The 61,050-nt window shown below is 48.5% G+C and overlaps 2 protein-coding genes across 2 annotated transcripts; one reads left to right on the top strand and one right to left on the bottom strand.

Annotated features, from left to right (window-relative positions):
• The first annotated feature begins 36,639 nt into the window (after positions 1–36,639).
• On the top strand, positions 36,640–40,456 carry LOC125760281 (uncharacterized). The gene is made up of 4 exons (XM_049420158.1): positions 36,640–36,959; positions 37,847–37,956; positions 39,047–39,166; positions 40,155–40,456. Exons 1-4 carry the CDS (start codon positions 36,640–36,642, stop codon positions 40,454–40,456), a joined length of 852 nt encoding a protein of 283 aa, XP_049276115.1.
• A 2,857-nt stretch (positions 40,457–43,313) lies between these two features.
• Positions 43,314–45,083, bottom strand: LOC119406614 (uncharacterized). Its single transcript, XM_037673348.1, has one exon. The coding sequence runs from the start codon at positions 45,081–45,083 to the stop codon at positions 43,314–43,316; it is 1,770 nt and encodes a 589-aa protein (XP_037529276.1).
• Between the last annotated feature and the right edge of the window lie 15,967 nt (positions 45,084–61,050).

A 61,050-nucleotide genomic window follows, 5' to 3' on the forward strand; every position in this document is an offset into this window, starting at 1 on the left:
ACCCATATCTTTGACGTCTGTTGTGTGTAAAATACTTGAACATATATATGTCTTATCTTATGAAGACATCCAGTACGTTACGAGCAATTTCATTCTCTTTCTCAACCAGCATGGTTTTAAGCGCGGCCGGTCATTCGAATCTCAGCTTTTTGAACTAACTACAGACGTAAACTTCAACTTTCACGAGCCTATACAAACCGATGCCATTTTTATAGATTTCACGAAATCCTTTGGCCATGTCTCCCATAATCGCCTAATATATAAAATGAAGCTCAATAATACTGATGCAAGAGTAGTAAACTGGATTAAAGAGTATTTAGGTGCCCGACAAGAAGCCGTCGTGATTAACAATGTTGGTTTGTCATTTCAACCTGTTAAGTTCGGAGTGTCCCAGGGCTACGTTTTATGACGCACTTTATCTCTCATTTATATAAATGATATTCATCAAGGTAAAAACTCGCTAATTCAATTATATGCCGATGACTGCGTTTTGAACCGACCGATAAGATGTAAGGCTCACTGTGCCAAGCTACAACAAGACCTGCATACGATTGAAAGATGGTGTTTCGAGCGGCAAATAAGCGTAAATATTACAAAAACTAAGCTTGTGGGATTTACCGCCTCTAGTGAAATTACGAAATGCACTTACATTCTTATTGATGTAGTCTTAGAAGTTACAGAATTATTTAAATATTAGGGTATCCATCTTTCCCCGAATTTGTCCTGGAAAAATCATGCGGATTTTGTTGTTTCTGCAGCATATAAATGTCTTGGCTTCTTTCGTCCTGGCTACGCCAAGCTGACAGCAGTACTAAACTTCTTGCATACACTACCATACTTCGCTCGAAAAATGAGTACGCCTGATTTACACGGAACCCGCAACAGACGTGTCTTATTAACAAACTAGAATCTTTGCAGAACAAGGCAGCGCGTTTTATTACAGGTAACTATTCACAGCAATCAAGCATCACGGAAATAAAGCGTTGCCTAGCTCTTATTGGATTGCAAACTAGAAGAAAAATAGGCATCGTAACCTTTTTACATCAGCTTTTTCACCAACCAAGTATTTCCTCTCAAGCACACGGCTCACCCGCAAAAAAAGATTTTTCCACGTATCAATCACAATTTAAGCTTGAACAACCTTTTGCACGTACTAACGTATTAGTTTTCATGCCTACAACGAACCATTTCAGAATAAAATCGTCTGTGAGGTAGATAGATAGGAGCACCTCCCAGCGTGCTGGTCATGTCGAGAGTGCTGGAAGTTTAAAGAGCTTAAAATTGATAAATTAATAAATAGACTCCGCGGAAGTACATCGGTGTTTGAGCGAAGAGTTTGCCAACGTCGTGTATCAGAATTTATCAGGTGATATCGACCGCAATGCCCTAACATGTTCAAATATCCAGAGCATTCCTTTAGCTTTCAAGATGGGTTTCGCATAGGCGATGTGCCTAGGGGGGTGGGGGGACACAACACGGGTGACGTCAACGCATCGCATATTAAGACCAGTTTAAGTTGAACAAAGATGTTGCGAATGTTGAGCAGCGGATGCCTGAGCAGCGGAGTCTGATGAGACGGATGCCTCATCAGACTGCATAAGGCGCCTTCAAGAATGTTGCACGTAGGCCCGTAGCCAGCAATTTTTTTCGGGGGGGAGGGGGGACTGCTTGCTGAAGGCCTTCACTATTCGATAGAAACACCCGTTTTCATTTTAGATGCGAAGGCATCTCTTGCTCGGGGGTATGTCCCTCGGCGTCGGCCTGGTAGTCCGCACTCACATTACGCATGCGCAAATCTCCTCCTTCCCTCTCTCCAACAGCTGCGCGTTACTCTCTCCACTTCTCTACCAGCCCCTGCTTGAGCTTCTCCTGGGCTACTATCTTCCTCTAGTTTCCTCTCCTTGAAATGGTAGAGTAGAGCGCTTCCTTCGGTTGACTCCTCTGAAATGCCGGCTCGACATGCCGAAATTCTCTCTTGCGCAGCGCCGCGATGAACGCCAGCGCATGCGCGTCCCCTCCCCCTCCATCTCCTCTCCTTCGCTGCTCCCCTCTCGCGCGCCTGTCGACGGCGTTCCCCGCTCGCCCTGTGAGAATTAACGGCCAGGCTAGAGGGAAGAGACGACGCGCGTACTGTTGCTCTTCGCGTTCCACGACGCGAGGTCGGTAGCATGCCCAACGAACGCCAACGGAGCGCGATCCTGCAAGTGCTCCGTCTTCGCATCGCCTCATGGTCCCCTTTAGCGGGAGATGGTTTTATTTTCGCTACCACACTCCCTTGCATCTAAATTTCGGGGGGGGGGGGGCTAGACCGCTCCCCCCACGCCTTGGCTAGGGGCCTCGTCCCAAGTGCAAGCGACCGTGTCCAAGACGCTCGGCGCGTACTGACAACGTCGACGGGGTGTCGTAGATTCACCGTTATGGGATTCGCCTCAACGATGATAATTCACACCAGCCAATTTCTGCTCGTGTGCTTTGCTTAGCCAATAATATGGACTCATATCTGAGAATAAAAACGAGAGAATGTGTTCGTGCGCGGGCTGCTGTTGCTTAGGATTTCAGCTACTGCCTTGCTTCTCGGCTTCAACTGCCCTGTACACACTTCAACATATGGAACAAGTGCCCTTATATATTTAAAATTATTAGCTGACATCTTATGTTCCAGAGAGAGAAAATGAGGGAGATAAACGAGAAAAAACCACACACCGAAGCAAAACAAACGTTTAGTAGCACTCAACGGAGGGCTGTTCTAATTACAGTAATTCAGAAAGGGTGGTATATCGAAACGAGCGCAGTAGCGCTTGCATGGCCTTCTTATGCGACGTGTTATCATGTCGACGGCGTATAAATTCTTTGTTCTGACAGGCGTTTGGAACACATGCTCTGGCGGGGCTCCTCGTAAAAGGTTGCCAGTTGGCTCCGGAATTCCAGTTGCGCGAGCCGCGCCTCCCACGACCAGCTAAGAGGAGTGCTGTTCAGCAGAGGCGAGATGGCAGAGAAGACAGAGAAAGATATAGACAGAAAGAGATAGAATGAAACAGGAAGCGAGAAGTAGAGAGAGAGAGAGATTAGTCCCTCATAAAGACGTGTGGGGTGAAACGGGTTAAAATTCGCAAATAGATGACCGAATGCCATGAAAGTATGCAGCACCCATTTTGTGTCCGAGTAGCTGCTTGTTGGGATCAAATCTTATTTCGAATTTCTTACGTGGCGTTTCCCCACTCGATAGGGTCGGTGTTGAAGGACTATCAGGAATGCTCAGAAATGTGTTGCAAAAGTTCCGGTTTCAAGACGTCTATCACATTATTCCACGTCTGAAACTCCTGCAAAGTACTCTGTGACTTCGCAGCTCCAGGACTTTATGTCTCCCGGAGTTTTGTTCCTGTTTATTAATGACTTGCATGCCTCATCAAGCCGACATTCTTTTGAGGGGAGCCGTAGTCGAGGACCCAATGACACAACACACACGTTGGAGTAGTGCCAGACGCGAATGTCCAGCTCTGAACTGGCTGACCACGAAGGCTGAAGGACTCGAAGCACACAGTACCGTTCGTCGTCGACAAACCTGGGCGCCCTGGAGAGATTCCAGGTCCGTACATTGACGCAGAAAACGATGTTGTGCGGATAATAGGTCACACGTTTTCTTATGCAGTCGCCTGACAACTCGAAGGCGAAAGCCATCATCTTCTAATTATACTCCGTGGATTGCGATTATCCCCCTCCCCGCTTTCTGCACCTAACGTGGTTTTCCACTGTCTCCGTGATCGGAGACATTCGAGGTTTTCGGCGCCTCACGTGGTTTTTCAGTGCCTCCGGGATCGGCAAACATTTGACCAAATGACGATGTCATCTGTTCACTGTCACACCTTAGGGTGAGGTCGAGCAAGTTACACAGACAGACAGACAGACAGACAGATAGATAGATAGATAGATAGATAGATAGATAGATAGATAGATAGATAGATAGATAGATAGATAGATAGATAGATAGATAGATAGATAGATAGATAGATAGATAGATAGATAGATAGATAGAGTTAACAAGGCCTTCTTCTGGTACTCAATCCTTCTCAGACAAATCTCACTACTAACTATATCAATTGCTCTCTTTACGACCCATGCCAACTTCGAGATGGTCCTAATAATAGTTAAGTCATGCTTGCTTAGCGTAAATTTCAAGTCTAGCACTACTTTGATATCTTGAGTTATGGGCGCTGGCAAGCTACGTCGGCGTTCGAGGCAATGGTTTACCGATGTCAGCAGCACCGCAAATCGCCACCTGCTCCGGGGACAATAACCGATGTCCACCGTTTCACGAAAGTCCCACATATAGGCTTAACCGGGCATGACATCTGGTTCTGTCGTGTCTTTCATTTGATTTGTACTGATCGTGTTGTATTGAACGAGCGACACGTTCTAGTAATTTGTGTCCGCAGGGATGCGTTTGTCACAGCCGGTACGTGCGCCTACGGGTTAATAAATTTTCTTTCATTGTATAAACATTCTAGTTAAGTAGCAATGCGACCCCTTTGCGTCTGCAGCTGTATACGTTGTCGGTGATTCTTGAGAATACATTTAATTAGTCATCTGCAGCGGACGTTATGACTCTCAATGAAAGTGAAGTCTACCGCTTGCTGTAAGCTGTAGCTCTGTGCATGAAAAAAAGAAGAAATATTTACTGCGAGGGGAACCTAATAAGGCACTTTGCTAAAAGAGGCAATGTTTTGACATAAGGGTTCTTCATCCAGCATCGGTGTCGCGTTTTACAAAAATGTCAACGGCGTAGATAGCGAGGTGCCGCATGATTTGGTTGAGAAACTATGGCGGTAAAACAGGATAAACAAAAAATATAACCTTTAGCATTGTGGCTCCAATGAGCAGTGGGTCCCCGCATAGTAGCAATATAAGAAATCTTGCATATACATATTGTTAAGGAGAACTGAAAACAGCTCTCCCATAGCAGGGTACATAGCACTTTATTTCATTCACATAGTGTACTATCCACAGCCTTAGTTACTGAGTGCCCAGAAGCGTTTGGTAAGTGCTGAGCACTGTATGTATAAGCCCAGTTGGATAGAGAGAAATTATGGCTGTAGAACAGGACGAAGGTAAAGTAAAAGGTTTACAATTGTGGCTCCAATCATCATCGAGGTTGTCAGTGGCGCAAATGCCCAAAAATTATGAGGAATTTAACACACCTTTCTATGGTGGGAGACATTTATTTCTATAAAGATGTTTTTTTTTTCATTAGAAACTAAATCATGCTTTCAAATAAAATAAAAAAGATGAACGAGCATGAGCGTCGGCGCCGGGTCTCGGAAAACAGCACTGAGAATTAAATAGTATAAGCGCACGTGCGAGCGGACGAGGGGAGAGGGCAGTGGAGCGCAGCACGAACGGAAGAGCGATAGCTGAGCGACGCCCTGCTTGTTTCAGCGGAGCAAAGCCCCTGAATAAAATAAGATTTACAGCGGAGTGCACTGCTGCGCTACCTGTTGAACGAGGTTGAAGTAACTGTCGATCTAGCAGAGGCTTTGCTTCGTCACCTGCCGAATAAAATTGAAGCTACTATGATAAAGAATATTCCAAAAGATATTTTTTCTAGATTGTATTAGATTCAGTGGCGTTGCCGCCGACGTCATGCAGACGCCACTTGTGTCGGGGCTGCCATCTTGAAAAACGCTCGCACGCTCGTCCGCTGCGCACGCTTCGCCGAGGAGGCGGAATGAGCGGGCCAGCGGCTCGTTCAGTTAAGATGCCGGCTTTCGCAGTGTACCGCGCATGCGCACTTCGTCTCTCCGCTCGTCCGCTGGGCGCTGGCTCGCAAACCCTGTACCTATTACTGTCTTTTCACATTATCGCACCGCAGCATACACTTCGTTTCGATAAAAATGACGCATGTGTTCTAACGTGAGCGCTGGCGTTACGTCTGAACATGGGTTAGCCTTCAAACGACCGTGTTGTCGACGAGCTTTCGGTAAGCCCACAATGTGCATACAACTCCTCTATTTACAAAAACACGTCGATCCACCTTGAAACCGCTTGGCTCAAAGCCACATTATGCAGTATAGACGGCTAATCGCTGACTGCTTCGCATGAAACCGATTCCCACAATTCGTGGGATCTGCCGATTTTAAAGCGAAGCTGCTGTTCACACCGTAAAGACGCCAGTGGTGTTGCGAAAAACTCGACGCGTCGTTGCTATCAACCGCCGAGCACAGCACGCGCTCTGCGATGGAGACCGCCGGGCGTAGCCACCGATTGAGACGACGCAGATAGCGCCCCATGGCGGCTTGAAACCATGGGCTCAAAGAGACAGAAAATAAGATAGAAAGAAAGAGGAAGCAAACATCGCGACCAGATACCGCACCACCTGGCCAAGCCACGCCCACCGACGGAGACATCGCGCGCAACCTCCGCTCTACATTTCACAGCCTGGCCGCGCCCGATCGTGCCGAGGCAACCATGGGGCGTCCTGAGAAAGTGCGTACTCCCGAAAAGGAAGCCGCGCATCTCGAAGCTAGACCTGTCGGTCGACGGGGAGTACGAGTGGCGACGGGCCCGTGCTTCGCTTCGCCAAGCTCTGCTCGCCTTAGTGCAAACTTAACCAATTCTTTTTTTTATTTTGCTTTCATCGGGTAGTTTACTGATAGGGAACGCCGTCAGAGCCGATACCAGATTTTCTGCCACACAGGCTCCTTAATGCTTCCGCGTTAACATTTTTAAGGTCTATTTTCGCTGTCCCTGGGTATCACCTGTGGCGCATACCTGTATACCACGGGGATGGGTTATGCGGGTATGTGACACACATGATTAGTGAAAAGCGTTTTATGACGTACACGACAGATAAGTAATATTCACGCCATGACCTGCTAGTCGATTTCGTCATACACTCACGTCCCCCTATGCCTATTTTGCTAAATTTCAAGTTAAGAGACGACTATGAGGTAGCCCAGAGCTAAGCGGCTAAGATAGATAGATAGATAGATAGATAGATAGATAGATAGATAGATAGATAGATAGATAGATAGATAGATAGATAGATAGATAGATAGATAGATAGATAGATAGATAGATAGATAGATAGATAGATAGATAGAAACGGTCAAAGTGCCTTTGGTTGGCTAAGAAATGCTTCGCATTTAATACTTTGAATTCCCGCTACGCCTTCCTGAAATGTCTTCTGGGATATTTAATATAACGGCTATCATTTACAGTTACGTAGTTTACAAAAGTCTTCAAAATTAGGCTCGATGTAAATACAATGCCTCGGTACTCAGCTTCCCGCATATATAAACAGCCGCGCAAGTCCTGCTACTTACGCTAAGGAACCATCACTTAACTTTTCCTGTGCATCTATATCGGCGTTCGCAAGTGACGTAAAGGAGATGGCCAAGGTCTTAAGTACTCGTTAAAAGGCGAAAAGCTGTCGTGCAATGTGTCTTTATGTTCTATTGACTGTGCGTTGCACTAGCATTTCTTGGGGGGGGGGATTTTGAAAGTTTTTAGATACGTTGATGATTTTCTGATTACTTCAAGGCAACTAACCACCGCAATATATCAGCCAATTGTTAACAATGTGTTAACGGCCTCTTGCCGACTCGGGAAGGGATCGGTGTTGACACACGAGTTGCCGGCTCGTGGCTCTTTGCAGTTTTTAGATCTGAACATCACCCTGCAGAGGTGTCGCGCCTGTTGGCTTTATTTGCTTAGGTCTACAAAAGAATTGCTGCCATAGGAGTCGGCACATTGTGAAACTGTGAAAAGGGATATAGCTAAACATTACCAAGGGTCTGCACTTGCAAGGTCGTGCTCACACATTATGCAGAAGGGTTTTCAAAACGAATTGGATCGTTTGTCCTTGGATGGTTTCCCTCACACGCTCCTTCTTGCACTACGTGCGGTACCTACTTATTGATCCTTGCTTTCTCAGAAAAGTGGTCTGAATGAGCGGCCTCCGAATTAGGAGTTTGAATGTCGGTCGTCGGCGTGCTAGTTCCGAACGTGCGTTAGTCACTCGTCGCCTATATTAGGCACTACCTCCTCCCGCACAGAACGCTCGCGCGATATCTCGCCTCGCGAAGAAATTTTTTCCCTTAGAATTTCTCTCTTTGTGTGTCCTTATTTCCCTTTCTTTCTCTCTCTCTCAATTTCTCCCTCTAGTTTTATCTCTTTCTATTTCTCTGTACTGGTCCTCTCGCCTGTCAGAGTCATTGCATCCCGCGCCGGAGAAATTGGTGCTTGTGTTTTAGGAGCGAAGCAATAAATGAAGACGACGATGACAACGATTAAGAAAAGGACGAAGAGAACGCGTGCCGGTTCACGATGACTATTTTCTGTTGACACCGCACATACTACGGCGAACAACAACAGTTTCGCTATTAAAGCACTCACATGACGGACGTTCCAAATATATTTAGTCGTTCAGGAAAGCCGGCGGATCGCAAGAAGCGCAGATGCTCTTGCACGGCCAACATCCGCGACGTTAAATCCTGTGGACGGCGCAGAATTCTTTCTTCCTACTGACGTCATAGTCAAAATTACAGAGCGTGTTACAAAGGGATATTCTCTGTGCACTTTACTGCCGTCAGTTGCATAAGTCCAATTGCTTCATCATTGCCACAGCGGCGAGAAGCTCAGAAGGCGTACATAAACAATGAAATTACGTGTAGGTAAAGCTTTCGAGATTGCAACCTGCACTATAAAATGGTATTGATGAGCGGCTTTCCGGATCATTTCAATGTATTGGCTTAAGCACGAATAATCAATCAATCAATCAATCAATCAATCAGGTTTTATTTATAACAAAATTGAGTACAGTGCTTAATATTTATACAGTTGGGACCCCAGAACTCGACATGAGTTGTGGAAGGGGTCCCTTTGACAGATGGTGCTATTTGTATCCGTGTAAAAAGATCTTACGCATAGGTGTATACAAAACGAAACAAAACGTTATACAATGCTTAAAAAGAAGCAAAAGTATGCAAAACGTAAAAAAAAAGATTGCAAAGGGGGAGAAAAAAGAAAGGCTGAACGGTACACAGTACATGAAAGGAAACTAAGCTTTTGTGAACTTAAGAATTGCACAGGAAGTACTGGCGCAGTGAGTTAGAAAAATGCTGAATGGATGGTGATGAAGTTATTTCTTTAGGAAGTGCATTCCAAAGACTGGCTGCAGTGTTTATAAACGAAAACGCTCCATAATTTGTGCATGCACGTGAAACTGTTAGCAACGTTAACAAAGAGGAACGTGTTGGATAGTGCGTAACGTGCGGATGAAATTGAACTGACGGACAGTGTATAATATTTCTTAGAAATTTGTACGTAAGAACTGCAATTCGAAAACGAATGTGATAATGCAGCGTTAAAATATGTAATAGGGGATGAGCAAATGATATGGACTCAGTACGTCGGGTAAAACAGATTATTCGCAAAACTGTATTTTGTGCTACCTGAATTGGCTGTAATGTTGTGGGATACGTAAGCCCGTAAACTGAAATACAATATGAGACATATGATTCAACAAAACTACGGTAAACGATCAGAATGGTGCGTAGTGGAAACAGATACCGCAGTTTATAAAATATTGGTATATTTTTGTAAATCTTCCTAGTCACATCATGCACATGATTGTGCCACGTGAGATGTTCATCTATCACTAATCCTAAAAATTTTGTTTGGCTAACTTTTTCTAGAGAAACTCCATTAAAAAGCAACTTTCCGTCCTTACTAAGTGGCATGTTTTTGGCAGAGAAAATTATAAAATTGCTTTTAGCAAGATTTGGAATTAGTTCATTCGTGTGTAACCAGTAAGAAAGCCTGTTGAGAGTGTGATTAGCTTTTTGATATAAATCTTTTTCAGTCTTAGCCGCTATGAACACATTTGTGTCATCCGCGTATAAGACACATTCTTCCCGTATGTACGATGGGAGATCATTTATGAATACAATGAACAAGAAAGGCCCTAATATTGACCCCTGTGGGACACCTGTACTAATGGGTTTTTTATCAGAACTTCTAGCTGTGTTATTTCTTTTGTTTTCTTTCTGCACGACAAGTTGTTTTTGTAAGCGTCTCTCTAAGCGAGAGCCTTTCGTGTTTGATGAGACATTTAAGTCTCATCAAACACAAAAAGTGACCGTCGGCGTCTGTGTCAACACGGCTCATGCAAGAAATAATCACGACATGATGACCTCACCCTATGACGTCGTCATGATGCCATAAGTCGACACAATTTGGGACGTCACTGTGATGCCAGATATTATTATATGATTACATCATAACACGACGTCTTGCTTGGTCATATGTGGGCCGAGCCTGGAGGCACCTGAGGTGCAGATAGCTTGCGAGGCTTCTTATTCCGGATGTAGTGCAAAACCACGGTAGGCACGGAAAGCGTTCGGAGCCGGCGCGATGGATACAATAGATTGAATTGAAAAAGAAAAAAGGGGCATAGGTCATCGAGTCATCGCAGGAGCATGAGACACTGTGAGTTTCTGACGTATGTGCCAATGTTGATTGCACGCCCTCTAATTAATAAATTTTCTGTCAGCGTATAAATATTCTAGTTAAGTAAGATAGCGACGGGTTTGCGTCTGCAGTCGTATACGTTGTCGCTGATTCGTCCAAATATATTTAATTAGCCATCTCCAGCGGACATTACGATTCTCAGAGTGAAGTCCCCCTGGTGTTGTAGTCCACAGATCTGTGCAAGAGAGAAAGGAAGGTTTACTTTTATGGGTACCTATCAAGGCACTATCTGAAAGAAGCACCGGTAACGCGTTTTAGACAAATATCAACGATGTATTTAGCGGGAAGCCGCATGATATGGTGGTAGGACAGGATAAGGAGTCAGTATGACGTTTCCTTCTATGCGGCTCCAACCACAGCCGTCTTGTACTGTTTTAGGCTTTCTGCAGTACAGCCCCATAAGGCTCTCCGAAAGTACAGTGCTTAGTACTGCAAGGCATTCACATTTTGTTTTAAGCTAAGCGTAGCTGCTGTGCACTGTATGTATAGGGACTGCTGCATATGCTCTCGCATAATAGTGTATATAGGCATGCGCACGAGGGGGGCAGTGGGGGGTTATGCGTTTACTCACTTTTGACGACGCAGATTATGACAGCAATTGCGACTTAGGGCCCCTGTTGTTGCATTGACAGATTGCGCGGATTTTTTTCTTATCGCCGCGTCTAGCCCGCAGGCTGGCTGAAAGAGCGAGCAGATGAAAAGAAAGCAGCAGCATAAAACTAACGTGTTTAAAAATTACACCATTTCCCGCTAAAGGAGACCATGAGGCGATGCAAAGCCGGAGCACTTGCACGATCGCGTTCCGTTGGCGTTCGTTGGGCATGCTACCGACCTCACGTCGTGGAACGCGAAGAGGGACGCTACGCGCGTCTTGTCTTCCCTCTAGCCTGGACCACTGACCTCCATTAAAAAGGCTGGACGGCGCATCCCCGCTCTGCGAGGCGGGCGCTTGTGAAGCCACCGGAAGGTCCCCTGTTTGTCCCGGAAGCTGGCGTCTTCTGTCAGTCTCAGTCGCGCAATACAAATATTCTCGGGTAGCAGCTGTTGTTATGATCGTTTTTCTTTTTTATTTTTTCAAACTCTGCGATTACGCCTCACTTTAGACGCCGACAAACTCTACACGAAATATGACAGACGCCGTGCCGACACCGTCCGAATATGGCGGAGTGCTGCAACGGACAAAATGCGTAAAAAGTAATGCAACTTTGAGGTATTTACGCGCGAAATGTCTTCCCTGACGACTTTTCCCGTCGATTCGTACAGTTTACTGCGCCACAGGCAGGTATTTCTTTAAAAAAGAAGAGAAAAGTTCTCTTCCGGGACAAAAACGGCGGCTTCCGGTGGCTTCACGCCCGCGTGCTCGATGCACCATCCAGCTCCTCCTAGTGGAGATCAGTGGCCTGGACGTTAATTCTCACAGGGCGAGCGGAGAACGCGGTCGACAGGCGTGCGAGTGGGGAGCAGCGTAGGGGAGGAGAGAAGGGGAGGGGACGCGCATGCGCCGGTGCTCATCGCGGCATTGCGCAGGAGAGAATTTCGGCATGTCTATCCCGCGTTTCAGAGGAAGAGTGGAAAGGGGGAGGGAAGAGGGAAGTGGAGAGGGGTAGGCGAGAGGGTAAGGGGAGAAGGGAAGAGAACAGGAGGAATGGTGAGGGGGTGTGGAGAGGAGGTGTGTGGAAAGAGTATGCGCAGTAAGCGTGGCCACGCCGCACACCACCACCACCACCGGATTGAACTCCGCCATAAGATACTTCGCATCTAAAAAACTATGCAAATTGCAGGCGCTCGGTCGTCGGAACAGTAACTTGGGTGGTCTGATAAAGCATCTTTATTTTCACATAAGGTAATGAAAGCACGCTCTGATCTTACAGTATGAATTGCAATGCTCACATCAACTTCCAGCTCAAGAGCAGAATACTTGAACGAAATTATTTCGCCAACCGTATCAGGGTGGCCCAGCGTGTTGACTTCCATTTCATAGGTTTCGGATCGTCACGGCGCCGCCCAGCCCTAGTACTTTTGGAGCCGGAGAGATTGACGTGCCTTCTACAGTGCTGTTCGCATGTAAACAAGGGTGTAGAATATTCCAAGTCAACATGGCCCGCTTCTGGCTTCACCGAGGCTTCACAGAGAGTGACGGCAGCGCCCGTCCTCAGTTTTAGGGGCGAAGCTCCTTAAAGCGGCACCCGTTCGTCCGTCGTAGTCGTAGCGCGTAACCAGTCGTAACGCTAGTACCAGATCTTGACCTCCAAGGTGGTGCCGGTGGGAGATTTCTCCTGTGCGTTGTTGAACAATTAAAAATTTGCAGCGTGCGCGTTAACTAAAAGCCGAATTCTTCTGTCTCTCATTTCCCTTTAGCAGCCATTGGCATGTTCCAGTAGGAAACGTTAGTAGAAGTAGAAGTGTAAGTGTTAGCTAAAAGCCGACTTCTTCTGTCTCTCATTCCCATTAGCAGCCATTGTTTAGCTCCAAGGAAGTGCCTGGTGAGATTTCTCCTGTGCGTGATTAAACAATAAAAATTTGTTCATACTTGGAAGGGTAGCGCTAGTAGACACGGACTAGAGGAAGACACACGGACACACAGACGGAAGCGCTCTAGCAACTGGTTTTTTTATTGAAAAATCCTCCCTACATATATACATCGCTTTCATGGCCACGTGACAATTTCAGCGCAGTGACGAAGTGAGGAACATAATTTCTTTTTCTGACAACACTATCGACGGTGTGCTGACACATTTCGCCCCTTCTTTGATTATGGTCTTTGTTTCGATGATTTCTCGAGTGCACTTATCTTTGTGGCGGCTGATTATGAGACAATTTGAATAAACAGGTGAACAACCACAATCATTGCAATGTGTGGACAGGTGCCCATCCCTGTATCGAGCAACGTTTTGTTTGTGCTCCCGTAGCCGATCATTGATACAACGGCCCGTTTGGCCGATGTATATCCCGCCACATGTCATTGGTAAACTGTAAAGCACGCCTGCTGCCCATGGCTCGAAAGGACTTTGGTGCTTTTTCGGCACCCTTTCGGCTTTTCAGTGGCAGGATCGGTGAGCTTACACAGGCGGCTTAGCTTATCGGGTGCTGAAAAAACCACCTTTACGCCCACCTGACTCGCTACTTTTTTCAGCCTGTGGAGATCTTGTGTATGTAGGGGGATCACTGCCACCTTCTCCTTTTTCCTGGATGCGGAGGCAGGTTCACCATCCGGGTGGCGAACTTTTAAGAGCACTTTGCTCGCAACGGAGACGAGCACCTGTGTCGGGTATCCTGCCAAGTCCAGCCGCGCCGCTTGTTCTTGCAGGCTGGTTGCCACTGTTTGAACACAAGACTTCCGGACCTCATTTGTCAAACAGAGGTTTACAATACCGCGCTTTACCAACTTCGAATGCGAGGAACTGTACGCCAAAAGCGGCTTGTTGGCTCGGGGGTGATAAGCCCAGCATGCATGTTTTTCACCAAATGTAGTTGAAAATCGAGAAACTGCAAAGTATTGTCAATAGATGATTCATGGGTTTAAAATGAGTGGGGCGAGGCACTTCCGGAAGATTTCTAGAATCTCGGCTTCCTGGTCATTGTTACCTAGGGCTTTATCATGGATGATTACGTAATCGTCGACAATCTAAAAATTCCTAAAACATTTGTTCCCCCAAGGCTGTTCTTTCAACATTTGTCCATCTTGGCTAAAAGCAGGTCACTTAGGACTGGTGCCAGGCAGGAGCCGATGCATACACCTTGTTTCTGTATGTACACTTTTTAGTTCCATTGTATGTGGGTTGAATTTAGGTAAAATGTGAGTAGCTCAAGAAACCTAGTTACAGTCAAGCCTGTTGCGTTTTGAAAAGCTACTGCTCCAAAATTATCTATGCTTTCTTCAACACATGATAGCAACTGATCGTGCGGTAGCGAATAATAAGGTCTTTCACATCTATTGACCATGCATTCAGGCTCTTGCTCGAGTGCAGCTTAAAGAACTCCACTACAGCGTCTGAGTTCTTCACCAAGTAGGGATCGTCGATGGGGAGGAGCGCTAACTTGTCTTGCAGGAACTTTGCAACATGTTTCTGCATGTGCCGTTCTCGGATATTATCACTCGAAGGGGACAGTTCAGCTTGTGCGTTTTCGCACTAAACATCGCCTTCAAGCCAATGTTCTTGCTGCCGTCTACATCTTTCGCTAAGCGAGAAAGGCACATCGTGCTGCACAACCTTATTGCTTTAGCTTTGACTTTGGGCAAGGAGACTCCCTTACTTTCTTTTAGAACCGACGTGACTGCTTCGAGCGCTTTTGAGTCAAATTGCGACTGTGACATTACAACGAAACCGCCTTCTTTGTCAGCGGGTAGTAATCGTGCAGACTGTTCGCGTAGAACATTAAGAACTTGCCTTACTGGGGGCGAGGCACTGGTTGAATGGTACGGGACACGACGTCGACACATTGTCCACCACAACGTTCATGATCACTATCTGGAGCTTTTCTAGAGATTCTCGTACCCGTTTTTTTTGTAAGCACTTCATTCTCAATGTTCAATGGCCGTTCCACCGAAGCGCTTGAGCACCGAAGCGACAGAATCCAGATGGTAAAGAAGATATTAAAGGGTTGGATATCAGACACTCGAATGTCACAATAAAAGTGCTCCGTTTAACTTCAAGTTAACGCAATTTATATGTACAACAAACACATGGTACAGGACTTACATCTGAGCATGTTTAGACACCGGAAGGAACACGGGGGCCTCTTTTTATTACCCCCATCGCTCTGCCTTAATACCGGCCGGATCGTCGCAAGTTTGCATTTCACTGGTGTTTGTCTTCTGCCCTCGTGCAACACTTCTTCTCACTGAGGGATTAGTCAGTCTATAGACTTTCGGCGAAGCATTGTCTCCGCACGGGTCGGGGTCCATTGGGGACAGGGTCCTTCGAATGTGCCGTGCCAGCTCACGACGAACAGCAGTAACTCCTTATCGTTTTTCAAAACGCTTGTCACCTGTTCTGCTTCTAAAGCGAAAGTACGACGACCGCGGCTACGTCGGCTCGTCAGCCTTGCGGCTCGCACTACGACACGCTATGCTCGCGACATCACAAGTTCACAACAGTGTTGGCATTTATAGCAAGCTGGGTGTCACTGTATAAAGCCTGCCAGTACCACAGAGTTAGTTCGGGTGACTGCTCTAAGAAGGGGCCGACACGGCCTTAAAGGGCCCCAAACCAACTCCGAGATTTTTTCAAACATTTCAAGTAATCACGCACATGGTGTGCCGAATGTCTTAACGACCAACGATGCCACAGTGGCAGCGCTACAGGCGGCGGGCAACACCACAAGTTCCAAGGAACAATTCCTTCTTATCTCCGGTTCTTTCGGGCTTCCCCCGGTGACGTGTGCGACGTCAACATGTTGAATCTGTGATGTTATCGGCAGTCGATGCTGCGATTGGCCGAAGAAGAATTTTCGACTTCCGGTTTGTCTGCCAGCAGCTGCCCGCTCTCGAGCGTAGGGTGCTCTGGCATGGCGTGTCACCGTACGGGTGCATCATTCGGCGATCCTTTAATGGCACGTGCCCAACACAGGGTCCATACCGGCACTATTTGTAGGAGCATGGACCGGCACGGGAACAACAGCGGTTAGGTGAGAAGGACGGAGTTTTGCGACGCCCGAATCCGCAATGTAACTGCTACACACTTATTGTGGACTTGCATGGGTCTACAAATAAGCCGTCGTCGTCACCTCTATGCAAGAGTCCTCAGGCCTGACCGACCACCCGACCTTCACCGCTGGATTCGTGGACCTCACCACCGCTCACTACTTGACTTCATACACGAAGCAAATTTGTATATGTATTTTTGAATCAATAATTATTATGCCTAAGGACAGACTTTTGAAAAAAACATGGTTGATCCCTCCGACATAGGAATCGGAATAACACGAAAGTAAAGCGTGCCCTTACAGAAGTAACTGAATGTTTGCTGTACATTGATATAAGAGAGTTTCCACAGTGTAAATTGATGTCTCGCAGCTATAGCACCGTGTAACATGGATGTGCCCACTTTGATGATTGGTGGTAGATCTCTACCCCGACGACTAACGTCCCTGCTAAATGGTTAAACAAACCCTTGTGGTAGCTGTAGTAGTTAACGGTGAAAGCGTAATCAGAGAACCAGTTGTGATAGCCAGAAGAGCGTCGCATATTGGACGCAGAACTTGGTCGCCATGACGCGGCATGTTAAAATGTCATTGAACACTACGGCCGGACTAGAGGGAAACGCAAAGCGCGTCGCGCCGCCCCGGTAACCCGGCCGCGATTTCTCTAGGGGCGAGCGCGGGAGCGGGGAACGCGGTGTTACAGCCAGGTGAGGCAGGCGCGCGTCGCAGAGTTATGAGCGAGGCCGACGCTTTTACGACGCTCAGAGCCGTCGATGGGGAGAGTCTGGCGAATGGGCTGGGCAGTGACGTCGCGGCGCGGCGATGACGCTATTCACGTCACCGCCACGCCTCCGCTCCGGCGGCGTCCGCCATATATAGTCTTTCCGCGCAACGGGCGCACAGCTGAGGCTATGTACGCGCTGCTCATTTGTGAAATCTAGCGCTCCTAAACAAATTGCGAAAGCGAAATAGTGCAAGAACACTGGTATATAAATTTAATGAAGAATATGGAGTGAATTAGACGTGTCCAAATTATCGTGAAACTGAGTTGTGCACGCCGATTCGAGTACACGACGTTCTACGATACGCGCTGTGCTTTTAGAGCGCAGCTCTTGGGCGTCTGTTCCTGCGTTGTTCGGCATTGCCGTTGTCGTCGTAGGCGTAACCGATAGAGCGAATGAGGACGAAAGACAGCGAACGCGGAGTCTGTCGATATCACGAGCCAGTCGCCTCTAACATCGCTTTCTTCCTCTGTCACGCGCGCTCGCCCTTCGGTCGGAGCTCGTGCGCATGAAGGGCTGGCGGGTGCGCTGCGACTGTCTCGCTTGTCGTGACGGGCATGTTGATGTCAGCGTTTCGCTTGGTTCGCGACGCATGCAATGCACAGAGTGGTGTGCGTAGCACTCGAGAACTGGTATGTTCTGTGGCGATATGTAACGAATGTTCCAATGCCGATAGCGAGAACTTCAAAGGCAGTGTGGCGTTGCCTCAACACAAAGCTGCGCTCAGAATTCGCATGAGGGAGTATCTTTATCATCGGTGAGTTTTCGTGCTATGAAGACGTGTGGGTTTGCGTCTATTTTGATTTGTTTTCTTGATTATTTTCTTTGAAGCTTAGGTTCACTAATAACGACGCTTGGCAATGTTTCTGACGCTGAAGATGTTTAGTACGGTTCGGCTGGCGCTTCTATGCACAGTGATCTCGTGAGAAGTTTTTGGACCCTGCGACGATGGTCGCTCCGAAGTTGGAGTTGAACCGTTGAGTGTACTATATATAACATTGATTTCGTTATTTGCTTCGGGAGCGGAGTACCGGCGAGTGCGCAAGATCACTACAGTCAGAAATCGGATCTCCCATACTCGCGCTTTCAACAGTATGGAGGTGTTCATGCAAGCAGAATTTGCGCTGTTTAATGTCATGGTCATTAAAACATTGCTTTTAGGGCGAACGCCTTAGATGCCTCATGAAACGCGCGAATTGACTGGAGGCCCGTGGCTTCGGCGCCAACACGAGTGAGGCAAAAATCCTGTGATGACATAACAAGGACGACGTAGATAGCTCAAATGTGTGACGTGTCAACGACGTCATGCTGACGTCGGATTACGTTACGTCATCTGATATTGTCATCATATGACATCGGCGCTTTGCACAGCCTCCGTGATCGGTCCACAGATCATGGAGGCAATGCAAGTCCAGGGGACGCGCAGGAAGCTTGCAACGCCTCCGATCTTGGAGGCGTTACAATTGTGTGATGACGTCATCGCGTTAAGTCACGTTCTTCGACGTCATCATGACGTCACAAGCTTTGGTCGTATGGTGATAAAGGGATTTTTCATATCCCTCCTGTTGACGTCGCCGACGCGGGACGCCGACGCCGCGGACACCGGCTGTCAATTTTTGCGTTTGCTGAGGCATCTAAGGTTTTCGCCAGAGCAGGTGCAGGGCCCCTAGAAGGCGAGTGTTAAATAAAGACAATACATCGTTCTGCTCGTCTGTGATAGTGGACATCCGGTCGGTTTACTTTAGAAAATCATTTTTCTGCTCAAATTCTCCGTGCCCTATACTTCCTAATCACAACATTTCTTCGAGCACATCCATGAGGGCCCCTTGCTATAGTAGAAGAGCTTTCTGCACGAGCACAGACATCGTGCACTATATGTGCATGACTAAGAAGCGCAAGGCACATTCGCTTAACACAGGGGCACGCATTATTTACATGCAGGAAGTAAGCGTGAACCTGGTAGCATGTACAAAAGCGGCAACACAGCGGTAAATGACACCATAGGCTGAGAGTCAGAGAACCGCAGACCACATAACGTGCCAGAAACACATACCGATAACCGCCGCAGCTGACGCGCGGCGGCACTAACCTGGGGTATCGAAATAAATCTTCCCCTCACAATATCACGGTAACATCCCAAGCTCGTGCTCTAAAGCGCGATAAATTACATAAACACAACACATCACGCTTGACAATTATAGCGTGACCTCTGCAAAATTTCACTCTGCCCAAGAGTTCGAAGCGCGAACCATAAAACTCTTTTTCAGCGAGACAAAACGAATTTTAAACTTTGTGCGCCTGAAAGGGCCCCATTGCACAACGAATAAAAAGTTTGTGTTAATGGTACGCTGTTTACAATACCAGCAATATTCAAGCGAAATACTTTCGTCACTCGCATAACACGGAGTAGTCGGTCGGGGTCCATTTGCTGCGTCTGTTGTTTCTAATGCAAAGGCGTCGTCGCTTCTTTTCCTTTGGAAACCTAAAAAAGCGGAAAGCCTGCGCGCTGCTGTTTGAGCAGTCAACCACCGCGCAACAACAGCCCATCGCACGCAACAAATTGACGCATGAATACGCGCGCGAAACCACAGGCGGCTTCGCGCACGCTTCGCAACCTACGCGCGCTCCTCAGTAATCGTGCGAACGCGGCGCGCCGACGCCTCGCCGTCGCTGCTCTGCCACACTCCGCACCGCGCCAGCCGCGCTACCGCCCGCGGCCGCCGGCGAGGAGAGCGGGTTTACGTCACGAGAAGAGGGAGGCGCTGGGGCGGGGCGCGAAGAGCGGCGAGATGAAAGCATCGCCAAACTCTCCCGAAGGGTATTGGCCTCGAGGCCCACCACTGGAAACGCCGACGCCACCGTCGGCGTGACGTACTTGGCAGGATCACGTGGTCTGAGCGGCCGCGTCGGCTGCTTGTGGCGCACTGCCGCGGGCTTTGAAAACGAGTTTCAAGTCCCACATGCGCTGCGGCCTGTTCAAATTCGGAAGTTTTCTCTCATTTTCTACTCAATTGAAACCATTGTAATAGAGTGGCTGCCTTCGAAGGCGACGAACATGGGGCTCTACCGCTCGGTGCCGCAGTGTCGCGCTTACGCAAAGGAGCCCAGTGTCAGTGTGCACTGGTAACCGCGGGACAAGAAACAGCGTGAAGCATGGGTTGCAAAGCTAAGAACCAGCAAGTAGCCATCCGCTACTAGTCTTGTGTGCAACAAGCACTTCCGCGACGAAGACTTTTGTTACTGCGTCGGGCCTGCGATGTTCGGTGAGTAGCAGACAGCGCGCACTGAGACGATGGCTCGCGCGCGCTTCCCGCCGGCAAATGATGCTTATCTGCCACAGGATGGTAAAAGCGCTACCTTTTACCACGTGCGATGCCATCTCAGAACCCTCCAATGCGATCCTCTTGATCGTCGGCCCCGTGCTCAGCGTCCACAAAATCGGCTGCAGATGCGCAAGTCATTGTTTAGATACGTTGAATTAAAAACGCACAGGGTCCCTTATGCTTTAGGTAAAGATGACTAGCAGGCGAAAGCCATCTTCTTCTTGTGAGTAGTTGTACCTGATTCTCCCGCGCCCCCCTCCAAAAGGGTTCTGCACCTAACGCGGTTTTGCAGGCCTCCGTGACCGATCACGAGGCAATGAAAGCGACCATTAGTGTGAATACGTCATCAAGTGATGAATTTAGATAATGACCGAATCTTGGCGATCTGTGACGTCATGATGACGTCATATGGTGAGATCACGTGAAATTTTTTGTATCACTCGTGTTGATGCCGCCGACGCGGGACGCCGACGGGCAACCTCATTTGATGAGGCATGCATCTTCATAAATTTTGCATTGCCTCCGACGGCACCGATCACAAAGTTGCCATGCGCACCGAAAAATTACTGGGGTACGCAAATAATTACTATCCTGTTGCGGCTGCTGGTTGCTGCAATACCTTCTATTTTATTCACCGCTATTTCAAGTTCATGTGGGTCCTAGTTCACAGCCGACGTTGCAGAACAAGTCCGACAAACGTTACTGTATTTTCTTTCTTTTCCTAACGCATGCTACTACTCTGGTCTCGTAGACTGGTTCTCCTTCCAGCAATCTCGAAGTGGTGAAGCTTTGGTCTATGAATTTGTTGATGACGCAGCGGCAAGTTCAGGAATAAACGGAACGATTTGTTTACTCACAAATGCGCTGAATAAAGAAACAGAAGCAGCGGCATTTGCCCGCTGAAAGACCGATCAATACGCAGTGCGAGACAACTTGCAAATGACATTGAAACGTACCCGAATTTAACCGAAAAAGAAGAAAAAACACACTCAATCGTCGGGACGGCAGATCACAAAGTTGCCATGGCACCGAAACCGCAGTGTAAGGAAATTGTTTTTGAACTACTCTGAAGCGTCCGCGCAACGTAGGTTTGTTTACTCACAAATTCTCATATTTTGCGGCCTAAAGTTCACAGCGCGGTGCCAAAACGCGCTCGTAGCAAAGCGAAACCATCAGTGCGAACATACATGCAGACGCTCATACATGCACAGGCACCGTCAGTCGTCGCGAACCCGTGCGATCGCTGGCTTGAGGCTTCTTTCTGTTATTCTCCGTTTGGTTATACAGGCAGTCTACTCTAACGAGATATTTCACACAGTTTGCACTCAGCGAGTGACTACATTTCACGCAAGAATCCGGCTTAGGGGTCTCCAACGCGGTGAGCGTGAAGCGGGTGCTCGGTTTTCTGCAAAGACACAGCGACTGTAGACTATCTTGTGCTTTCAGTTCGTCGAAAATGATTATTCTGACAGTAAAGAACACAGTTCATTTCTAAAGTACTTACAGAAATGCCCTGGAGGGCTTCCGCGAGATGTTTTCGTAGAGCGCCGACAGCAAAACCCATGGGGAGCGCGCCGGCGGTATCCTGCCTAGCACGCAATCGAGGCGCGTCCGATAGAGGGCGACTCCGTAACTCCTCGAGGCCAATATATGGCTCTGACGACGCTTGGCTAAGGTTGCCACCTCGCGGTGTGTTAAGGCATTGACAAAATTTAACTTCTGTTGAAAACGCGCCGAATGGGAGGGACGTGTAAGGTGCCAGTCACGGAGGCCACAGTAATGACGAATTACTTCACTTTATAGCTCCCAGAGGGCAACACCACCCCGCCTACCGCGAGAGTGGTAGATATAAAAGGCGCGTTTGTAAAGCCTCTAGAGTCTGTGACCGTGGTGCAGTAGATAGCGTGCCCAGCATCTGTTGTTGCATACCGAGCGGTCTTGGGTCGATGCCCGTTGACGGAGCTTTTTTCTTTGCCATCTGATCGTGTAAAATTTTTCGACGTCATTTTCGTGACGGAAATACGTCACTGAAGTTTTGGTGGACCCCGGCATAAAACACTTTCGTGTTAAAAAATGATTGCTTTACCTGACTTAGCGTCTTAAACGCCAAAGGACAGCGGACCTGAGGAGCGCAGCGTTGGAGGGCAAAGCAAAGCAAAGCTAGGACGCCATCACTAATTCACATCACCTGCGATCGGTGCAGCTGCACATTTTTTCCCACGCCCGACTCCGGCCTACCACCTGCGCCGCTGATCCTCATCTCCGTTCCTCAGCCCTTCCTTCACTCCACTTCACCGCCAGTATGTCTTTCGCCTCCTACTCGCCCTTCCTCTTCCACTCGCCTCCGCACTACTACGCCATACCCTCCCTCCTCCTCACCCCCACTTCCTTGCTTCCAACTCCCTTTTCCACCTCCTTGTTATATTATGCTACACATGGCTATGATTTGCTAGGAGCTTTCCTATTTCTGCGGCACGTACCCGCTTCGCAATGCTGCAAACATGGATTAGGAAAGTTCAAGCTCGACTTTAACAGCTCCGCTGCAAGGACATTCAGAAGTCCTTGCCCCTTGGGAAAATGAGGGCAAGGACTACTTTTCTTTCTTTCTTTCTTTCTTTCTTTCTTTCTTTCTTTCTTTCTTTCTTTCTTTCTTTCTTTCTTTCTTTCTTTCTTTCTTTATTTATTTATTTATTTCTCATTGCCCATTGCCCATTCCTGTTTCCTTACTCCATGCTGGGAACTCGGCCCCCATCCACGTGTTCAGTACGCTAAACTTCGGTTGCTACCTGCAGCGATGACGGTCATCCGTTCACATCTAGGCAACGATGAAATGTGGCAGCGGGAAATGGAAGGTTGCCTCGATAACCTAGATAAAATTGACGTGTCAGAAATGGCTGTTCGCGGAGAAGCCCCGAATCGAGACATCATCAAATAAGAGAAAACGGTAGATAAAAAAATCTTAGAAGCGCTTTGCACGAGTGGTGTCAAGCCTGAAGGAACAAAGGAGATGGGCGGCCTTCCTCGTTCTTGTTTACTTATCCCTTTCTTGCCAGTGCGCCGCTCTTTCATACCGACGCTGACGTCATAGCTTTAGCTCCGCCTACGCAGCTGTGCGGAGTGGGTTGAGAAGTAGAAGGCGGCCAGACGAAGTGTACGCGCATCCACGCACACACACGAGCGGTATCCCTAAGAAAAATATGAAGTGAATCGTAAGGTTATTCAGGGGCGGGAATTTTTCGCACGTTTTTGCGCAGTGTCCTGTAGTGAAGACAAAGTTCTGGAAATGTATTGATTAGCTATCGATTTGCTTTGTACGATGTTCTTTTATGCTTACCTGAGCAATGGTAAACTACCACAAATGTATTGGCTAATGATTAATTATCCATTACCTTATGGATTGGCCTACAATATGCTTTAGCACGCATGTCAAGGCATTTGTAAGCAATTTCCAGAAATTACGTATTTATCGATTATCAAATGGCTATCTATTTCAATCTTTGATTCTCTATCCTTCTGTCTTTATATCTCTTTCAGTTTTTCCCCTTTCTTTCTTTTTATTTCTCACTTCCCTTTCCCACCCCTTGGTATACTATACGATACAAAGCTATGTTTATGCTGCGCAAGCGTTCTGGGATAGCCCGAGGTTACGATGATCACCTCGGATCGAGTTGTGCGGGTTCTGACACGCCTCGGGAACAATTTTTTTGCGAAGAATTTCTCTCTTTCTCTTCTTTCTTTCTTTTTTCTATCTTCTTTTTCTCTCTTTCTCTCTGTACTTGTTCACCTTCCCATTATTGTTATTGCATCCACGCCGGACAAATCGGCGCATGGTGTTTTGGGAGCGAAGCAGAAGATCAAGAAGAGGACGCACATAGCATGTGCAGGTTGATGATGACGACATTTTCTGTTTCTGGATTACTACCAACGGCTGGCATGACCAGCTCCGCTGCTTAAATGCGCATGTGACCAGAACACCTACGAGAGAGAGAGAGAAAAAACATTTCTTTGTACACTTAAGAGTGATCTTCCTCGTAGGCTTATGTTGGAGCCCTTAGTTCAGGGCACGCGCCACTCCATGTGCCCGCTGGACGAACCAACGCTGCTCCTGCGGCACCGCCCAGATCCTCATTTGTATTTGCGTGCCCGCGGCCAGTTTTTTCGCGTAAGGCGCCGCTTAAGGTGTTACATATGTTCCGAAGACAAGACTATGGGCCTCTGTCCGATGTCCTCACCACTACGCCGCGGGTGCATGCCTCGTAAGACTGAATAAAGCGCCTTCAAGAGTGTCCCTAGTGCAAGCAAGCGTATCCAATACGCTAGACACGTTTTCTAAACGCCGACAGAGTGTCGTGAAGCTACCGTCTGTCTATTCGCATTGACTCTCACGATGGACACCGGTCGATGTCTGGCGCAGTTTTATTACTTCGGTCGTTTAATAGTTAATTAAATTATTTATTTATTTATTTTGATAGCGGGGACTTATAGGAAAACAAAAGCCGATGGTTTCATAGTCGTCGGATTAATCCTACTGCAACATTTCGCGTCTTCAACATCTCATGCCATCTTTCAACAACTGAAACACTTGCCCTAAGATAATTAAAATCAATACTTTAAAGTTTGTTTCGTGATGATATCGAAGTACGAAACTGCACCAGAAATTGTGATTAATGTCTGCCTTTTAGGAAATTCCCAGGAACCAGTTGAACCGCGTTGGCTTTTCTTTCAGGAAATCCAGTGTGCTTAATGAATTCGCAACCTGGCATTGTATACGTCTGTATTGATGTGTGTTCCATATTTGTGTTCGTGCGTATGTGTTAATATGGATCATCTCAATCTATTAATATTCTAATAAGTAGGGTAGCGGCGCGCTTACGTCTGCACTCCTGCACGTGTGGCTAACTGTTATTTGATATATTTAATTAACCACCTACAGCGGACATGTTTATTCTAAACGCGAGTGAGGTGCCCCTCTTGCTGTAATCCGTAGCTCGGCGCAAGAAAAAAAGAAGAAAAGATTTCTTTCTCGGGAACCAGGTATGACACTTTGATAAAAGATACAAAGCTTTGCTGGAACGCTTAATGACGCATCATCGGCATAGCGTTTTAGACGAATATCAACGGCGTAGTACAGCGGGAAGCTACATGATTGAGTTGAGAAACTGTGGCGGTAGAACAGATTAAAGGCAAAGTATAGCGTTTCCAATTGAGTGGCTCCATTAGCAATCCCTAGCACTTCGCTGTCGTCAACAAACCTCCGATAGGCCTATTGTTAAGGTCAGCTACACACAGCTGTCCGATAGTTCAGTGTATAGTACTGTAAATCATTAGCGCTTCCTTCTAACTTCAGGCTTAGTTGCCGAGCACTGCCAGTGCAAGGAGAGTTGCATGCAGCCCTCGCATGGTACCGGATGTATTACTGTAAAAGTTTAAAGTCTTCTGTGCCAAGACACTTCAACTCAACCCATGGAAACTTCGCAGTTATCAGGAAATAACACGAGGCTTCAGCTGGATTCACTGGGGTCATCATCAGCCTGTCTACGCCCACTGCATGGCAAAGGCCTCTCCCATGTTCCGCCAACCAACCTGGTCCTGTGCTTTCTGCTGCCGCGTTATACCTGCAAACTTCTTAATCTCATCTACCCACCTAATTTTCTGTCTCCCCCTCACGCGTTTGCCATCTCTTGGGATCCAGTCAATTACCCTTAAAGGGACCGACAACCAACTTTGTGTGGTACCCGTTTTCTTGAGTGCATTGGGAAGCTTACTGGTCAGAGCTTCTAATCACGGAGTGGTAACGCGGAGAACGCCGTAAAACATTTGTAATCAGAGTTTTTCAATCTGCAGCGATTATGCAGTCTTAATATCACATGCTGCAAACAGTGAGAGGTGAGCGCGATAGCGATTATACGCCAGCAGTGGTGACAAGTTATGCCCTAAGTATGAAAAGGCAATGTTACGTTTGCAAAGCCCGCGGTGCCGCGACTACTGCTTTCTAGCCTATTAAATTATTTTACAATAGCTATAGCGTTTTTCTGGGGCTTCTTATAGAAGTACTTTGGCCGTACACAGTCGCTTCATCACATTTTAGTCAAGCCAGCCAAGCTAAGCCTTCGAAAACGAAACAAGTGGTGGGATACACCAGCAGTGCTAAGAAGTTGAAATACCTCCAGCCACAAATTCTTGGAGGAAACCAGACGTTTCGAGACCGGCTTGGTCTCTTCTTCAGGGGTGACTGTGCTGATCAGGGGGGCTTCGTCGCAGCTTGTTTTTGGCTCCGCCTTTCTCTTTCCCTCACGTTCCGGAGGCCGTGCACGTAGATCGGAGGCATTGTTCCGAGGGACCGGTTCACATTCGCAGGTGTGTTCTGGATGTGCCACGACTCGAGTAAGAGCCTCCTTCCCAGATTCCTTTCCGTTTCTATGATGGAAGCGCCCTCGAAGTCATTTTGTGGTCGTGCTTCTCGCAATGCTCTGCAAGGGCACCGCGTTGTATTTCCACTGCGTTGTATTTCCAAGATGGAACGTGAGGGAAAGAGAAAGGCGGAGCCAAAAACAAGCTGCGACGAAGCCCCCCTGATCAGCACAGTCACCCCTGAAGAAGAGATCAACTTCTTAATTCTTCCACCCAGCCAGACAGACTTCTGTCGAAATGTTTACATTTAACCAGCAGTGCTGTTCATGAAGTGGTAGCAATCCTCCACAGAACAGTAAGTCGATGGCATTTTGCGAGCAGCAGCGCAAACTCGCGTGCTACTCTTCAAAAGTCCGATACGGCGAGAGCAGACGAGAGTCGAGCTACGCGGGAAACGCCGCCGGACGTCGCGCGCATGCGCCGCAGCCTCCGTTTCACTGGAAGCCACGAAAGCAGCGCCACATCTCATGCTTTACTTCTTTTACCTTAGAAACAAACGGGAATTGACAATAACATACATATTCAAATTTTCAGCCCTCGTTCTGGTGCGTGTAAAAGCAATAGACTAGGTACAACAAAGTGCTTAAGACTGCATACGTCTGGTTCATGGCGCTCGCGCTAGGCTGCGCGACATGCCGGTTTTTGTTACTTTTAAACGCGATTTAAAAATATAAATCCTACTCAGATCGCGAAAAGTATTCTGGAATCTGTCATTATAATTGACGGCCTTTTCATTTCCACCAGGATCTAATCACCCGTTCTGGCCAGTTGTCGGTCCCTTTAATGACCACCGGTTATCCTGCCGACGTGCTACGTGCCCGGCCCATATCCATTTCTTCTTCTTGATTTCAACTATGATGTCCTTAACCCCCGTTTGTTCCCTGACCCACTCTGCTCTCTTCCTGTCTCTTATGGTTACACCTATCATTTTCCTTTCCATCGCTCGCTGCGTCGTCCTGAGTTTAAGTTGAACCCTCTTTGTAAGTCTCCAGGTTTCTGCTCCGTATGTAAGTACCGGTAAGATGCAGCTGTTATATACCTTCCTCTTGAGGGATAGTGGTAGATTACCATTCATGATTTGATAATGCTTGCCGAATGAGCCCCAACCCATCCTTATTCTTCTAGTTATTTCACTCTCATGGTTCGGCTCCGCGGTTACTACCTGTCCTAAGTAGACGTACTCCTTTACAACTTCCAGTGTCTCGCCACCTATCGCAAAGCGCTGTTCTCTGCCAAGATTGTTCCACATTACTTTAGTTTTATGCATATTAATTTTCAGACCTACTCTTCTAATTTCGGTATCCAGTTCAGTAATCATGAACTGTAATTCGTCTCCGCGTTACTCGTCAATGCAATGTCATCAGCGAATCGTAGGTTACTGAGATACTCTCCATTAACTCTTATCCCTAACTCTTCCCAATCTAGGGCCCTGAAAAGCTCCTGTAAACACGCGGTGAATAACATTGGAGAGATCGTGTCTCCCTGCCGTGCGCCCTTCTTTATTGGGATTCTGTCGCTTTCTTTATGGAGGACTATAGTGGCTGTGGATCCGCTGTAGATTTCTTCCATTATGTTTATATAGGCTTCGTCGATGCCTTGATTCCGCAGTGCCTGCATGACTGCTGATGTCTCCACCGAATCAAATGCCTTCTCGTAATCTATGAAGGCTATGTATAGGGGTTGGTTGTATTCCGCGCATTTCTCTATCACCTGATTGATAGTATGAATATGGTCTATTGTTGAGAATCCTGTGCGAAATCCTGCCTGGTCCCTTGGTTGATTTAACTCTAATGTCGTATTAATTCTGTTAGCAATTACTTTTGTAAATAGCTTGTAGACAACGGACAGTAAGCTTATGGGCCTGTAATTTTTCAGGTCCTTGAAGTCCCCTTTCTTATGGATTAAGATGATGTTGGCATTCTTCCAAGATTCTGGTATCCTCCCCGTCGAGAGGCACTTCGTATACAGGGTGGCCAGTTTCTCTAACATAATCTCTCCACCGTCTTTCAACAGGTCTGATGTTACCTGATCCTCACCAGGCTGCTTTGCCTCTTTGCATTCCCTTTAGGGCTTTCTTTACTTCTCCTGTCAATACTGGTGGGATGTCAGATTCCTCTGCGCTATTACTCCTGCTTACGTTATCATCCTGAATGCCTCGGCTGCTGTACAGATCTCTGTAGAACTCTTCCGCTACCTCAAGTATTCTATCCATATTGTTTGTGACCTTGCATTCCTTGTCCCTTAATGCATACATCTGATTTTTGCCTATGCACAGTTTTGTCTTCATAGCTTTGATGCTTCTTCCGTTCTTTAGAGCATGCTCACTTCTCTCCATATTATACTTTCTTATGTCGGCTACTTTACGCCTATTGATTAACTTCGAAAGCTCCGCCAGCTCTATTTTGTCTGTTGCATTTGGTATGTAGCAAAGCAATCAAATGATGACTATGACATCAAGGCAGCGGCTTATCATGTATGTGATTACGTAGTACATATCACATGCATGCCCTGAGCTACATTCATGTTCGTGGTGTATTCATGTAATGTCATGGCTTGTTTCGGAATAACAGACAGAGTCAACGAAATGATAAGAGCAGCAAAACGTGACCGGCTGTATAGATAGATAGATAGATAGATAGATAGACAGATAGATAGATAGATATAGATAGATAGATAGATAGATAGATAGATAGATAGATAGATAGATAGATAGATAGATAGATAGATAGATAGATAGATAGATAGATAGATAGATAGGTTCGGTCAAAATTCCTTTGTTTCGTAATAAAATGCTTCGCATTCAACAGAGCCACGCAGCAGTTATTGAACATGGAATTCAAACTTGATCTAACTACACCCAATTTAAAACTTCCTCGATCTAAAGAAGAAATTTCCATTCCTTGACAGGTACCCATAGGGTACAATATTGTCATCAATCCAAATTAAGCCAGCTGTCTTTGCATTAAACCTGATTCATGGGTATTTTTCCTGAAGAGTTTGAGAGGCGGGATACTTTTTATACAATTATGGCCCAAGGCGGTCTTCTTGGAGCGTGCGCTCTAACGCTAAAAACGTTAAAACATCTAATTGCACTAGTCACGACCCCAGCCTTATTGGAGGGCGCAGCTTTGGAGTTTCTGTAAGTGCTCCCGCAGGAACACTACTGTGGCTGCTTTCATTATCTCGTGGTTTTTGCGACAGGTGGATGTGTTCATCTCCTCGCCAGTTACTTGTTCGGCCTCCTCGTGCGATGACTGAATTAGTTCTCAACACGTTTGCATATCGGTAGTCTATCATAGCTTCACGCCTCGCCCGGAGACGGGATGCTCCATGTCGGGGCAGCCCTTCCGGACGTTGACGCGAACAGGCGTGGTTGACAGCACTACAGTGCCACGAAAGGTATTGTGGGCCATTACTGTACAATTTCTGCTATCGACTAACCAAATGATACCTTTCTCGATTTTACGAACTGTTCTAGCGTGGTCATCGCTTTTCTGAATTGGGTTTGAACTGTTGTCAAAAAAAATCGGTAGATTTTTTTGACAACAGTTCAGCGCACCATGAGCGTGGCACATGAGCGTGGCCGCCAGCGCGCCATGAGCGTGGCACATAAGTCATGCTGTGCCTGACATGCGTGTCATGATTTTCATGTTATCTCCTGTATTTGTGTTCGTCGTCAGACAGTCACGTCACGCGATACCAATTTTGGTGTATATCAAGCTGGCGAAACGGCCGCTAGCGCACCAGGAGCGTGGCACGTAAGTCATGCTGTGCATCGCATGCGCGTCATGCTTTTCATTTTAACTCGTGTTATTTATGTTCGTCACACAGTTACGTCGCGAGATACCTATTTTAGTGTATATCAGGGTAGCGAAACTGCCGCCAGCGCACAATGAGCGTGGCACGTAAGTCATGCTGTACATGACATGCGTATCATGATTTGCACGTTAGGACCCGTCATTTTCTTCGTAATACACTCTTGTCACGCCATACCAATTTTGGTATATATCAAACTAACGAAATGGCCTGAAGAACACCAAAACAGTGGAATGTAAATCATGTCGCTCATGACATGGATATCATGATTTTCATGTTATGACCTGTCATTTATGTTCGTCATAAACTCATGTTACGCCATACCAATTTTGGTGTACATCCTATCAACGAAACGGCCAGGAGAGCACAAAGTCCTAGGCGGCTAGATAGATAGATAGATAATAGATAGATAGATATAGATAGATAGATAGATAGATAGATAGATAGATAGATAGATAGATAGATAGATAGATAGATAGATAGATAGATAGATAGATAGATAGATAGGCAGATAGATACGCTCTAATTCGCAGAAGTTCGCTAAGAAATGCTTCGCATTTAAAAAAGGCTGCCAATCTGTGGCATAAACTCCCGTGAACCTGCGAGTCAACTACGCTTGTCTGAAATACTCAATGTCATGATGCACGTTGACGTAGCTTCCCGCTTGCTTGTCAATCCTCCCACTGTAGTTTCCAGCAGGCTCATCGGGACGGAAGAAATAAACGCTGGGAATATAAAACAAGTGCCTGTATCTCCGCTTGTAGTTGACGGATTCGAAACATTTTTCCGGAAAAAAGATGTGTGATTCAAAAGGCTCCTAGATTGTGGCCATCTGATGATTACTTGGCAAAGTATTGCAGCGGCCCTCTATTATTCGCTAATAATGTTCTCACTAATTTGCTTTTGGCACTAATAATTTCGGCATGAGTAATAGTTGAGCTTGCAACAATTATGCTGCAAGCTCATGTGTTCACCTTGCAATACGTCTTCGCTTCTTGCCCCTTTGTAACGTCCTCCCGTCAGCATTGCGTTGGTGCAGTTTTATAAAACATAAGTTAATAAACAAATTCGCAAATAAATACGAAGTGTGCGTTTGGATGTTACATCAGGGTTCGAGCCAACAGCTTGTCAACGTCGTGTATCAGGAATTGTGGGGTGATTATAACTACAATGCCCGAACATCTGCAATTGCGAAGACCATTTCTGTAGCTTGCAAGATCGGTTTCGGTTATGCGATGTGCCTCGGCGACGACACACACGCACGTGCTTGCCCTGCTGTGGGAAAATCAGGATTGGAAAGAGGGTGTAGTGATTGGGAGAGGAAAAGAAAGAATGAGATAGAGACGAGAAGAAGCAGACACATACAGTTGAAAAAAAAAGATAAAATACTGGAGCAGTTTCACTCAGTTAAGGTGGATGAACAGCTCAGCTGACGGGCGCACTCCCGTCTTTGCTTTCGTCCGCGTTATTCATAAGAGAGCTGCTGCTCAGACGTTCTCACTTGAAGAGAGTTTTAGCCCCGGGGCCTCGACGATGCTTGCGTATGCGAGGCCTTGAGTTCTTTTGTACTCTTTTTGGGGGCATCTGGCGAACAAAAACAAAAGAAGCGCACAAACGAACACAAGAACGCGGGAACCCGACGGCTAGAGCACTAAAGCTCTCTAATGAGGGGTCGACTTATGCTTCCCATACATTACCATGCCGACGCGTCACATAGACCCCGCATAGGCGATGAAACGCGTATGAAAGGCGTACCGCTGCCCTTGTTTTCTGCACAGCCTCCGGGATCAGCACACATTGAGGCATGCATGATCTCCACTCTTGACGTCATCGTGCGACGCCATGTAGTGACGTCATAATGACGTGATCAGGACTAACAAATTTTGATGATATGTGAGGTCATGCGTCATGATATGTGTTCACTGTGTATGTGATTGCTCTCTCGAAAGAGATCACGTGGTTTTTTTGTACGTGGACGGACTCGGACGGACGGCGCAGGTGTCCCACTGACAGCTCCACTGCAAGAAGCATTCAAAGGAAGGGCGTTCAAAATGCAGTCATACAGAAAGGACTGGGAATCTCAAGAAGCGCAGTATCGCTTGCGTGACCTTCTTCTGCGACATTAAAAAATATCGATGGCCTATAAAACTATTTTATCCACAGATAGGTCGGTCGGTACACTTGTAAAATGCCTGCAAGGGATAGTCTCTGCGCACTGTACTGCGGGTCGCATTTGAAGAATGCCTGATTTCACTCACGTGACCCAACCTTAGGAAGTCGTGTCCCATCGACGCTTCACCGAATAGACGCTACCCGTCTACGGAGACTATGGGGTTTTCGCTTACCAACGCCTATGCATTAAGCTTTGGGATGGCCAACACCACAGCGCGTGGCCATGAAGGCAATGGAGAAACAACTGATCACTCCGTATAGCGTGTATTCCATTTGGATATAACAGATATCTGTGCTCTAAGGTGAGTACCGGCGTCAATCGGCTACATAGGGTGCCCTTTGGGCGTCAGTGTAGTCGACGTGCCTGGTAAGCGCACGGTTAATCCCGTAGTCAGAGTGGGCGGGGGAGGGAGGGGAGGGCCGCCGGAGACCCTCCCCTTCCCCGCCTCCCCAAAATGTTCCGTCCTCAAATACGTACTTTACTCAAAATAGGCGCTTTCTTTAAATCGTGAAGGCCTTCAGCAAATGCTCCCTCCACCACGCCGAAAAAGTTTTTCGCCACAGACCTGCCCACGATACACGCACGTCTACTCAAAACGCACAAAGAAGTCGCTCGAACTCCCAACGCTTGATTCAAAGCAATAAAAAAAAATTCGGTATAGGCCACCAATCGCCTACTGCTTCGAATGACATCTACTCCCAGAATGAGAGGAATCTGCCTGTTTGTTGCTGTTGTTGTTGTAAATAATAATAATAATAATAATAATAATAATAATAATAATAATAATAATAATAATAATAATAATAATAATAATAATAATAATAATGTTATTATTATTATTATTATTATTATTATTATTATTATTATTATTATTATTATTATTATTACTTTGCTTAGAGGGCACACATATTCTATAAAGAGCGAGGGGCGGGGGGTAGGTAATGTTAGGGTTCTAATTATTACTTCTCATCATGATTCAAACGATAAAACACTTGGCTTGAAATAATAAAAATCAGTAACAAATAGTTTATGTTACAAAGATACCAAAGTAGCCACCTGCATCGTAATTCGTGTTTGACGTCTGCCTTTTAAAGAAATTCCCGTGAACAGGCTTAACCACGCGGATGTTGTAGCTTTGTTGTATCTTTTGTTTTGTGTATATTGGACGCGCTGCATGCACGGAATGCACGACTTGATATTGTTGTATACGACTGCACTGACTGCACACTGTTATGTGTATACTGTTGGGTTCAGAAAAATTGTTTCAATCTCTAAACTTTATATTTATGTAGAATAGCGGACGACGCACTTGTTTCTGCCCTCCTATATTTCGTCGGTGGCCGTGCGAATATATCTAATTTGCCGCCAGCAGCGGACATTGTGATTCTCAATGCCTGTGACGTCAGCCTGTTGGTGCAATGCATAGCTCTGTGCAAGAAAAAGGCAGGACAATTTTAATTTCGGGGGAATCTAGTGAGACACTTCGCTAAAGGACGCAATGTTCCGCAGGAAATGTTTTTCATTCGTCACCTGTGTCGCGTTTCAGGCAAATTCCGGAGTCGTAGTTATCGGGAAGCCGCATGACTGAGTTGAGAAATTATGCTGGTCGAGCAGGATAAAGATTAAGTATCACTTTCGAACTAATTGGCTCCAACGGCGGTCGGGCGGATGTGTGCTGCAATGCACCGATTGTTGAGGTCAGCTGAACATGGTTCTTACTAAACGGAGTTCTTAATACTGATTCACCTCTTATTTTAGATGCGGAGTATCTTATGGCGAGTTCAATCCGGTGGTGGTGGTGGTGTGCGGCGTGACCACCCTTACTGCGAATGCGCATACCCTCTTCACTTCCCGTCTCCTCTTCCCCCTCTCCACTTTCCCTCTCCCCTCCCCCTTTCCACTCCTCCTCTGAAACGCGGGCTAGACATGCCGAAATTCTCTCCTGCGCAACGCCGCGATGAGCACCAGCGCATGCGCGTCCCCTCCCCCTCTCTCTCCTCTCCTACGCTGCCCCCCCACTCTCGCACGCCTGCCGACCGCGATCCCCGCTCGCCCTGTGAGAATTAACGGCCAGGCTAGAGTGAAGACAAGACGCGCGTAGCGTTCCTCTTCGCGTTCCACGACGCGAGGTCGGTAGCATGCCCAAAGAACGCTAACGGAACGCGATCGCGCAAGTGCTCCGGCTTCGCATCGCCTCATGGTCCCCTTTAGCGGGAAATGGTGTAATTTTTTTTTTCATGTGAAAGCCGTGGATGCCTCATCAAGCGCGAAAATTGACGAGCGTCCCGCGACGCCAGTGTCAACAGGAGTGGTGCTAAAGGTTTTCATTACGTATTGACTGTATCATGACGTGACTCATCGCCACAATCTATGGCGGCATCACGACATCATGACGATGTCACGATGCGCAAAACCGTACGGTGGGAGGTAAAGTAACCCTCCCATTCAAGTTAGCGCGCCTTGAAGACCTGTGTAATACGAATTTCAGGAGAATATTGACTGCAATATCCTAGCACATTGAAATGCCGAGAGTATGAGGTTGCGTATGAGGTTGCGAACCACGTGCCTTACGCCAAGCCTGAATGCGCGGCAGAAGTAGAGGACTGATTTCGGAGCTCTTTTTTCTGCGTGCTGCACTGCGTCGGCGCATGATGGCGCGCGCGACTCTAAGGACAGGTGTATTAGCCACATGGAAGAAGGAAAGAAGTAAGGAGAGGGCGAGCAAAGCCCGAGCGCTGGGAGAGAAGTGTGGAGGAAGTGACGTTTTATCGGCCAATTGGATTAGGAACAATGGCGGCGTTGCGATGGTTACTTGGCGCGCCGTCTTTTGTAGCGGCGATGACATGTGCGCTTCCGTAGGTCTCGTACCCAACCGTGCCGAACAGTAGCCATTCTTCTGCCGCTTTGTTAGCTCAGCAGCGTTCTCTCGGTGGTTGTTATATGCAACAACGTTTATGGAACCTGTATGTAGCCACGGGGTCTGCACAGTGCGTAGAACGAGCGCTTATCCACGTACCGCAGAGCGGACGAAGCACATGAAAGATTTGAAGTGTTCAGTGAATTCATGCTCGAGCGCTATGACAGAACGTAACAACTGTGCACGTTGAACTCCGTGCAGGTCAGTGACGGTTGTGCAGTGTTCGTGCTTGTCACAGCGGACGAAACATTTAAGCCCGCATGATGAAATGGGGGCATCATATATATAATTTCGTGTTCTTCGCCACATTTCCCTGGTGCCTGGCCGGCCAAAACTGGTTCAATATCTAACAACGATTCATCAAGCCACGACCGAACTACGTATTTGAGTTTGGAACCTGCCGATGGTTTAGCCATGGATCTATATCTCGGAATGTACTACACGTATGTGAAGCGCGAGTTATGCCGGTCATTTCTTTATTACCGTGAGATTGCACGCATTTTATCGTATTGTCGCTTCTAGCTCGCAGGCTAGCTTAAATCCCAAACAGATGGAAACAAACGAGCAGCATGAAACTAATGCGTTTAAAAAAACCTATGCAAACTGGAGGCGCTTAGTCGTCGCAACAGTACCTTCGCTGGTCCGATATGGCATCTTTATTTTGATATAAGCTAAAAAAAACAAGACCTTACAGTTTAATTACACATGCTCATATCAACTTTGTTGTATCTTCACGTGGTCTGTGCGTGTGTGTGTGTGCGCGCGCACTTGTGACGCCTCAGCTGGCCCCCTGCACCACATCGGACTATTGCTACTACCACGTGTGCATCGTTTCTGTCTACACTGTGTTGCCTATAAATACGTTCTACACTTTTCAATAAACGTTCTTTTCATTCTCCTGACTACGTTGATACATTGCTGGTCCGGCGCTGCATAGTATGCGCACGCCATGGCTATGCTACAGTGGCGACGAAGATGTGCACAACCCATGCAGTGAAAGACGACCCTGAACCTGACACTACTAAAAACCGAGCAACCAAGGCGATCATGGCTCACCACCAGCTTCCGGACTTCGAAGAAGGCAAAGATAAGTGGACGCCATACCTTATTAAAGTCGAAGCATACTTCGAAGCGAATGCCACTGAAGACTCGACTAAGAAAAGAGCATTGCTGGTGGCTGCCTTAAGCACGCACACGATACAAGTAGTGGCAGGGAAGGTGGCTCCAGGCAAGCCGAATGCGCTGACTTATGAAGAAGTCGTGGCAGTGTTGAGTGAGCACTACGATCCCAAGCAACATGAAATCACAGAAAGTTACAAGTTTTTCAGTCGGTGTCAAGCGGTGTCAAGCCCATTAATGAATTTCTAGTCGACATTCGCCGAATCGCTGATAATTGCAATTTTGGCAGTGCTTTAAATCGCATGCTACAAGATCGCATTGTGTGTGGTGTCCGGTCAAAGGCACTGCAGAAGCAGCTACTTGCGAAGCAGGAATTAACATTAGAAGACGCTGAAGTGATGGTCCTCTCAGCTGAAGCTGCAGATAGTGGCGTGAAAAACATGAACGGATCGGCCTTGGCACCAGTGTTGAAAGTAGAAGCGTATCAGCAGAAAACACCGCAAGACGAGAGGCGGAGTGCTGCACGTCAAGAATGCTCAAGATGCCGTAGTGCAAAGCACAATGAGACCTGTTGCACCTGGTCTAACGCTCGCTGTTATCGCTGTGGAGGACGCGGTCACCTTGCAAGGAAATGCCGAAACCGGGGTGCTCGCGAGCAAGGAACTGCAAGGAGGGCACAAACCAACATTCTCACGGGGACGGAAGGTTCGACAGACGACGAACACGAAGCGGCGCACATCTGGACCTTGGCCTCGGAACGGAAGAGCTGTCTGGTACCACCCATTCGCCGGACGTTCTCTTGGTGTGGTGTGCAGCTTACCATGGAAGTCGATACTGGGTCGCCCGTTTGTGTCATCCCACGTCAACTGTACGAGAAGCACCGCGACCAATGGCCGAAACTGAGACCATCCAGTGTGAAATTTTCCTGCGACTCAGGACGACTGCCAGTGCTTGGGGAGCTTGCGCTCAGTGTTTCACATAAGGGAGCGACGGTGGAGTGCGCGCTGACCGAGTTAGATTGTGCGGGACCAAGCCTCTGCGGTCGAGATTTAATTCAGCTGCTGAACGTCGCTGGTGTTCCGGTGGTTTGCGTTGCAGGAGTCTCGGATCCCACAGAACAAACGGGCAAGTCTAGTGTGAACAGCATATTCAACGACTTCCACGACGTGTTTTCCGAGGAACTGGGGCTTATCACAGGCCCTCCGGTCAGTCTGCACCTAAATGAAGGCGCCGTACCTAAGTTCTGTAAGTCCAGACCCGTTCCATATGCGCTACGCGACCGCGTATCACATGAACTTGATCGGTTAGTTTCCTTGGGCGTGTTATCACCGGTGGCACACTCGGAATGGGCGTCACCTATAGTCGTAGTTCGTAAGAAAGACAGCGCAGTGAGAATCTGCGGTGATTTCAAGGCCACAGTGAACCCCGCATGCGCCACCGAACAATACCCCTTGCCCATCATTGAAGATATGTTTGCGCAACTACACGGTGGAGATTGTTTCAGCACTCTGGATTTACGGGACGCATACAATCAAGTGGCACTGGATGATTCTGCAAAGAAAATTTGCGTCATTAACACACCAAAAGGGGCTTTTTTGCTACAACCGACTGCCTTTCGGAATAGCCTCTGCACCCGCGATATTCCAAAGAAATATGGATGAGGTGCTAGCTGGTCTTGTGGGGGCACAAGCTTAACTTGACGACGTGCTCATTTCTGAAAAATCAAGCAACAGTGGCGAAAGGCTGAGAAACGTTTTGGAGCGTTTTCGAGAGAGAGGCGTAAAGTTGAGACACGATAAGTGCAAGCTGCGCAGCCCAGCAGTTACCGATCTCGGGCATCGCATCGATCGCGATGGGCTTCATCCGGCAGAGAAAAACCTCGACGCTATCATGCAGGCACAGAGCCCCCGTAACGCCACCGAACTGCGTTCTTTTTTGGGAATGATTACGTTTTACGCGAGGTTTCCGCCGAACATGTCTATCACACTTTTTCCTTTGTATCAGCTGCTGGAAAAGAATGCGCGCTGGCACTGGGAACAGTCCCAAGAACTTGCGTTTAAGGTTGCTAAGCAAAGCCTCAAAGCAGCCAAGGTTCTCGTCCATTTCGACCCTTTGAAGGAATTAAAACTTGAGTGCGACGCGTCTCCATACGGAGTGGGCGCGGTCTTGTTTCACACGATCGGTAACGCTCACAGGCCGATCTGGTTTCGCTCGCGTACGTTAACACAGGCAGAGCGCAGCTATTCACAGCTCGAGCGAGAGGCACTAGCACTGGTATTTGGCGTAACTAAATTCCGCGACTACCTTCTAGGTCGGGAATTTACCTTGGTGACTGACCACCAGCCGTTGCTGGGCCTGTTGAGGTCAGACAGGCAGACGCCCACCATGGCCGCTGCCCTGATACAACGGTGGGCGCTTCAGCTGGCGGCCTACCGGTACCAGCTGCAGTACGCCCCAGGACGACCGATGCTGAATGCGGATGCCCTAAGCCGACTGCCGCTGCAAACTACGGAAACTGAAGACGACGGTGAGCCACTCGAATATGTACTCTCGCTAAACCAGCTGAAAGGGGGTGCCGTGACAACGCGTGAGCTGAAGGCTTTCACCGCGTCAGATCCTGTCCTGGTAGAAGTCAAACGATACATACTACAGGGGTGGCCCAGACACGCAAATGAGCTGGCAAGGGACATACTGCCATTTTTTGACCGTAAGCTAGAGCTGTCCGTTGCACATGACCTTGTTTACCGGGGCAATAGGGTCACCAGCCGAAGCAAGAGTACAAGTGCTGCAGCTTTTATATGAGACTCACCAGGGTTCGCCGGCAATGAAATCTGTCGCGCGCTCTTTGTTTTGGTGGCCAGGCCTAGACAGAAATATTGAAGAGGTCTCTGCTCAGTGCCAGAATTATGTTCAAAATTTACCGATGCCAACCGCGGCGCCCGTTGTCAAGTGGCCTGAAACCGGCGAAAGGTGGTCCCGCATCCACATTGACTACGCGGGGCCGATCTGCGGCAAAACGATACTCGTCGTAGCTGACGTCCACACGAAATGGCTCGAAGCCGTATCTCTGTCACATGCTTCAACGGAAACCACCATTAACTGTTTGCGCGGCATTTTCAGCAGGTTTGGGATACCACGCACAATCGTTTCCGACAACGGGACTCAGTTTTCCAGCCATGATTTTGAGGAATTCGTGGCAAACAACATAGTGCACCTCCGATGTGCTCCTTACCACCCCCAGTCTAATGGTGCAGCGGAAAGGGCAGTGCGAACTATCAAAGATGGCCTTCGAAAAATGAGGAGAGGGAAGCTGGAGGAGTACCTGATACGCTTGCTGTTTAACAATCGGAGGACGCCGCAAAAGTGCGGTAAATCCCCAGCAGAGTTACTCTTAGGTTACCAAATACGCTCACGGTTGGACACATGTTTTCCTCCAGCCCTTACAGGATCAAAAGACGACCAAGAGGACTGGCTGCCGCTACCAGGAAGTGACGTATACGCCCGCAATTATGGTGCAGGCAGCAAATGGACGCCTGGCAATGTCAAGGCGACGTCTGGAGCGAGAATGGTGACCGTGGACACTTCGGACGGGGTCGTCCAACGGCATGTAAATCAGCTTCGCCCGCGACAGAACTCACGAAGTGCTCGCTGCCACCAGTTGCAGCGAGCAAGACCAAGCAACAGAATGATCGCCTCCGGCCGCGGGGAGCACGGAGGACTGCCTGTCTTCTGGCTTCCTCCCTAATGATGCTGGGTCTGCACAACGTGCATCACCAAAGATCACGGCGGTCCCGATAAATACCGGTGTCGCCCCACAAGCCCTCAGGCGTTCTACAAGAGAACGCAAGCCAGTACAACGCTTTCACTTCTAAGGGGGAAGGAATGTATCTTCACGTCGTCTGTGCGTGTGAGTGTGTGCGCGCGCACCTGTGACGCCTCAGCTGGCCGCCTACACCACATCGGACTATTGCTACTACCACGTGTGCATCGTTATCTGTCTACACTGTGTTGCCTATAAATACGTTCTACACTTTTCAATAAACGTTCTTTTCATTCTGCTGACTACGTTGATACATTGCTGGTCCGGCGCTGCTATGCGCACGCCATGGCTATGCTACAAAATTCTTTCAGCTCAAGAGGAAAATTTCCCCAATGGTATCGCGGTGACCCAGCGTGTTGATTTCCGTTCCGTTGGTTTCGGATCGTCACGACACACGCGTCGGGAATGCACGTGGTTTTCGAGCCGGAAAGAGAGACGTTCCTTCTACTGCGCTCTTCGCATGTAAACAAGAGTGGAGAATCTGCGCAGTCAATATGGCCGACTTCCGGCTTCACCGAGGCTTCATAGAGAATGACGTCAGGGCCCCTCTTCAGTTCTTTTATTCCTCCATGATTAGCCACCGATAGCGGACATTACGATTATCAATCCGAGAGTGGTCCCCCTCTAGCTGTAATCCATAGCTAAGGAAGAAGAAAGGAAGAAAAAAAATTCTCCATCTCCCACTAAAGGGAACCATGTGGGCATGCGAAGGAGCGTATGGGTCGACTTAAAGTTCCGTTCATCACGGGCACCTTGCCCGATGTTAACGCGTCCTTGCATGTGGAGCACACCATGAATTCACTGTAGTTGCTATTGCGGTTACTCGTCCCGAACTCTTGTTGGAGCATACCACGCGGGTTAATCGCGCGTCTGCAGAATCTCGTCGCCCAACGTCATCACGTGATTGCTGAGAGAGTGTAAGCGGGAGAGGCCACAGCGTCTTAGCCAGCCCCTTACACAGGCCCGAACGCGCGAGCGCGTGCCAGCACACGTGGTGAGTGAGTGAGTGAATAAACGTTTATTTGGTCCAGAAGAGGGCAAACGCGTAAGGGGAAGACAGAAAATTAGGTGGGTAGATGAGATTAAGAAGTTTGTAGGTATAACGTGGCAACAGAAAGCACAGGACCGGGTTGATTGGCGGAACATGGGAGAGGCCTTTGCCCTGCAGTGGGCGTAGACAGGCTGATGATGATGATGATGATGATGATGGTCCAGAAAAACGCGATTAATCGCGCACCCGGCTAATCCCACGACGGGACCGACAGGTGTAGCCTGCCGGCCCGATCACGGGCGCGCTGGGCGGCCAGGATCTGGTCCTCATAGACGGGACGTCGTAGGAGCGCGTCCCACTCTTCCTTGGTGAACTTCGGGCTCAGCGACTCGCACTCCCAGAGCATGTGAGATAAAGTAGCAGCCTAGTGACAGGCCTCGCAAGAACTATTCGGGTAAGTTCCCGAATATATGCTATTGAGACGCCGGATTTGGGTAGGAGTTAGTTGGCAGGAGTGTGAGCGTGGCCGCCTGCGGCCTGCTTAGCTTGGAATGTGGCGGTGGGAAGACCGTTCTCTCTAAGTAAAAGAATTTAGTAATTTCCTTGTGCGTGCTAGGAGCGTCCCAGTGTCCGGGGGAAAAGTCGCCCGGTCCTAGCGCAGCGCGGTCGGTAAAGGCACGCGCAGCCTCGTGGGCAGATTCGTTGAGGTTCAGAGGAACCCTTTCGTACGGCCCGACGTGGGCAGAGAACCAACAGATGGAGTGTGTGGAGCTGTCACTGTTTTTCGAGCCTTTGAGGATTTCAATTACCTGCTGGGCTACCCGGCCTTTCTGGAATGCCCTGACGGCCGCTTTCGAATCGTTATAAGCGTTGTCTCTCCGAGCGTCTTGCATGACGAGTGCAATGGCCACTTGCTCGGCCACTTCGGGGTCTGTCGTCCGAATCGAGGCACAGTTGATGACTTTGCCCAGCGCGTCCACGACGGCAAGCGCAAAAGCCTTGCTGTCTCGGTACGCGGCGGCGTCCACCAAGCTTGCTTCAATCTTATCATTGGTGATTTGCTTTAGCATCTTTGACGCTCTTGCCTTGCGACGACCTGCGTTGTGCACAGGATGGACCTTGCTGGGCAGCGGAGTGACGACGAGCTTCTCCCTTATTTCTCTGGGGATTTGGGTGTTGCTACCCAAGTTCTTGGTAGGGGTGAGTCCACTCTCCTCTAGAATCCGCCTACCGGCCGGCGTGGTGGAGAGCCGAGTTAACTGGGCCCGTTCCTGAGCCTCGGCAATTTCCTCCATGATGTTATGTATGCCTAGCCGGAGGAGGTCCTCGGTGTGGGTTCGGACAGGCAGCCCGAGTGCTCGCTTGACGATTTTTCTAATAAGGGCATTCAGATTGTCCCGCTCTGCTCTGAACCAGTTGTGCATGGCCACCGTGTAGGTGAAGTGCCACAGCTCAAAGGCGTCGATGAGCCGAAGCAGGTTGTCCTCCTTTATGCCTCGACGTCTGTTCGTGACCCTTCGAACGAGGCGAAAAGCGTTAGCGGTTTTTGAGATGATCTTGTTGCAACGCAGTGCCGTTGCCACCACGCGATTCGATGAACATACCCAGAACTCTGATGATGTCGACCTTGGGTATCGGGTCGCCGCTCCGAGTGAATAGGTGAATGTCACTTTCAGAGACCGGCTTCCAGCTCTTGGGTCTGCCCCATTTTTCTTTTTTGTAAAGCAGGAGCTTTAGATTTGGTCGGGGAGCACCTGAGTCCGGTGGGTAGCAGGTAGTCTTCCGAGACGTCTACGGCATCTTGCAGGGCACTTTGTACTTGGCCCTCACTACCGCCGGTGGAGCAGATCGTGATGTCATGATACCTTCGACTTGGGCCAGCTTCCTCAAGAGTCCGACGATGCAGATGTTGAAGAGAGTGGGCGAAATAACAGAGTCTTGCGGCGTACCCCGTAGGCCCAGGAGCACTTCGTCGGAGACGAAGTCACCAAATCGCAGCTTCGCTTTCCTTTCGGTCAGGAACGACCGAACGTAGGTATACAGTCTGAGGCCCAGTTCGAGGTCCGCGACAGAAGCCAGGATGTATGCATGGAGAGCGTTGTCAAACGCCTTCTCGAGGTCGAGTCCGAGAAAGGCCATGGTGTCCCTGATATGGAGGTCGATGATTTGATGTTTGATCAACTTCATGGCGTCCTGCGTCGGCAGTCCGGCTCGGAAGCCAATCATGTTGTGGCTATAGACGCTGTTGTCTTCGAGATATCTACTTATTCTGATGAGAACGACGTGCTCCGCCCCTATCCCGACGCAAGACGTCAGATAGATGGGACGGAGGTTATCAACATTCGGAGCCTTGCCTTGTTTGTGGATCAGGACGGTGTTGGTGTTCTTCGATTTTTCTGGGACACTGCCGTTTCTCCACCTCTCGTTGATCTTCTCGTTGACGTATTCAATCGAACGGTCGTCGAGATTCCGCAGCATCTTATTGGTGATGCCGTAGGGACGCGGCGCCGACTTGCTGTTGAGTGCAAAAATGGCTTGCCTGACTTCCGCCACGTTGAAGTCTTCGTCCAGCTCCGGACGGGCCGGGCCAATGTGCTCGGGAAACTGTACCTCCTCATCGCCGTGCTTTACGGGCAGATACTTCTCCAAGAGCTTGGCAACCATCTTGTCCCTGGAACAGGCTCTGGTAGCTTCGTGCAGGGCTCTGGCAAGCGTGTGTCTTCTATTGGATCTCTTGCAACCCTCGTCCAGGAGATGTTCGAGCAAGCGCCTGGCTTTGCCGTTGCGCGTCTGGCCATCGATCGAGTCGCAGACCTCGTCCCATTGCTGCTTGCACAGGGTCCGACAGTGATCTTCGATGGCCTTGTTGAGCTCTGAGATCTTTTTCCGCAGTCTTCGGTTGAACCTTTCTCCCTTACATCGGAGGAGCAGCGCCTGCTTGGACTCAGCCAGATGGGCTAGACTGCTATCCATCATCTCTACCTGCAGTTCGGTGACGATCTTCTTAGTGGACCTCTCCGCGTCACTCTTGATTCCCTCGCACCAGTCTTCCAGGTGTCTGGGAGCGGGTGCCCTTTCGTTGCCGCGGAGCTTGCGAAAGTGATCCCAATCTGTGACGGTACACTCTCTTGTTTTACATCGGGCGACGTCGAAGCGAGTCTCGAGCACGTAATGGTCGCTACCAAAATCCATTGCGGTGTTACTCCACTCGGCTGCGTCAACGTTCTTCACGAATGCCAGATCGGGGGTGATGTCCCTGGTCACTGAGTTGCCGATACGGGTCGGGAACGCCTTGCCCGTTATGAGCGTGAGGCCCATTTCGTTGACGTTCTGCCACAGACCCCGGCCCTTGCTCGTGTCGTAGGCGTAGCCCCATAATCCGTACGGGGCATTGAAGTCCCCGACGGCGAGAAGGGGATGGGTGCCGGTCAGGTCGACGGACTTATTGAGTATCGTCTTGAACTGCTGTCGGGAGTCCGTGGGATTACTGTAAACATTGAGTATAAACACGCTGTTTCTTAGCTGGTTGCGTTGTCGCGTGTTCAGCAGAAGTTCCAACATGACATATTCAACCGTGCAACTCACCAGCTTCAGATCGTGAGAGAAGTTCGTATGCTTTTTAATCACTAACGTGCATACTCCCCGACCGCCGGGCTGCTAGGAGACAGCCCGATAACCAGAAAGGGATGCGGCAGAAACGAGGGTTTCCTGTAATGTAATGTAATGTAACAAACCTGTGGTTTGTTACCTACTGATCTAAAGTATTGCTGCAACGGAGCCCTCTTGGTGGAGTACCCCCTGCAATTCCATTGCCCAATTCTGAAATTTTCTTTGAAACTATCCATGATTAGGCAGATAATAATAATAATAATAATAATAATAATAATAATAATAATAATAATAATAATAATAATAATGCCTTTTATTTCTTCAAATAAAGCAGTACATGTGGCTAGGCCTGCCAAAGCCAATTGGTGGCTTGAGTGGCAGAGCCTGGCAGACAGCGAAACAAACCGAACGCGTTACAAGGTTGTAGTACATGGCATAAGAGCGATGATAGGACAAAAAAAAACAACGTGCACATTAGATTAGAAGCAACAGGGCGTACAAGCGATAGTTATTAGCAATATATAACAATTACAGAAATTGAGAGCGAACAATAAATACAGCGAAAGTTTCTTAAGTAAGGTACCACACTAGATGACTGTTCAGCAGCATGCTTGCAAATGAGAACATATGAAATAACAACAGACAAGACATGCATTAAAATTATCGACAGATACGCCGTAGCAGTTTCTTTAATTTGTATTTTGTTTTTATGCGAAAGATGCTGGGGGTAGCACATTGAAATAAGTTGGAACATAATGGGCTCGTATTCTAGTTCCATACCTTGTTGAACACCGCGGTCTCCAGTAACGGACTCTGGGCCTTAGAGAACGGGAAGTGACATATGGAACCAGGAATTCTTTGGACCAGAAATGTTTCAAAACAACCGTTTGAATTAAGAGATCATTGAAGCTCGGCATTAACAGCACTTTGAAAATGTCTCTCTCTGAGTTCATGTTCAAGTCATAAGAAATATTTTTTAAGATCGAACGTAATATTCTGTTTAATCTATAGTGCCATCGGACAGCACAGTGCCCGTAAATGGTTATTCCATAATGCAGTATACTGTAGCCTAAAGCCTGTGTTATCATTTTACGTACTGAAAACGGCATGTAGTATCTTATATTATATAGTAGACAAGACACAGCGCGAAGTCTTTTGCAAACGTAGGCAAGATGACTATTCCAGGAAAGGTCGCTGTCAATGTATAAGCCAAGGTACTTCACAACAGATGAATACTGTAATGGCCTACAAGATCAGGATGAACAATTCGAACAATGCAAAATGAAAGGATAGTCAAGGGTTACTTTCTTCACCGGATTATGGAAGCAGATTAAATTAGTTTTACACACATTTATATTAATAAGGTTGTCACGAAACCAATCCATGGGTTTAGTGGCAGCTGACTGCAGAAGAGTAATCGCCTCATAGAAGTTGTTAGCAGACGTCAAGATCACAGTGTCGTCGGCGTATTGATAAAGAGAAACCGGTATCGCGCTGTGAAGGTCATTTACAAATACATTGAATAGCAGCCGACTAAGAATCGATCCTTGTCGAACGCCGGTATTGATGGCTTGGAACGCGCTACGGGATTGCCCAACGGATACTAGTTGACACCTGTCTTGGAGGAAATTTGCCAACAAAGACCAGAAAGCACCCCTAAATCCTAATTGAAAAAGTTTATCCAATAACAAGGTATGATGTACACTGTCGAAAGCCTTGCTGCAGTCAAGAAGTAGCGCACAGGCAACCTTGTTGTTCTCGAACGCTGCGTTCAACTGATCAGAGAAGTCTTCCAATAGCGTCCGAGTGCTTTTCCCCTGCCGAAAACCATACTGACAGGGTGATAAAATGTTGTGGCGGTCGAGAAAGCTTGTCATCGTTAACAGTAAATGCTTTTCTAGTATTTGCGGTATAGAAGGCAGAATTGATATTGGACGATAGTTTTCAATTTTATCACGCGCACCGTTTTTGTGTAAAGGTATAACTATTGCTGTTTTCAAGTTTATGGGAATTTCTCCACTAGAAATAATGCGATTAAGTAGTGCTAGCAGAACTTCATGGGTGTATTCAAATGTATGGCGCAAGTCAGTAATAGAAATACCATCGATACCAGCAGATTTGTTACACTTTAGACTGAAAATGATAGAGCGTAAGTCCTCTTGTGAGAAAGAAGGCAGATAAGCCGATTCTCTAACACTGTGACCTAAAGTACAAGGGCCTACCTGGGAATTTGTGTTTTTAATTGTTCGGGAGAAAAAACTGTTAAATTTTCTGTACTGCTGTTAAAACTGGTAAAACTGTTAAAAAAACTGTTAGATATTCTGTACTGCCCACTGTAAGCGAAGCCGCACGTAAAAAGTGCCCCCCACTCTGATGCGCTGATGTGCTCGTAGCCCTGATTCTATTCCCCGACGCGTCCGGAACAACGACCTGCATTGGAGTTGCCGACGTATTACTTGGGATTACAAGACGATCGAGGGCGTCCATGCGATCGGCCAGCGTACTTAAGCCTCGCTAAGGGTCCCCTAGGGTGACTTGCACTTGTGCTAAACGTTGCTGTAACTTGTGCACACTTGTAGTGAGGGTGGCCAACATGCCCTTTATCTCATTAATTTGCGAGCCTGATTGCTCCTTACTGGAAAGTGCCCGGTGCTTGGGGACCCCGGCTGAGTCGCTAGCCGGAAACGGTACTTCTGTGGTGTTGGGCGCCGACGCTTTCCCCGAAACACTCTGACTGATAACCAATTTCTTTATCTCTGTCCTTTCGCTAGCCATCTTTTTGATAATTTCCTTTAATTCCGCGTTTTCCGTATGAAGGCGCATTACCTCGCCGTCCTTAGCTTGCTCTGGCAACGGGTCGCATGGGCCCCGAGAAGGTCCCGCTTCGGAGCCGCCACGAATATTCTCGGCCAAGGTTAGGTTCGACTTCATCTTTCTCTGCTGACCGAAGCTGGAACCGGATCGGGTCCTGTAGACGGAGCGGCTCCGGGAACGGCTCCTGGACTTTCCCCTGAATCCGGATTTGCCCCTGGACTTGGATATCCTTCTGCACCTAGAACGGCGTTCGGAAGGCCCGGAGGTAGCCGGCGGAGAGGGACTTCTGGATCTGGAGCTTCCGCAGGACGCGGAGCGACCGGCGTGAGTCGGGAACTGTCGGTCGTCTTTGGCGAAGGCCGGAGATTTCCTTCTGTTGCCACGGGATTGCTATCCGCGTCTGCGTCTGACGAGGTACGTTGTCTGGTACCTCTCCTTGCACTCCTTGGCGGCGGTGAGGTGCCGACCGGCTCACAGTCTGCACTTGGGGTCGCACTTGTGTTGTTCGTCCAGGTTGGCCATGCCGCATCTCCTGCACACGGCTTCGTCTGGATAGGGCAGACGTCTGTTCGATGCCCAAGGCGGCCACATGCGTATCACACCTCCACATTGCTTTCGATACAAGGTACACCTGACGAGCGTACCGCCGCACGAGACGTAGTTCGGCACCTTACAGCCGTCGAAGACCACAACCACGGTACCCGTGTTCTTGATTCGTTTGGCTCCCAGGGCCAGCGGGTTCTTCGAGGTGAAGATCTTGCAGTCGAGCTCCTCCGGGCCGTCACTTGGTGCTATGTTACGGACGACGCCCTTGCACGTGGAGTGGGGCGCCGCTTCGTACGCATTGACTTCGTGCTGCTGACAGCCAACGGCGATGCATTCGACCTTGATGTAACGGGTCACGTTCTCTCTGCTGGGAGTACTGACGACCATGATGTTTTGTTGCAAATTCGGGCACATTGTGTCCGAGTCCCGCGTCGCCGAGTCGATGGCGACTGCGTACCATATGACCTCGGCCACAACGGTCGGGCCCACCTTGCTGGTGTTCAAACCTCCCCTCGGCCTGTCGATGATCTTCACGTCGTCTTTGGGCAGCGGAGGCTTCCTTCCACCCCGAATAATCTTCGCTTTAGCTGTGCCGCGGTCTCGACGACCTTGGGCGGCCACACCTTCGTTTGGGTTAGCGCCGGTGGAAATGGCGCCAGCTGGCTCGACGGGCGCCGATTTGGTTCGGGAGCACCTGGCAGCTACTGTTTGCCATCCGGAATCCTTGCGAAACTCTTCGGGAGACAGAGGCTCCCCTTCCACTTCCATCCCTGCACAGTCTCAGTGTCCGCACAAGCGAGAAAAGAGCCGGACACCGCAGCACCTCGCCGCGTCAGCCCAACGCGGTTAGCGTTTGCTCTGGCAGCGCCGTGGTCCGGACGAAAAAGGGCGATAATATCGCAAAAAGTCCACCAACCTCAAAAAATCGAGTATCGACGTAATCGCCACAACTTTACGAGTACGTTGGTGCTAAAACCGTCGAAGTGGGCACAAACGAAAACACCGAAATCATTTTGCGAAGCGGGAGCCAGTGCTCACACATCCTCATCCAAAAGATCTCCCCATCCATCCCCCACGTGGTTTTGTCTGCGTTACGCCACGCTAGGACAGCATACGGCAGCCCGGGCCCCTAAAGTGCTCTGCACGTATCATCATCATGGCGGTGGAAGAACAAGACGAAGAAGACTTCTCCTTGGCGAGAGCGCGCAATCAATATGTCACGGATGGCTATGGTAGGTTTTAGAAAGCGGACGGTCGCCAATGGAACTACGGACAAAGCCCAGCTCAAAAGCTGCTTCGCATCTAATACTTTCAGGGGATCTAGTAAGGCACATTGCTAAAAGAGGCAATGCTTTGCTGGAAAGTTTGTTCATCCTTTAATGGTATAATGTTTGAGACAAATGTCGACGGTATAGTTAGCGAAACGCCGCGTGATTGACTTGTGAAACTATGGTGGCAGAAGAGGATAAGCACTAAGTATACGTTTTCCTGTTAAGTGGCTCCATGGCAGTGTGGACCTGTCACGTATACGAAATATATGTGTTAACAACAGCTGCAACCAGCTCTCCGGCAATAGAGTATTTATGTGGTGAAATAGTGAAGAAGACGAGGACAGTAGCGAGGAATGCGACACGTTGTGGACAAAAATGGGGCGCGTGGTGGTGGCGGCGAAGAAAAAATTGGCCGCGTATCTGCGTGCTTCGCTGCAAATGTCGTCTAAAGACGATAGAAGAGGCGCTGCGTAAGATATGGGCGCCATCTGGCAATACGTCGGGAAACATGAGTGCTGTGTTGCGGGCTGGTAGTCCCGGCACAGCAGCAGGCGAAGACCGGCGGTGACCAACGCGACCGGTGGGGACGCCAACCAGCCCGAACACGCGGTTTGGCGCGATGCGCTGAAGCAGAAGAAACGTCCGCACTCAACTAGTACTCTCCACACACTCTTTTATTTACACGTCGCCTGCGTAAAACAGGAATGCCGGAGCGGCGCCCCATAGCATTTGTACAGTGCAATACAGAACCGAAACCGAAACACAACAATGAGCTCGTGAAGAGGGCACAGAGGAAGGCAAGTTTCAGCGCAGCTTAAGAAAGCAGGGTCTTTGGAATTACGTATGTATGCATTTTCTATTAAAGGAACACACCACCTAATACTTATCTAGTGATGTTGCGCCTCAGATATGCGTGATATTTGCTTTTTGATCGACATCGTTCACAAGTATGAACAGCCGTACCAGTTCAAGATGGCTGGCCCTTGGGCAAGTGGTTCAACTCTGGCCGAGTATCTGAATCGAGTGACGTGCCGACAAACAGAAAGACAGACAGAAGGACAGACCAAAATTTCTCCGTTTAAGTATCCCAAGAAAGACTATCGTCTTTAAAAAAATTACACCATCTCCCGCTAAAGGGGACCATGAGGCGATGCGAAGCCAGAGCACTTGCACGATCGCGTTTCGTTGGCGTTCGTTGGGCATGCTACCGACCTCGCGTCGTGGAACGCGAAGAGGGACGCTACGCGCGTCGTATCTTCCATCTAGCGCGGCCGTTATTCTCACAGGGCGAGCGGGGAACGCGGTCGACAGGCGGGCGAGAGGGGGCAGCGTAGGAGAGGAGGGAGAAGGGGAGGGGACGCGCATGCGCTCGAGCTCATCGCGGCGTTGCGCAGGAGAGAATTTCGGCATGTCTAGCCCGCGTTTCAGTGAAAGAGTGGAAAGGGGGAGGGGAGAGGGGAGGGGAGAGGGAAAGTGGCGAGAGGAAGGGGAGAGGGAAAGTGGAGAGGGGAGGGGCAAAGGGGGGAGGGGAGAGGGAAAGTGGAAAAGGAAAGTGGAAAGGGAATGTGGAGAGGGGAAGGGGAGAGGGTGAGTGGAGAGGAGGTGTGTGGAGAGGGTATGCGCATGCGCAGTAAGGGTGGTCACGCCGCACACCACCACCACCACCGGATTGAGCTCCGCCTTAAGATACTTCGCATCTAAAAGGAAGAAGCAAGGAGCTGGCGGGAGTGGCCACGGAGGCACAGCGTTCGAGAGGCCACGTTCGTGAGGGCTACCCGGGACAACCGCTGGGCAGCCTCCTGACGGGTCGCGCTCCTGCGGGCGCTAGTGACCAAGGTGTCCGTGTCCTGCCCGGTACCTGGCCGGTTCCTGCCTGCTTCTTTCCTGCGCTTGCTGGTTCCCGGTCTGCCTGCCTGAACGCGTGGTCCACCACCACTCACCCTGCTGCTCACCTAGCCACGCCGCTACGTCCCGTCTATCTGCTGAGACGGTCGACCGTCGGCCTGCTGTGCTGCAGACGTTTACCCGGGACGTGAGCAGGACGTCCAACGAATGTGAGCGCATCACTCTAGGACATTCCACGCGTATTGACATTTTCGTTTGAAGTGTATTTGGGGGATATCTGTTATGCGTGTATTGTCTTCGAAGCTTGTTGCTGCTTGATAATATATGTTGCTTACCAGCCTTATCGTGCACGGCTCCTTCCTTCATTGCACCGTACATGAATCAAAGTGACGGTCCGCACCTTACTCTTTACATTTCTGGCGTCCGCGCGACAGGACTAAGCTCTCTTAACATCTTTTGAGAGCCTCACTTTGTTCACGTGCGGTGGTTGAAAGATGGACGCCAGAAATGTAAAGAGTAAGGTGCGGACCGTCAGTTTGATTCATGTACGGTGCAATGAAGGAAGGAGCCGTGCACGATAAGGCTGGTAAGCAACATATATATCAAGCAGCAACAAGCTTCGAAGACAATACACGCATAACAGATATCCCACAAATACACTTCAAACGAAAATGTCAACACGCGTGGAATGTCCTAGAGTGATGCGCTCACATTCGTTGACGTCTGCTCCGTCCGGGTAAACGTCTGCAGCGCAGCAGGCCGACGGTCGACCGTCTCAGCAGATAGACGGGACGTAGTGGCGTGGCTAGGGAGCAAGCAGGGAGTGGTGGTGGACCACGCGTTCAGGCAGGCAGACCGGAACCAGCAAGCGCAGGAAAGAAGCAGGCAGGAACCGGCCAGGTACCGGGCAGGACACGGACACCTTGGTCACTAGCGCCCGCAGGAGCGCGACCCGTCAGGAGGCTGCCCAGCGGTTGTCCCGGGTAGCCCTCACGAACGTAGCCTCTCGAACGCTGTGCCTCCGTGGCCACTCCGCCAGGCTCCTTGCTTCTTCTTCCTTTTTAGGGGCGAAGCTCCTTAAGGCGGCACCGTTCGTCCCTCGTAGTCGTCGTCGTCGTAGTAGTAGTAGTAGTAGTCGTAGTCCGTAACAAGTCTTACGCTTTGACCTCCAAGGTGGTGCCGGTGGGAGATTTTTCCTGTGCGTTGTTGAACAATAAAAAATTCGCAGCGTGCGCGTTAACTAAAAGCCGAATTCTTCTGTCTCTCATTCCCCATTAGCAGCCATGGCATGTTCCAGTAGGAAACGTTAGTAGAAGTAGAAGTGTAAGTGTAGCTAAAAAGCCGACTTTTTCTGTCTCTCATTCCCATTAGCAGCCATGTTTACCTCCAAGGTAGTGCCTGGTGAGATTTCTCCTGTGCGTGATTAAACAATAAAAATTTTGTTCAAAACGCCGTGATTGATGAAATAAACCAACGAAAGACGCCAGATGTTTGTAAAAGCAAAACGAAAGAACGCCAGATGTTTCTAAAGCAAAACGAAAAGACGCCAGCTGCTTAACGAAAGACGCCAGATTTTTCTAAAGCAATGGTTTTCTAAACAATGAAAATTCACAGCGTACATGTAAAATTAAAGTGAGCTGCAAGTCGTCACAACTCATCGAACTTTAGTATAAACGCGCCCGATCTCACGTCGGTGATGATGTACTGGGCAGAATTCGCGGAAGATTCACGGTTTACCGATGAACCTCCGCAGCTTCGCCCACTCATCATCATTCACTCCGTGGATATGCTATGATTTTTTTCTTCGCCGCCACCACAACGCGCCCCATTTTTGTCCGCAACGTGTCGCATTCCTCGCTACTGTCCTCGTCTTTTCACTATTTCACCACAACTTAGTACTGCATTAGAGGTGTGCGCCGCCGCCGCCGTGTGTTTTTGGTCATGCCGCTTGCGCCGCCGCCGCGAAATAATGGCGGTGCGCCGCCGTTAGTCTTCTTTTAATTTGAATGGGGATTCTGGAAATAAAATACAGCCCAACACTTTTTGCGCAGAATTTTCTTAGACAACGGAAGAAGAAACAGACACGGACGGGCGAACCGCCTGCGTGAGCATGCGACAGGGTGGAAGGGGGCAGGGATGGAAATTTGGCCCTTCAATGCCGTGACTGTATGCATGCAAACCGTTGCATTACCATGTACTATTGTTTTTCATGACGGGGATAACGCACGCGATAGATTGTGGAGGCAGCCGAAATGCAACGGGAGGGCGGCAACTGCGTGAGCATGACATCAGTTTCATTGACACAGAAGCAAATGGCCTTCTTGGAAGGAACACTACATTGGGGGAGTGAGTAGCTGATGCGCGCTGACACACTGCACACATGTGCCGTTGGTGTTTCAAAGACGATAGTCTTTCCTGGGGAACTTAAACGCAGAATTTTGGTCTGTCTTTCTGTCTGTCTTTCTGTTTGTCGGCACGTCCCTCGATTCAACCACTCGGCCAAAGTTGAACCACTTGCCCAAGGTCCAGCCATAGTGAACTGCTGACTAGGTTCATACTTGTGTACATTGTTGATCAAAAAGCAAACATTACGCATATCTGAGGCGCAACATCACTAGGTAAGCATTAGGCGGTGTGTTCCTTTAACAGAAAATACATAGATACGCAATTTTAATGACCTTGATGGTATGCGTTTAACGTTGAGACAGTAACGCGTTTATTAAAAGATTGCCACAGCTGAAGCGATCAGCGCTCCAAGCCGAGCAAGCGCGAGCGCCAACAGCCACCGTCTTCGTCTTCTTCTTTCGCAGGCGTTCTTGTCTGCGCCGTACCATGTTACAAATCACTCCCCCGCGGAAAAGGAGCCATCCTGGCGACCTAAGGAACAGGTACAGCTGGTGGGTCATAATGCGGCTTCAGTCGATCGACGTGAACAGTCTCGCGGCCGCGACGACGGCGGCCCGTAGATGATTGAACAGGCTCAAATATAGTTAACTGGGGATGCTTGACGTAGGACGCGGTAGGGGCCTTCGTACTTAGGCAGTAGATTTGTGGAAAGGCCAGGAGTGGATGAGGGAACGCGAAGCCACACCAACGTTCCAGGCGAATACGATTGAGGAGGCAGGTTTTCGTCGTGACGGTCCTTCTGGCCCTACTCGCCCTACAATGTTACAACCTAGTTTCTTAAGCTGCGCTGAAAATGCGACTGCGCTGAATCTTGTCTTCCTCCGTGCCCTTGCACAAGCTCATGTGTGTTTCGGTTTCGGTTCAGTATTGCATTGTACGAATGACAGGGGGCGCCGCTCTGGCATTGCTGTTTTACCCAGGCGACGTGCAAATAAAAGAGTGTGTGGAGAGTACTCGTTGAGTGCGGACGTTTCTTCTCCTTCGGCGCATCGCGCCAAACAGCGTGTTCGGGCTGGCCGGCGTCCCCACCGGTCGCGTTGGTAACCGCCGGTCTTCGCCTGCCGCTGCGCCGGGAGTACCAGCCCGCAACACAGCACTCGTGTTTCCCGACGTATTGCCAGATGGCGTCCATATCTCACGCAGCGCCTCTTCTATCGTCTTTAGACGACATTTGCAGCGAAGCACGCAGATACGCGGCCAATTTTTTTGTGTTTGTCATACTTATATTTGTATGTATATATATGTCACATGTTGATAATAAATTCAGTTGGAAATTTGCGCCCGTCCGTGTCTGTTTCGTCCGTTGTCTAAGAAAATTTTGCGCAAGAAGTGTGATCATGGAGTACCAACTAGCTCGAACCCACACCTTGTAAAATACAGCACTTCGCCGGAGGAGCTCTTCTCGATGTGTCCATGTAATGAACTGTCCACTTCAGCGGCCGCTGAATAGCGGGAGCTCGGCAAGAAGCGCGCGCCCTGTTTCCGGTTCTTGTTCTGCAGCGCCATAACATCACGAAGCTTTCAAACGCTCTCGACACAAATGATAGGGACGGAATGCGCTTCAATGCAACGAACGCAGCCTCACAGATCCGATTTTCGATGCAAATGTCTCTTGATCGTGTTAGCCATCGATTTAGGTTTAATGTGGCCGCCCGTCTAACCTAGCTGTGAGGTCGGTACGCATTCCCTGCATCGTTCTCAAACATCTGGGATACATTCATACGCAAAGTCAGACTTTAAAAGTTCCTGTTTCTGTGCATTTCGTCCACTCTCTTCTTACGCTATAGGAATGTGCTGGCAGTTTCGGTGCGGCGACGTGGGCAAGAGCGAGGTGACATCACGGCTCACCGCTTTTTCGAATCACTGAATGCTCTCTGCCGAAATGGACTGTGGACATCTCCTTTGGATGAACGCATCAAGAATAGCTCCCAAGAAGTTGTAGTATCTTTTCTTCTCCAGAAGTCTCACGAGTATTGCCTGACCTTAACGCTGCTGCGTCCTCCAGCCTTAAAGGGCCGACCCAACTCGCTGGATAGCATATTCTTGGAGTCTTGGACCTAGTACACTGTGCATAAATAAATAAAATAGATAATAGTATATCTCGGTGCGTTAGTACAGCTTTGCTTTCATTTCTCGAGTAAATCGATAAATAAGTACAGAAGTAAAGAGAATGGCAAACTTAAATATATAGCTGAGCCAGTTGGTACGCATTCATGTTAAGAAGACATGACTTGGAAACACGGACATAAGAGCAAAGTCGAGAGAGTGAACAGCTATCTCTCACGTAGACCACTACTCGCACATGATTGATAGGTATGGCCTCTTACATGGGAATGCGCAGATAATATTTGTGTCTAGCTTCGGTTCCAACGCTGTGTGATTTTTCAGTTGTTAGCCGCGTTTTGGTGTCGACTACTCTCCTGTGTCCGTGTTTCACGCCCTGTTTTATAAAGGACCCCTATCAGCCTCTGAAAATACAACAAAAACAACGAGCGCTTTATTCTCTCTTGGCGTTTCTTGTTTTTGGTGCACTTCGTGATGCCAAAAGAGTGATTCACATGACATCATCAGGGTACATACTCTCGACTGGTCTATATACGAGAAATACCAGTTGTGAATTGTCTCCATACTGCTTTGCTATGCAGCCGCCCACCGCTCTTGCTCTCTCGGACGACCACCGTGCGCAATTAACTGATTTCGCTCCATTTTGTGCGTTTGCGACGGCGCATGCAGAGATAACAGAGTGTATCCGACAAGCGCGCAATCATGAGCGGCTCAACGCTTAGTGCTGATGTTGTACGCGTGCTTTATGAAGAAATAAGAGGCGAGGAGATGTCCCCTGTAAGAAGGGTATTGATGACGAGAACGAAACCAATAGAAAAGGCGTCGGATTATATGATTCTTCCAACAGACGCACTCCTTACAGCGGAGACGATGCAGCTTTCCAGGAAAAAGGCTTGCCTGCTTTGATGGTTTTTTGCATATTTTTTATTGCGCTAGCAATTGTATGGACATTCAGTAAAGGTTTTCACCGTCGCCGTCATGTTCCGTATCAACTCGAAATCGATAACATCGCTCCGCGCATTGCATGTTCTACCCGCGAGTAAAAGCTCGCGAGCGTTGGCAAGGAACATGTCTAAAGCAGAGATGAAACAAGCTGGCGATATCTGTCACACATAATAACATCAACCCGCGTGCGAGGCCTGCCGACGATTGCTCCTCAAGCAGAAGGAAACGCCCCGCCCGTCATTTGCTGGGCGAAGGAGCAGGAAGGGATGTCTGGGGATACTCGAGCAGCAACTGTGAACTTTGGTTATAAGGGCGCGGTCGAGAGCGCTGGCACGCGCGCTATGTTGGCAGAAATCTCCAGCGCACTGCTCGTATACCTTCTACCGCTGTGAGCGCTGTGATCTCAGTGCTTCGCGCTCGGACCACTCATACGACAATCTGATCGAAAACCGCGTCTCCCGGGAGCGGCCCTATTGCCATACACCAGCGTTTGTAGAGTTAAGTGAGATCGGAGCAAGTAAGCTGCTGGCCCTCGTTCATGTAACATTACGGCGTGTATTTATCGCTCCCCCCCCCCCCCGCGCCCACGCCGCCGCCGGTCCGATGAACCCCGCGCCGTTCGCGCGCGCCGCCGCCGGAGGTGGAAATACCGGCGCCCTGCCGCCGGTGATTTGGGTCCGGCGCACATGTCTAACTGCAATGCAGGCTTACTTATTAATCTTTCAAACTTTTATGCTTATGTTTTAATCCTTTTCTGGTTAAACCTCCTTGTGCATACCACGTAAGAGGCAGAAAGCTTGTATTGCCTTCGATCACTGAGGCAGTGCGAAAGCTTTCGGGGAGGAAAATCGGTACAATCGACGCCGAAGAAAACGAACATGTATTTCGCCTTCGATCGAGTCGTTTAAGGCGAATGCACAAGCGGCCTTTTGACTGTTGCTTCACAGCGAAGCTGTCTATGCGAACCATGTGCCGGTGTAGTCGGCGATTCTAAAAAAGGTCCCGTGACCAGTGGGAAAGGAGTAGTATCGTGAAAGGGGGAAAGGGAAGGCGGTTGCAGGATTGACGGAGGAAAAGGGGTGAAACTGAAAAAGGCCTGAAATAAAGAAATACATACAAACAAATAATATCAGACTGTGGTAATTCAAACGAGAGAACGTTAGGAAATTCCGGCATCGGCAGCGCAACGAATGCAAAGAATAGGAATCGAAGCCAGGCATTCTGCGTTGCAGTCAAGTATTCTACCAGAGCCACCCAGGTCTTGAAACTGCTATGAAAAAAGATCCTTTGCAAATAGTAGTAGTACTAGAAAACTAAGATCTTGTGCGGCGTGATATCGGTGAAAACGTCAATTGTGATTACAGTGATGGCTATCTAATTTTATAACAGGGTAATAAACATTGCATGTGTCCTTATGATACAGTCATGTCGGGTTAACGACAGTTGTGGTTCCAGTGTTCGCTCGGCTTTTATTACGAACAAACATTACATATATATTCCTATGACTCAGTAAGCCATATTCAAGCGTTGATCGACACCAGAGAAATACACTTAAGAATGTTAAATGTGAGTAATAGCTAGGCGGGTTTTCGAGCCAGCTGTGCGAGAGCGGGCGAGCGGATAGGGCAGCGGAGCATAGCACGAAAGCAAGTGTGACAGCAGAGCGTCTCCCGTCTTGTTTCAGCGGAGTAAAAACCCCTGCATAAAATAAACTTTAAAGCGGTGCGCATTGATGCGCCACCTGTTGAACAAAGTTGAAGTGAATGGCGATCTAGCAGATGCTTTGCTTCGAAACCTGCCGAATAAAATTGAAGTTACTGCGCTAAAGAATATTGCAAACGGCGTTTTCATTTGATTTTATTAGGGTGCCGCCGACGACATGTCACCGGCGTTTGTGTTGGGGGCTGCCATATTGGAAAACGCTCGTCGGTGCGCACGCTTCGTTGAGGAGACGAAATGAGCGGGCGATCGGCTCGCTCCGTAAAGACGCCAGCTTTCGAGTGTACCGCGCATGCACACTTCGCCTCTCTACTCGGCACTGGGCGCGCTGGCTCGAAACCCCGTCAGCTATTACTGTCTATTCACATCATCGCACCGTAGCATGCACTTCGTTTCTATAAAATTGACGTTTAACGTTACATGCACAGTGTCGTACATATAGGGCGCTCATTGATGCACTCTAACATCGCTATTTCTTTAGCTGATGACTAGAACCACATACGCACTTCAAGCAGGCCTTGTTCTCAACGTGTGCGAGCCTAGACATTGCTTGCTTTTCATGCTGCCACGTGCCGACCGCTTTCTCTGGGCAAACGCATGCTTTGTGTAAAAGACGTCTTGGAAAGACAGACCAGTTTACATCGAGGCGGAAACGGCAACGTCGACAACGCATCGCTGTATCGCAGTGCGAAAAGCCAGAGCTCTTGAGACTACATCGACGATAGAAAGCAACGGTGGAAACTTGTGCTAATATACGTCACGTGACAACACGCAAATAATCTCTCACATAACCAGGCGAAGAGGGGGATGAGGGGGTTTCGAGGTTCAAACCACCGAAATGTTTCAATTTGCATGTGTGTATGTGCACGCACTCTCGCAAACACACGCACGAGCACACATAAGGGTGTCTGAGTCGTCCCCCCCCCAAAAAAAAAGAAGTAATAAACATAAACTCTGGCTACGCCCCTGCATTCACTGTTGACAAGCACATGCTCCCTGACCAGATTCCAGTTCTGCACACTGCTGTAGGTCGCGACGTTTACCGGAGGAAAAGAAAAGGGTCACTTCACTGTGTATTCGCCTAAAACAACTCGACGGCTAAAGCCATCTTCTTCACTTTATTCAGTGGCTGGTACTTATCTGCACTCCTCCCCGCCCCCGATTCCTATACCTAACGTGACTTTGCGGTGCCTACGCAATCGCCCCCTTCCTCCTGGCCAAGCGACGATGATATGGGGTGATGTCACGTTATGGATGTCACAATGAACGTCATAGGATAGATTGAGAAGATAGATATAGATAGATAGATAGATAGATAGATAGATAGATAGATAGATAGATAGATAGATAGATAGAGTATTTCGTCATAGAAAACGTAGTAACAAAAAGTAATAAAAGCTCCCATGAAAATACAAGTAAAATGTGGTCGTCAGGAATGCTCAAGGTTATGTCGCCTGGTAAACTTCAGAAGGTAGCGTAGTTAGCGCTCGGAAACTGAGTGCGAGTTTCGGTCTCAAGAAACATGCGCGCTCGTCGCGGTTTCTGGGCGTGCTTAAATTCTGGTGGAAGGAAGTATGGTTGATGCGGACGTTAACATTTTTTGCCTTTCGCATGTTTTTACAAATACCTAAGCTGGATTGAACTGTAAGGAACTTTCGTTTTCTTTATTCTTAAATATCTTCTTTTGCGAATTTAAAATTGGGCAAAGCGTGGGAAGTGGCTCCCTTGCTACTCGCTCAGCGATATCACAAGTAGGATCGCGCACGGTTATCTCGCTCGATTGCCGTGCCACGTGCCACGTATGAATACGAAAAAGATAAGGCATTTGATGCGGCGGGCATCGGGACGGAAGCCACCTCGAGCAGGTCAACCAAGTATGGGAATAAGGTTGCTAAATCGGAGCATCACAGTTTCGCGCGGCTCTCTGGTGTTTCAACCCCGCTATTTCCAGTTCCGCGAAGGTTTTCAGGCGACCTACTGACAAAGGATGAGCACAAGTGTTACGGTGTATTATTTGTGCAGGTATTCGTTCTGCATGACTACATGAGTAAACGCAGTTCTATTTATTTATTTTATTTATTTATTGATACCTCAAGGGTCCCACGGGACATTACATGAGGGGTGGGCATCAAAAGTAAGAAAAAAAGATAGAAAAAAAGGAAAAATAAAATAATTAACAAAAAACAACAATAGGAAAATGCAATATACAAAAGACGGCAATGATGACAATTTGAAAGGAGAAAAAAAATAATTATTTACAAAGTTAAGTCTAAAAACATCAGTTCCGTATATGACTAGGAGTTCGGTAG

Source organism: Rhipicephalus sanguineus, chromosome 10 (genome assembly GCF_013339695.2).
Source record: "Rhipicephalus sanguineus isolate Rsan-2018 chromosome 10, BIME_Rsan_1.4, whole genome shotgun sequence".
Lineage (NCBI taxonomy): Eukaryota > Metazoa > Arthropoda > Arachnida > Ixodida > Ixodidae > Rhipicephalus > Rhipicephalus sanguineus.

What these genes read in the sequence shown, in the direction of transcription:
- LOC119406614 (XM_037673348.1), bottom strand. Translation starts at nt 45,083, where the DNA reads ATGTTGGAACTTCTGCTGAACACGCGACAACGCAACCAGCTAAGAAAC.
- LOC125760281 (XM_049420158.1), top strand. Translation starts at nt 36,640, where the DNA reads ATGGCTCACCACCAGCTTCCGGACTTCGAAGAAGGCAAAGATAAGTGG. An exon ending in AGCCCATTAATGAATTTCTA is followed by an intron (nt 36,960 to 37,846) that starts GTCGACATTCGC and finishes GGGCAAGTCTAG; the next exon opens with TGTGAACAGCATATTCAACG. An exon ending in AGGCGCCGTACCTAAGTTCT is followed by an intron (nt 37,957 to 39,046) that starts GTAAGTCCAGAC and finishes CCTTGGTGACTG; the next exon opens with ACCACCAGCCGTTGCTGGGC.